Source organism: Hordeum vulgare, chromosome 5H (assembly GCF_904849725.1).
Source record: "Hordeum vulgare subsp. vulgare chromosome 5H, MorexV3_pseudomolecules_assembly, whole genome shotgun sequence".
Lineage (NCBI taxonomy): Eukaryota > Viridiplantae > Streptophyta > Magnoliopsida > Poales > Poaceae > Hordeum > Hordeum vulgare.
In genome coordinates, this window is record NC_058522.1 from 540,438,584 (window position 1) to 540,509,369 (window position 70,786).

The following is a 70,786-nucleotide window of genomic DNA, read 5'->3' on the forward strand; positions in this document are numbered from 1 at the left end:
CCGCCTCATCCATCTGATCTCAACGAGGTCAGCTCTCGGTCCTCCCGGTTACAGGTCATCCTGCGCACTTCCCTTCCGCCGCCTCATCCATCTGATCTCAACAAGGTCAGCTCTCGGTCCTCCCGGTTACAGGTCATCCTGCGCACTTCCCTTCCACCGCCTCATCCATCTGATCTCAACGAGGTCAGCTCTCGGTCCTCCCGGTTACAGGTCATCCTGTGCACTTCCCTTCCGCCGCCTCATCCATCTGATCTCAACGAGGTCAGCTCTCGATCCTCCCGGTTACAGGTCATCCTACGCACTTCCCTTCTGCCGCCTCATCCATCTGATCTCAACGAGGTCAGCTCTCGGTCCTCCCGGTTACAGGTCATCCTGCGCACTTCCCTTCCGCCGCCTCCCGGTTACAGGTCATCCTGCGCACTTCCCTTCCGCCGACTCATCCATCTGATCTCAACGAGGTCAGCTCTCAGTCCTCCCGGTTACAGGTCGTCCTGCGCACTTCCCTTCCGCCGCCTCATCCATCTGATCTCAACGAGGTCAGCTCTCGGCCCTCCCAGTTACAGATCATCCTGCGCACTTCCCTTCCGCGTCCTCATCCATCTGATCTCAACGAGGTCAGCTCTCGGTCCTCCCAGTTACAGGTCATCCTGCGCACTTCCCTTCCGCCGCCTCATCCATCTGATCTCAACGAGGTCAGCTCTCGGTCCTCCCAGTTACAGGTCATCCTGCGCACTTCCCTTCTGCCGCCTCATCCATCTGATCTCAACGAGGTCAGCTCTCGGTCCTCCCAGTTACAGGTCATCCTGCGCACTTCCCTTCCGCCGCCTCATCCATCTGATCTCAACGAGGTCAGCTCTCGGTCCTCCCGGTTACAGGTCATCCTGCGCACTTCCCTTCCGCCGCCTCATCCATCTGATCTCAACGAGGTCAGCTCTCGGTCCTCCCGGTTACAGGTCATCCTGCGCACTTCCCTTCCGTCGCCTCATCCATCTGATCTCAACGAGGTCAGCTCTCGGTCCTCCCGGTTACAGGTCATCCTGCGCACTTCCCTTCCGCCGCCTCATCCATCTGATCTCAACGAGGTCAGCTCTCGGTCCTCCCAGTTACAGGTCATCCTGCGCACTTCCCTTCCGCCGCCTCATCCATCTGATCTCAACGAGGTCAGCTCTCGGTCCTCCCAGTTACAGGTCATCCTGCGCACTTCCCTTCTGCCGCCTCATCCATCTGATCTCAACGAGGTCAGCTCTCGGTCCTCCCAGTTACAGGTCATCCTGCGCACTTCCCTTCCGCCGCCTCATCCATCTGATCTCAACGAGGTCAGCTCTCGGTCCTCCCGATTACAGGTCATCCTGCGCACTTCCCTTCTGCCGCCTCATCCATGAGATCTCAACGAGGTCAGCTCTCGGTCCTCCCGGTTACAGGTCATCCTGCGCACTTCCCTTCCGCCGCCTCATCCATCTGATCTCAACGAGGTCAGCTCTCGGTCCTCCCGGTTACAGGTCATCCTGCGCACTTCCCTTCCGCCGCCTCATCCATCTGATCTCAACGAGGTCAGCTCTCGGTCCTCCCTTTTACAGGTCATCCTGCGCACTTCCCTTCCGCCGCCTCATCCATCTGATCTCAACGAGGTCAGCTCTCGGTCCTCCTGGTTACAGGTCGTCCTGCGCACTTCCCTTCCGCCGCCTCATCCATCTGATCTCAACGACGTCAGCTCTCGGTCCTCCCGGTTACAGGTCATCCTGCGCACTTCCCTTCCGCCGCCTCATCCATCTGATCTCAACGAGGTCAGCTCTCGGTCCTCCCGGTTACAGGTCATCCTGCGCACTTCCCTTCCGCCGCCTCATCCATCTGATCTCAACGACGTCAGCTCTCGGTCCTCCCGGTTACAGGTCATCCTGCGCACTTCCCTTCCGCCGCCTCATCCATCAGATCTCAACGAGGTCAGCTCTCGGTCCTCCCGGTTACAGGTCATCCTGCGCACTTCCCTTCCGCCGCCTCATCCATCTGATCTCAACGAGGTCAGCTCTCGGTCCTCCCGGTTACAGGTCATCCTGCGCACTTCCCTTCCGCTGCCTCATCCATCTGATTTCAACGAGGTCAGCTCTTGGTCCTCCCGGTTACAGGTCATCCTGCGCACTTCCTTTCCGCCGCCTCATCCATCTGATCTCAACGAGGTCAGCTCTCGGTCCTCCCGGTTACAGGTGATCCTGCGAACTTCCCTTCCGCCGCCTCATCCATCTGATCTCACCGAGGTCAGCTCTCGGTCCTCCCGGTTACAGGTCATCCTGCGCACTTCCCTTCCGCCGCCTCATCCATCTGATCTCAACGAGGTCAGCTCTCGGTCCTCCCGGTTACAGGTCGTCCTGCGCACTTCCCTTCCGCCGCCTCATCCATCTGATCTCAACGACGTCAGCTCTCGGTCCTCCCGGTTACAGGTCATCCTGCGCACTTCCCTTCCGCCGCCTCATCCATCAGATCTCAACGAGGTCAGCTCTCGGTCCTCCCGGTTACAGGTCATCCTGAGCACTTCCCTTCCGCCGCCTCATCCATCTGATCTCAACGAGGTCAGCTCTCGGTCCTCCCGGTTACAGGTCATCCTGCGCACTTCCCTTCCGCCGCCTCATCCATCTGATCTCAACGAGGTCAGCTCTCGGTCCTCCCGGTTACAGGTCATCCTGCGCACTTCCTTTCCGCCGCCTCATCCATCTGATCTCAACGAGGTCAGCTCTCGGTCCTCCCGGTTACAGGTCATCCTGCGCACTTCCCTAACGCCGCCTCATCCATCTGATCTCAACGAGGTCAGCTCTCGGTCCTCCCGGTTACAGGTCATCCTGCGCACTTCCCTTCCGCCGCCTCATGGTTACAGGTCATCCTGCGCACTTCCCTTCCGCCGCCTCATCCATCTGATCTCAACGAGGTCAGCTCTCGGTCCTCCCGGTTACAGGTCATCCTGCGCACTTCCCTTCCGCCGCCTCATCCATCTGATCTCAACGAGGTCAGCTCTCGGTCCTCCCGGTTACAGGTCATCCTGCGCACTTCCCTTCCACCGCCTCATCCATCTGATCTCAACGAGGTCAGCTCTCGGTCCTCCCGGTTACAGGTCATCCTGTGCACTTCCCTTCCGCCGCCTCATCCATCTGATCTCAACGAGGTCAGCTCTCGATCCTCCCGGTTACAGGTCATCCTACGCACTTCCCTTCCGCCGCCTCATCCATCTGATCTCAACGAGGTCAGCTCTCGGTCCTCCCGATTACAGGTCATCCTGCGCACTTCCCTTCCGCCGCCTCCCGGTTACAGGTCATCCTGCGCACTTCCCTTCCGCCGACTCATCCATCTGATCTCAACGAGGTCAGCTCTCAGTCCTCCCGGTTACAGGTCGTCCTGCGCACTTCCCTTCCGCCGCCTCATCCATCTGATCTCAACGAGGTCAGCTCTCGGCCCTCCCAGTTACAGATCATCCTGCGCACTTCCCTTCCGCGTCCTCATCCATCTGATCTCAACGAGGTCAGCTCTCGGTCCTCCCAGTTACAGGTCATCCTGCGCACTTCCCTTCCGCCGCCTCATCCATCTGATCTCAACGAGGTCAGCTCTCGGTTCTCCCAGTTACAGGTCATCCTGCGCACTTCCCTTCTGCCGCCTCATCCATCTGATCTCAACGAGGTCAGCTCTCGGTCCTCCCAGTTACAGGTCATCCTGCGCACTTCCCTTCCGCCGCCTCATCCATCTGATCTCAACGAGGTCAGCTCTCGGTCCTCCCGGTTACAGGTCATCCTGCGCACTTCCCTTCCGCCGCCTCATCCATCTGATCTCAACGAGGTCAGCTCTCGGTCCTCCCGGTTACAGGTCATCCTGCGCACTTCCCTTCCGTCGCCTCATCCATCTGATCTCAACGAGGTCAGCTCTCGGTCCTCCCGGTTACAGGTCATCCTGCGCACTTCCCTTCCGCCGCCTCATCCATCTGATCTCAACGAGGTCAGCTCTCGGTCCTCCCAGTTACAGGTCATCCTGCGCACTTCCCTTCCGCCGCCTCATCCATCTGATCTCAACGAGGTCAGCTCTCGGTCCTCCCAGTTACAGGTCATCCTGCGCACTTCCCTTCTGCCGCCTCATCCATCTGATCTCAACGAGGTCAGCTCTCGGTCCTCCCAGTTACAGGTCATCCTGCGCACTTCCCTTCCGCCGCCTCATCCATCTGATCTCAACGAGGTCAGCTCTCGGTCCTCCCGATTACAGGTCATCCTGCGCACTTCCCTTCTGCCGCCTCATCCATGAGATCTCAACGAGGTCAGCTCTCGGTCCTCCCGGTTACAGGTCATCCTGCGCACTTCCCTTCCGCCGCCTCATCCATCTGATCTCAACGAGGTCAGCTCTCGGTCCTCCCGGTTACAGGTCATCCTGCGCACTTCCCTTCCGTCGCCTCATCCATCTGATCTCAACGAGGTCAGCTCTCGGTCCTCCCGGTTACAGGTCATCCTGCGCACTTCCCTTCCGCCGCCTCATCCATCTGATCTCAACGAGGTCAGCTCTCGGTCCTCCCAGTTACAGGTCATCCTGCGCACTTCCCTTCCGCCGCCTCATCCATCTGATCTCAACGAGGTCAGCTCTCGGTCCTCCCAGTTACAGGTCATCCTGCGCACTTCCCTTCTGCCGCCTCATCCATCTGATCTCAACGAGGTCAGCTCTCGGTCCTCCCAGTTACAGGTCATCCTGCGCACTTCCCTTCCGCCGCCTCATCCATCTGATCTCAACGAGGTCAGCTCTCGGTCCTCCCGATTACAGGTCATCCTGCGCACTTCCCTTCCGCCGCCTCCCGGTTACAGGTCATCCTGCGCACTTCCCTTCCGCCGACTCATCCATCTGATCTCAACGAGGTCAGCTCTCAGTCCTCCCGGTTACAGGTCGTCCTGCGCACTTCCCTTCCGCCGCCTCATCCATCTGATCTCAACGAGGTCAGCTCTCGGCCCTCCCAGTTACAGATCATCCTGCGCACTTCCCTTCCGCGTCCTCATCCATCTGATCTCAACGAGGTCAGCTCTCGGTCCTCCCAGTTACAGGTCATCCTGCGCACTTCCCTTCCGCCGCCTCATCCATCTGATCTCAACGAGGTCAGCTCTCGGTCCTCCCGGTTACAGGTCATCCTGCGCACTTCCCTTCCGCCGCCTCATCCATCTGATCTCAACGAGGTCAGCTCTCGGTCCTCCCAGTTACAGGTCATCCTGCGCACTTCCCTTCCGCCGCCTCATCCATCTGATCTCAACGAGGTCAGCTCTCGGTCCTCCCAGTTACAGGTCATCCTGCGCACTTCCCTTCTGCCGCCTCATCCATCTGATCTCAACGAGGTCAGCTCTCGGTCCTCCCAGTTACAGGTCATCCTGCGCACTTCCCTTCCGCCGCCTCATCCATCTGATCTCAACGAGGTCAGCTCTCGGTCCTCCCGATTACAGGTCATCCTGCGCACTTCCCTTCTGCCGCCTCATCCATGAGATCTCAACGAGGTCAGCTCTCGGTCCTCCCGGTTACAGGTCATCCTGCGCACTTCCCTTCCGCCGCCTCATCCATCTGATCTCAACGAGGTCAGCTCTCGGTCCTCCCGGTTACAGGTCATCCTGCGCACTTCCCTTCCGTCGCCTCATCCATCTGATCTCAACGAGGTCAGCTCTCGGTCCTCCCGGTTACAGGTCATCCTGCGCACTTCCCTTCCGCCGCCTCATCCATCTGATCTCAACGAGGTCAGCTCTCGGTCCTCCCAGTTACAGGTCATCCTGCGCACTTCCCTTCCGCCGCCTCATCCATCTGATCTCAACGAGGTCAGCTCTCGGTCCTCCCAGTTACAGGTCATCCTGCGCACTTCCCTTCTGCCGCCTCATCCATCTGATCTCAACGAGGTCAGCTCTCGGTCCTCCCAGTTACAGGTCATCCTGCGCACTTCCCTTCCGCCGCCTCATCCATCTGATCTCAACGAGGTCAGCTCTCGGTCCTCCCGATTACAGGTCATCCTGCGCACTTCCCTTCCGCCGCCTCCCGGTTACAGGTCATCCTGCGCACTTCCCTTCCGCCGACTCATCCATCTGATCTCAACGAGGTCAGCTCTCAGTCCTCCCGGTTACAGGTCGTCCTGCGCACTTCCCTTCCGCCGCCTCATCCATCTGATCTCAACGAGGTCAGCTCTCGGCCCTCCCAGTTACAGATCATCCTGCGCACTTCCCTTCCGCGTCCTCATCCATCTGATCTCAACGAGGTCAGCTCTCGGTCCTCCCAGTTACAGGTCATCCTGCGCACTTCCCTTCCGCCGCCTCATCCATCTGATCTCAACGAGGTCAGCTCTCGGTCCTCCCAGTTACAGGTCATCCTGCGCACTTCCCTTCTGCCGCCTCATCCATCTGATCTCAACGAGGTCAGCTCTCGGTCCTCCCAGTTACAGGTCATCCTGCGCACTTCCCTTCCGCCGCCTCATCCATCTGATCTCAACGAGGTCAGCTCTCGGTCCTCCCGGTTACAGGTCATCCTGCGCACTTCCCTTCCGCCGCCTCATCCATCTGATCTCAACGAGGTCAGCTCTCGGTCCTCCCGGTTACAGGTCATCCTGCGCACTTCCCTTCCGTCGCCTCATCCATCTGATCTCAACGAGGTCAGCTCTCGGTCCTCCCGGTTACAGGTCATCCTGCGCACTTCCCTTCCGCCGCCTCATCCATCTGATCTCAACGAGGTCAGCTCTCGGTCCTCCCAGTTACAGGTCATCCTGCGCACTTCCCTTCCGCCGCCTCATCCATCTGATCTCAACGAGGTCAGCTCTCGGTCCTCCCAGTTACAGGTCATCCTGCGCACTTCCCTTCTGCCGCCTCATCCATCTGATCTCAACGAGGTCAGCTCTCGGTCCTCCCAGTTACAGGTCATCCTGCGCACTTCCCTTCCGCCGCCTCATCCATCTGATCTCAACGAGGTCAGCTCTCGGTCCTCCCGATTACAGGTCATCCTGCGCACTTCCCTTCTGCCGCCTCATCCATGAGATCTCAACGAGGTCAGCTCTCGGTCCTCCCGGTTACAGGTCATCCTGCGCACTTCCCTTCCGCCGCCTCATCCATCTGATCTCAACGAGGTCAGCTCTCGGTCCTCCCGGTTACAGGTCATCCTGCGCACTTCCCTTCCGCCGCCTCATCCATCTGATCTCAACGAGGTCAGCTCTCGGTCCTCCCTTTTACAGGTCATCCTGCGCACTTCCCTTCCGCCGCCTCATCCATCTGATCTCAACGAGGTCAGCTCTCGGTCCTCCCGGTTACAGGTCGTCCTGCGCACTTCCCTTCCGCCGCCTCATCCATCTGATCTCAACGACGTCAGCTCTCGGTCCTCCCGGTTACAGGTCATCCTGCGCACTTCCCTTCCGCCGCCTCATCCATCAGATCTCAACGAGGTCAGCTCTCGGTCCTCCCGGTTACAGGTCATCCTGCGCACTTCCCTTCCGCCGCCTCATCCATCTGATCTCAACGAGGTCAGCTCTCGGTCCTCCCGGTTACAGGTCATCCTGCGCACTTCCCTTCCGCCGCCTCATCCATCTGATCTCAACGAGGTCAGCTCTCGGTCCTCCCGGTTACAGGTCATCCTGCGCACTTCCTTTCCGCCGCCTCATCCATCTGATCTCAACGAGGTCAGCTCTCGGTCCTCCCGGTTACAGGTCATCCTGCGCATTTCCCTTCCGCCGCCTCATCCATCTGATCTCAACGAGGTCAGCTCTCGGTCCTCCCGGTTACAGGTCATCCTGCGCACTTCCCTTCCGCCGCCTCATGGTTACAGGTCATCCTGCGCACTTCCCTTCCGCCGCCTCATCCATCTGATCTCACCGAGGTCAGCTCTCGGTCCTCCCGGTTACAGGTCATCCTGCGCACTTCCCTTCCGCCGCCTCATCCATCTGATCTCAACGAGGTCAGCTCTCGGTCCTCCCGGTTACAGGTCATCCTGCACATTTCCCTTCCACCGCCTCATCCATCTGATCTCAACGAGGTCAGCTCTCGGTCCTCCCGGTTACAGGTCATCCTGTGCACTTCCCTTCCGCCGCCTCATCCATCTGATCTCAACGAGGTCAGCTCTCGGTCCTCCCGGTTACAGGTCATCCTACGCACTTCCCTTCCGCCGCCTCATCCATCTGATCTCAACGAGGTCAGCTCTCGGTCCTCCCGGTTACAGGTCATCCTGCGCACTTCCCTTCCGCCGCCTCCCGGTTACAGGTCATCCTGCGCACTTCCCTTCCGCCGACTCATCCATCTGATCTCAACGAGGTCAGCTCTCAGTCCTCCCAGTTACAGGTCGTCCTGCGCACTTCCCTTCCGCCGCCTCATCCATCTGATCTCAACGAGGTCAGCTCTCGGCCCTCCCAGTTACAGATCATCCTGCGCACTTCCCTTCCGCCTCCTCATCCATCTGATCTCAACGAGGTCAGCTCTCGGTCCTCCCAGTTACAGGTCATCCTGCGCACTTCCCTTCCGCCGCCTCATCCATCTGATCTCAACGAGGTCAGCTCTCGGTCCTCCCAGTTACAGGTCATCCTGCGCACTTCCCTTCTGCCGCCTCATCCATCTGATCTCAACGAGGTCAGCTCTCGGTCCTCCCAGTTACAGGTCATCCTGCGCACTTCCCTTCCGCCGGCTCATCCATCTGATCTCAACGAGGTCAGCTCTCGGTCCTCCCGGTTACAGGTCATCCTGCGCACGTCCCTTCCGCCGCCTCATCCACGAGATCTCAACGAGGTCAGCTCTCGGTCCTCCCGGTTACAGGTCATCCTGCGCACTTCCCTTCCGCCGCCTCATCCATCTGATCTCAACGAGGTCAGCTCTCGGTCCTCCCGGTTACAGGTCATCCTGCGCACTTCCCTTCCGCCGCCTCATCCATCTGATCTCAACGAGGTCAGCTCTCGGTCCTCCCGGTTACAGGTCATCCTGCGCACTTCCCTTCCGCCGCCTCATCCATCTGATCTCAACGAGGTCAGCTCTCGGTCCTCCCGGTTACAGGTCATCCTGCGCACTTCCCTTCCGCCACCTCATCCATCTGATCTCAACGACGTCAGCTCTCGGTCCTCCCGGTTACAGGTCATCCTGCGCAATTCCCTTCCGCCGCCTCATCCAATAGATCTCAACGAGGTCAGCTCTCGGTCCTCCCGGTTACAGGTCATCCTGCGCACTTCCCTTCCGCCGCCTCATCCATCTGATCTCAACGAGGTCAGCTCTCGGTCCTCCCGGTTACAGGTCATCCTGCGCACTTCCCTTCCGCTGCCTCATCCATCTGATTTCAACGAGGTCAGCTCTTGGTCCTCCCGGTTACAGGTCATCCTGCGCACTTCCTTTCCGCCGCCTCATCCATCTGATCTCAACGAGGTCAGCTCTCGGTCCTCCCGGTTACAGGTCATCCTGCGAACTTCCCTTCCGCCGCCTCATCCATCTGATCTCAACGAGGTCAGCTCTCGGTCCTCCCGGTTACAGGTCATCCTGCGCACTTCCCTTCCGCCGCCTCATGGTTACAGGTCATCCTGCGCACTTCCCTTCCGCCGCCTCATCCATCTGATCTCAACGAGGTCAGCTCTCGGTCCTCCCGGTTACAGGTCATCCTGCGAACTTCCCTTCCGCCGCCTCATCCATCTGATCTCAACGAGGTCAGCTCTCGGTCCTCCCGGTTACAGGTCATCCTGCGCACTTCCCTTCCGCCGCCTCATGGTTACAGGTCATCCTGCGCACTTCCCTTCCGCCGCCTCATCCATCTGATCTCAACGAGGTCAGCTCTCGGTCCTCCCGGTTACAGGTCATCCTGCGCACTTCCCTTCCGCCGCCTCATCCATCTGATCTCAACGAGGTCAGCTCTCGGTCCTCCCGGTTACAGGTCATCCTGCGCACTTCCCTTCCGCCGCCTTATCCATCTGATCTCAACGAGATCAGCTCTCGGTCCTCCCGGTTACAGGTCATCCTGTGCACTTCCCTTCCGCCGCCTCATCCATCTGATCTCAATGAGGCAGCTCTCGGTCCTCCCGGTTACAGGTCATCCTACGCACTTCCCTTCCGCCGCCTCATCCATCTGATCTCAACGAGGTCAGCTCTCGGTCCTCCCGGTTACAGGTCATCCTGCGCACTTCCCTTCCACCGCCTCCCGGTTACAGGTCATCCTGCGCACTTCCCTTCCGCCGACTCATCCATCTGATCTCAACGAGGTCAGCTCTCAGTCCTCCCGGTTACAGGTCGTCCTGCGCACTTCCCTTCCGCCGCCTCATCCATCTGATCTCAACGAGGTCAGCTCTCGGTCCTCCCGGTTACAGGTCATCCTGCGCACTTCCCTACCGCCGCCTCATCCATCTGATCTCAACGAGGTCAGCTCTCGGTCCTCCCGGTTACAGGTCATCCTGCGCACTTCCCTTCCGCCGCCTCATCCATCTGATCTCAACGAGGTCAGCTCTCGGTCCTCCCGGTTACAGGTCATCCTGCGCACTTCCCTTCCGCCGCCTCATCCATCTGATCTCAACGAGGTCAGCTCTCGTTCTCCCGGTTACAGGTCATCCTGCGCACTTCCCTTCCGCCGCCTCATGGTTACAGGTCATCCTGCGCACTTCCCTTCCGCCGCCTCATCCATCTGATCTCAACGAGGTCAGCTCTCGGTCCTCCCGGTTACAGGTCATCCTGCGCACTTCCCTTCCGCCGCCTCATCCATCTGATCTCAACGAGGTCAGCTCTCGGTCCTCCCGGTTACAGGTCATCCTGCGCACTTCCCTTCCGCCGCCTCATCCATCTGATCTCAACGAGGTCAGCTCTCGGTCCTCCCGGTTACAGGTCATCCTGGCCACTTCCCTTCCGCCACCTCATCCATCTGATCTCAACGAGGTCAGCTCTCGGTCCTCCTGGTTACAGGTCATCCTACGTACTTCCCTTCCGCCGCCTCATCCATCTGATCTCAACGAGGTCAGCTCTCGGTCCTCCCGGTTACAGGTCATCCTGCGCACTTCCCTTCCGCCGCCTCATCCATCTGATCTCAACGAGGTCAGCTCTCGGTCCTCCCGGTTACAGGTCATCCTGCGCACTTCCCTTCCGCCGCCTCATCCATCTGATCTCAACGACGTCAGCTCTCGGTCCTCCCGGTTACAGGTCATCCTGCGCACTTCCCTTCCGCCGCCTCATCCATCAGATCTCAACGAGGTCAGCTCTCGGTCCTCCCGGTTACAGGTCATCCTGCGCACTTCCCTTCCGCCGCCTCATCCATCTGATCTCAACGAGGTCAGCTCTCGGTCCTCCCGGTTACAGGTCATCCTGCGCACTTCCCTTCCGCCGCCTCATCCATCTGATCTCAACGAGGTCAGCTCTCGGTCCTCCCGGTTACAGGTCATCCTGCGCACTTCCCTTCCGCCGCCTCATCCATCTGATCTCAACGAGGTCAGCTCTCGGTCCTCCCGGTTACAGGTCATCCTGCGCACTTCCCTTCCGCCGCCTCATCCATCTGATCTCAACGAGGTCAGCTCTCGGTCCTCCCGGTTACAGGTCATCCTGCGCACTTCCCTTCCGCCGCCTCATGGTTACAGGTCATCCTGCGCACTTCCCTTCCGCCGCCTCATCCATCTGATCTCAACGAGGTCAGCTCTCGGTCCTCCCGGTTACAGGTCATCCTGCGCACTTCCCTTCCGCCGCCTCATCCATCTGATCTCAACGAGGTCAGCTCTCGGTCCTCCCGGTTACAGGTCATCCTGCGCACTTCCCTTCCGCCGCCTCATCCATCTGATCTCAACGAGGTCAGCTCTCGGTCCTCCCGGTTACAGGTCATCCTGTGCACTTCCCTTCCGCCGCCTCATCCATCTGATCTCAACGAGGCAGCTCTCGGTCCTCCCGGTTACAGGTCATCCTACGCACTTCCCTTCCGCCGCCTCATCCATCTGATCTCAATGAGGTCAGCTCTCGGTCCTCCCGGTTACAGGTCATCCTGCGCACTTCCCTTCCGCCGCCTCCCGGTTACAGGTCATCCTGCGCACTTCCCTTCCGCCGACTCATCCATCTGATCTCAACGAGGTCAGCTCTCAGTCCTTCCGGTTACAGGTCGTCCTGCGCACTTCCCTTCCGCCGCCTCATCCATCTGATCTCAACGAGGTCAGCTCTCGGTCCTCCCGGTTACAGGTCATCCTGCGCACTTCCCTACCGCCGCCTCATCCATCTGATCTCAACGAGGTCAGCTCTCGGTCCTCCCGGTTACAGGTCATCCTGCGCACTTCCCTTCCGCCGCCTCATCCATCTGATCTCAACGAGGTCAGCTCTCGGTCCTCCCGGTTACAGGTCATCCTGCGCACTTCCCTTCCGCCGCCTCATCCATCTAATCTCAACGAGGTCAGCTCTCGGTCCTCCCGGTTACAGGTCATCCTGCGCACTTCCCTTCCGCCGCCTCATGGTTACAGGTCATCCTGCGCACTTCCCTTCCGCCGCCTCATCCATCTGATCTCAACGAGGTCAGCTCTCGGTCCTCCCGGTTACAGGTCATCCTGCGCACTTCCCTTCCGCCGCCTCATCCATCTGATCTCAACGAGGTCAGCTCTCGGTCCTCCCGGTTACAGGTCATCCTGCGCACTTCCCTTCCGCCGCCTCATCCATCTGATCTCAACGAGGTCAGCTCTCGGTCCTCCCGGTTACAGGTCATCCTGTGCACTTCCCTTCCGCCACCTCATCCATCTGATCTCAACGAGGTCAGCTCTCGGTCCTCCCGGTTACAGGTCATCCTACGCACTTCCCTTCCGCCGCCTCATCCATCTGATCTCAACGAGGTCAGCTCTCGGTCCTCCCGGTTACAGGTCATCCTGCGCACTTCCCTTCCGCCGCCTCCCGGTTACAGGTCATCCTGCGCACTTCCCTTCCGCCGACTCATCCATCTGATCTCAGCGAGGTCAGCTCTCAGTCCTCCCGGTTACAGGTCGTCCTGCGCACTTCCCTTCCGCCGCCTCATCCATCTGATCTCAACGAGGTCAGCTCTCGGTCCTCCCGGTTACAGGTCATCCTGCGCACTTCCCTTCCGCCGCCTCATCCATCTGATCTCAACGAGGCCAGCTCTCGGTCCTCCCGGTTACAGGTCATCCCGTGCACTTCCCTTCCGCCACCTCATCCATCTGATCTCAACGAGGCCAGCTCTCGTTCCTCCCGGTTACAGGTCATCCTGCGCACTTCCCTTCCGCCGCCTCATCCATCTGATCTCAACGAGGCTAGCTCTCGGTCCTCCCGGTTACAGGTCATCCTGCGCACTTCCCTTCCGCCGCCTCATCCATCTGATCTCAACGAGGTCAGCTCTCGGTCCTCCCGGTTACAGGTCATCCTGCACACATCCCTTCCACCGCCTCACCATCTGATTTCAACGAGGGCAGCTCTCGGTCCTCCCGGTTACAGGTCATCCTGCGCACTTCCCTACCGCCGCCTCATCCATCTGATCTCAACGAGGTCAGCTCTCGGTCCTCCCGGTTACAGGTCATCCTGCGCACTTCCCTTCCGCCGCCTCATCCATCTGATCTCAACGAGGTCAGCTCTCGGTCCTCCCGGTTACAGGTCATCCTGCGCACTTCCCTTCCGCCGCCTCATCCATCTAATCTCAACGAGGTCAGCTCTCGGTCCTCCCGGTTACAGGTCATCCTGCGCACTTCCCTTCCGCCGCCTCATGGTTACAGGTCATCCTGCGCACTTCCCTTCCGCCGCCTCATCCATCTGATCTCAACGAGGTCAGCTCTCGGTCCTCCCGGTTACAGGTCATCCTGCGCACTTCCCTTCCGCCGCCTCATCCATCTGATCTCAACGAGGTCAGCTCTCGGTCCTCCCGGTTACAGGTCATCCTGCGCACTTCCCTTCCGCCGCCTCATCCATCTGATCTCAACGAGGTCAGCTCTCGGTCCTCCCGGTTACAGGTCATCCTGTGCACTTCCCTTCCGCCACCTCATCCATCTGATCTCAACGAGGTCAGCTCTCGGTCCTCCCGGTTACAGGTCATCCTACGCACTTCCCTTCCGCCGCCTCATCCATCTGATCTCAACGAGGTCAGCTCTCGGTCCTCCCGGTTACAGGTCATCCTGCGCACTTCCCTTCCGCCGCCTCCCGGTTACAGGTCATCCTGCGCACTTCCCTTCCGCCGACTCATCCATCTGATCTCAGCGAGGTCAGCTCTCAGTCCTCCCGGTTACAGGTCGTCCTGCGCACTTCCCTTCCGCCGCCTCATCCATCTGATCTCAACGAGGTCAGCTCTCGGTCCTCCCGGTTACAGGTCATCCTGCGCACTTCCCTTCCGCCGCCTCATCCATCTGATCTCAACGAGGCCAGCTCTCGGTCCTCCCGGTTACAGGTCATCCCGTGCACTTCCCTTCCGCCACCTCATCCATCTGATCTCAACGAGGCCAGCTCTCGTTCCTCCCGGTTACAGGTCATCCTGCGCACTTCCCTTCCGCCGCCTCATCCATCTGATCTCAACGAGGCTAGCTCTCGGTCCTCCCGGTTACAGGTCATCCTGCGCACTTCCCTTCCGCCGCCTCATCCATCTGATCTCAACGAGGTCAGCTCTCGGTCCTCCCGGTTACAGGTCATCCTGCACACATCCCTTCCACCGCCTCACCATCTGATCTCAACGAGGGCAGCTCTCGGTCCTCCCGGTTACACGTCATCCTGCGCACTTCCCTTCCGCCTCCTCATCCATCTGATCTCAACGAGGCCAGCTCTCGGTCCTCCCGGTTACAGGTCATCCTGCGCACTTCCCTTCCGCCGCCTCATCCATCTGATCTCAACGAGGCCAGCTCTCGGTCCTCCTGGTTACAGGTCATCCTGCGCACTTCCCTTCCGCCGCCTCATCCATCTGATCTCAACGAGGTCAGCTCTCGGTCCTCCCGGTTACAGGTCATCCTGCGCACTTCCCTTCCGCCGCCTCATCCATCTGATCTCAACGAGGCCAGCTCTCGGTCCTCCCGGTTACAGGTCATCCTGCGCACTTCCCTTCCGCCGCCTCATCCATCTGATCTCAACGAGGTCAGCTCTCGGTCCTCCCGGTTACAGGTCATCCTGCGCACTTCCCTTCCGCCGCCTCATCCATTTGATCTCAACGAGGTCAGCTCTCGGTCCTCCCGGTTACAGGTCATCCTGCGCACTTCCCTTCCGCCGCCTCATCCATCTGATCTCAACGAGGTCAGCTCTCAGTCCTCCCGTTTACAGGTCATCCTGCGCACTTCCCTTCCGCCGCCTCATGGTTACAGGTCATCCTGCGCACTTCCCTTCCGCCGCCTCATCCATCTGATCTCAATGAGGTCAGCTCTCGGTCCTCCCGGTTACAGGTCATCCTGCGCACTTCCCTTCCGCCGCCTCATCCATCTGGTCTCAACGAGGTCAGCTCTCGGTCCTCCCGGTTACAGGTCATCCTGCGCACTTCCCTTCCGCCGCCTCATCCATCTGATCTCAACGAGGTCAGCTCTCGGTCCTCCCGGATACAGGTCATCCTGTGCACTTCCCTTCCGCCGCATCATCCATCTGATCTCAACGAGGTCAGCTCTCGGTCCTCCCGGTTACAGGTCATCCTACGCACTTCCCTTCCGCCGCCTCATCCATCTGATCTCAACGAGGTCAGCTCTCGGTCCTCACGGTTACAGGTCATCCTGCGCACTTCCCTTCCGTCGCCTCCCGGTTACAGGTCATCCTGCGCACTTCCCTTCCGCCGACTCATCCATCTGATCTCAACGAGGTCAGCTCTCAGTCCTCCCGGTTACAGGTCGTCCTGCGCACTTCACTTCCGCCGCCTCATCCATCTGATATCAACGAGGTCAACTCTCGGTCCTCCCGGTTACAGGTCATCCTGCGCACTTCCCTTCCGCCGCCTCATCCATCTGAGATCAACGAGGTCAACTCTCGGTCCTCCCGGTTACAGGTCATCCTGCGCACTTCCCTTCCGCCGCCTCATCCGTCTGAGATCAACGAGGTCAGCTCTCGGTCCTCCCGGTTACAGGTCATCCTGCGCACTTCCCTTCCGCCGTCTCATCCGTCTGATCTCAACGAGGTCAGTTCTCGGCCCTCCCGGTTACAGGTCATCCTGCGCACTTCCCTTCCGCCGCCTCATCCGTCTGATCTCAACGAGGTCAGCTCTCGGCCCTCCCGGTTACAGGTCATCCTGCGCACTTCCCTTCCGCCGCCTCATCCGTCTGATCTCAATGAGGTCAGCTCTCGGCCCCCGCGGTTACAAGTCATCCTGCGCACTTCCCTTCTGCCGCCTCATCCGTCTGATCTCAACGTGGTCAGCTCTCGGTCCTCCCAGTTACAGGTCATCCTGCGCACTTCCCTTCCGCCGCCTCATCCATCTGATCTCAACGAGGTCAGCTCTCGGTCCTCCCGGTTACAGGTCATCCTGCGCACTTCCCTTCCGCCGCCTCATCCATCTGATCTCAACGAGGTCAGCTCTCGGTCCTCCCGGTTACAGGTCATCCTGCGCACTTCCCTTCCGCCGCCTCATCCATCTGAACTCAACGAGGTCAGCTCTCGGTCCTCCCGGTTACAGGTCATCCTGCGCACTTCCCTTCCGCCGCCTCATGGTTACAGGTCATCCTGCGCACTTCCCTTCCGCCGCCTCATCCATCTGATCTCAACGAGGTCAGCTCTCGGTCCTCCCGGTTACAGGTCATCCTGCGCACTTCCCTTCCGCCGCCTCATCCATCTGATCTCAACGAGGTCAGCTCTCGGTCCTCCCGGTTACAGGTCATCCTGCGCACTTCCCTTCCGCCGCCTCATCCATCTGATCTCAACGAGGTCAGCTCTCGGTCCTCCCGGTTACAGGTCATCCTGTGCACTTCCCTTCCGCCGCCTCATCCATCTGATCTCAACGAGGCAGCTCTCGGTCCTCCCGGTTACAGGTCATCCTACGCACTTCCCTTCCGCCGCCTCATCCATCTGATCTCAATGAGGTCAGCTCTCGGTCCTCCCGGTTACAGGTCATCCTGCGCACTTCCCTTCCGCCGCCTCCCGGTTACAGGTCATCCTGCGCACTTCCCTTCCGCCGACTCATCCATCTGATCTCAACGAGGTCAGCTCTCAGTCCTTCCGGTTACAGATCGTCCTGCGCACTTCCCTTCCGCCGCCTCATCCATCTGATCTCAACGAGGTCAGCTCTCGGTCCTCCCGGTTACAGGTCATCCTGCGCACTTCCCTACCGCCGCCTCATCCATCTGATCTCAACGAGGTCAGCTCTCGGTCCTCCCGGTTACAGGTCATCCTGCGCACTTCCCTTCCGCCGCCTCATCCATCTGATCTCAACGAGGTCAGCTCTCGGTCCTCCCGGTTACAGGTCATCCTGCGCACTTCCCTTCCGCCGCCTCATCCATCTAATCTCAACGAGGTCAGCTCTCGGTCCTCCCGGTTACAGGTCATCCTGCGCACTTCCCTTCCGCCGCCTCATGGTTACAGGTCATCCTGCGCACTTCCCTTCCGCCGCCTCATCCATCTGATCTCAACGAGGTCAGCTCTCGGTCCTCCCGGTTACAGGTCATCCTGCGCACTTCCCTTCCGCCGCCTCATCCATCTGATCTCAACGAGGTCAGCTCTCGGTCCTCCCGGTTACAGGTCATCCTGCGCACTTCCCTTCCGCCGCCTCATCCATCTGATCTCAACGAGGTCAGCTCTCGGTCCTCCCGGTTACAGGTCATCCTGTGCACTTCCCTTCCGCCACCTCATCCATCTGATCTCAACGAGGTCAGCTCTCGGTCCTCCCGGTTACAGGTCATCCTACGCACTTCCCTTCCGCCGCCTCATCCATCTGATCTCAACGAGGTCAGCTCTCGGTCCTCCTGGTTACAGGTCATCCTGCGCACTTCCCTTCCGCCGCCTCCCGGTTACAGGTCATCCTGCGCACTTCCCTTCCGCCGACTCATCCATCTGATCTCAACGAGGTCAGCTCTCAGTCCTCCCGGTTACAGGTCGTCCTGCGCACTTCCCTTCCGCCGCCTCATCCATCTGATCTCAACGAGGTCAGCTCTCGGTCCTCCCGGTTACAGGTCATCCTGCGCACTTCCCTTCCGCCGCCTCATCCATCTGATCTCAACGAGGCCAGCTCTCGGTCCTCCCGGTTACAGGTCATCCCGTGCACTTCCCTTCCGCCACCTCATCCATCTGATCTCAACGAGGCCAGCTCTCGTTCCTCCCGGTTACAGGTCATCCTGCGCACTTCCCTTCCGCCGCCTCATCCATCTGATCTCAACGAGGCTAGCTCTCGGTCCTCCCGGTTACAGGTCATCCTGCGCACTTCCCTTCCGCCGCCTCATCCATCTGATCTCAACGAGGTCAGCTCTCGGTCCTCCCGGTTACAGGTCATCCTGCACACATCCCTTCCACCGCCTCACCATCTGATCTCAACGAGGGCAGCTCTCGGTCCTCCCGGTTACACGTCATCCTGCGCACTTCCCTTCCGCCTCCTCATCCATCTGATCTCAACGAGGCCAGCTCTCGGTCCTCCCGGTTACAGGTCATCCTGCGCACTTCCCTTCCGCCGCCTCATCCATCTGATCTCAACGAGGCCAGCTCTCGGTCCTCCTGGTTACAGGTCATCCTGCGCACTTCCCTTCCGCCGCCTCATCCATCTGATCTCAACGAGGTCAGCTCTCGGTCCTCCCGGTTACAGGTCATCCTGCGCACTTCCCTTCCGCCGCCTCATCCATCTGATCTCAACGAGGCCAGCTCTCGGTCCTCCCGGTTACAGGTCATCCTGCGCACTTCCCTTCCGCCGCCTCATCCATCTGATCTCAACGAGGTCAGCTCTCGGTCCTCCCGGTTACAGGTCATCCTGCGCACTTCCCTTCCGCCGCCTCATCCATCTGATCTCAACGAGGTCAGCTCTCGGTCCTCCCGGTTACAGGTCATCCTGCGCACTTCCCTTCCGCCGCCTCATCCATCTGATCTCAACGAGGTCAGCTCTCAGTCCTCCCGTTTACAGGTCATCCTGCGCACTTCCCTTCCGCCGCCTCATGGTTACAGGTCATCCTGCGCACTTCCCTTCCGCCGCCTCATCCATCTGATCTCAATGAGGTCAGCTCTCGGTCCTCCCGGTTACAGGTCATCCTGCGCACTTCCCTTCCGCCGCCTCATCCATCTGATCTCAACGAGGTCAGCTCTCGGTCCTCCCGGTTACAGGTCATCCTGCGCACTTCCCTTCCGCCGCCTCATCCATCTGATCTCAACGAGGTCAGCTCTCGGTCCTCCCGGATACAGGTCATCCTGTGCACTTCCCTTCCGCCGCATCATCCATCTGATCTCAACGAGGTCAGCTCTCGGTCCTCCCGGTTACAGGTCATCCTACGCACTTCCCTTCCGCCGCCTCATCCATCTGATCTCAACGAGGTCAGCTCTCGGTCCTCACGGTTACAGGTCATCCTGCGCACTTCCCTTCCGTCGCCTCCCGGTTACAGGTCATCCTGCGCACTTCCCTTCCGCCGACTCATCCATCTGATCTCAACGAGGTCAGCTCTCAGTCCTCCCGGTTACAGGTCGTCCTGCGCACTTCACTTCCGCCGCCTCATCCATCTGATATCAACGAGGTCAACTCTCGGTCCTCCCGGTTACAGGTCATCCTGCGCACTTCCCTTCCGCCGCCTCATCCATCTGAGATCAACGAGGTCAACTCTCGGTCCTCCCGGTTACAGGTCATCCTGCGCACGTCCCTTCCGCCGCCTCATCCGTCTGATCTCAACGAGGTCAGCTCTCGGTCCTCCCGGTTACAGGTCATCCTGCGCACTTCCCTTCCGCCGTCTCATCCGTCTGATCTCAACGAGGTCAGTTCTCGGCCCTCCCGGTTATAGGTCATCCTGCGCACTTCCCTTCCGCCGCCTCATCCGTCTGATCTCAACGAGGTCAGCTCTCGGCCCTCCCGGTTACAGGTCATCCTGCGCACTTCCCTTCCGCCGCCTCATCCGTCTGATCTCAATGAGGTCAGCTCTCGGCCCCCGCGGTTACAAGTCATCCTGCGCACTTCCCTTCTGCCGCCTCATCCGTCTGATCTCAACGTGGTCAGCTCTCGGTCCTCCCAGTTACAGGTCATCCTGCGCACTTCCCTTCCGCCGCCTCATCCATCTGATCTCAACGAGGTCAGCTCTCGGTCCTCCCGGTTACAGGTCATCCTGCGCACTTCCCTTCCGCCGCCTCATCCATCTGATCTCAACGAGGTCAGCTCTCGGTCCTCCCGGTTACAGGTCATCCTGCGCACTTCCCTTCCGCCGCCTCATCCATCTGAACTCAACGAGGTCAGCTCTCGGTCCTCCCGGTTACAGGTCATCCTGCGCACTTCCCTTCCGCCGCCTCATCCATCTGATCTCAACGAGGTCAGCTCTCGGTCCTCCCGGTTACAGGTCATCATGCACACTTCCCTTCCGCCGCCTCATCCATCTGATCTCAACGAGGTCAGCTCTCGGTCCTCCCGGTTACAGGTCATCCTGCGCACTTCCCTTCCGCCGCCTCATCCATCTGATCTCAACAAGGTCAGCTCTCGGTCCTCCCGGTTACAGGTCATCCTGCGCACTTCCCTTCCGCCGCCTCATCCATCTGATCTCAACGAGGCCAGCTCTCGGTCCTCCCCGTTACAGGTCATCCTGCGCACTTCCCTTCCGCCGCCTCATCCATCTGATCTCAACGAGGTCAGCTCTCGGTCCTCCCGGTTACAGGTCATCCTGCGCACTTCCCTTCCGCCGCCTCATCCATCTGATCTCAACGAGGTCAGCTCTCGGTCCTCCCGGTTACAGGTCATCCTGCGCACTTCCCTTCCGCCGCCTCATCCATCTGATCTCAACGAGGTCAGCTCTCGGTCCTCCCGGTTACAGGTCATCCTGCGCACTTCCCTTCCGCCGCCTGATCCATCTGATCTCAACGAGGCCAGCTCTCGGTCCTCCCGGTTACAGGTCATCCTGCGCACTTCCCTTCCGCCGCCTCATCCATCTGATCTCAACGAGGCCAGCTCTCGGTCCTCCCGGTTACAGGTCATCCTGCGCACTTCCCTTCCGCCGCCTTATCCATCTGATCTCAACGAGGCCAGCTCTCGGTCCTCCCGGTTACAAGTCATCCTGCGCACTTCCCTTCCGCCGCCTCATCCATCTGAGCTCAATGAGGTCAGCTCTCGGTCCTCCCGGTTACAGGTCATCCTGCGCACTTCCCTTCCGCCGCCTCATCAATCTGATCTCAACGAGGGCAGCTCTCGGTCCTCCCGGTTACAGGTCATCCTGCGCACTTCCCTTCCGCCGCCTCATCAATCTGATCTCAACGAGGGCAGCTCTCGGTCCTCCCGGTTACAGGTCATCCTGCACACTTCCCTTCCGCCGCCTCATCCATCTGATCTCAACGAGGCCAGCTCTCGGTCCTCCCGGTTACAGGTCACCTGCGCACTTCCCTTCCGCCGCCTCATCCATCTGATCTCAACGAGGCCAGCTCTCGGTCCTCCCGGTTACAGGTCATCCTGCGCACTTCCCTTCCGCCGCCTCATCCATCTGATCTCAACGAGGCCAGCTCTCGGTCCTCCCGGTTACAGGTCATCCTACGCACTTCCCTTCCGCCGCCTCATCCATCTGATCTCAACGAGGCGAGCTCTCGGTCCTCCCGGTTACAGGTCATCCTGCGCACTTCCCTTCCGCCGCCTCATCCATCTGATCTCAACGAGGTCAGCTCTCGGTCCTCCCGGTTACAGGTCATCCTGCGCACTTCCCTTCCGCCGTCTCATCCGTCTGATCTCAACGAGGTCAGCTCTCGGCCCTCCCGGTTACAGGTCATCCTGCGCATTTCCCTTCCGCCGCCTCATCCGTCTGATCTCAACGAGGTCAGCTCTCGGCCCTCCCGGTTACAGGTCATCCTGCGCACTTCCCTTCCGCCGCCTCATCCGTCTGATCTCAACGAGGTCAGCTCTCGGTCCTCCCGGTTACAGGTCATCCTACGCACTTCCCTTCCGCCGCCTCATCCATCTGATCTCAACGAGGTCAGCTCTCGGTCCTCCCGGTTACAGGTCATCCTGCGCACTTCCCTTCCGCCGCCTCATCCATCTGATCTCAACGAGGTCAGCTCTCGGTCCTCCCGGTTACAGGTCATCCTGCGCACTTCCCTTCCGCCGCCTCCCGGTTACAGGTCATCCTGCGCACTTCCCTTCCGCCGCCTCATCCATCTGATCTCAACGAGGTCAGCTCTCGGTCCTCCCGGTTACAGGTCATCCTGCGCACTTCCCTTCCGCCGCCTCATCCATCTGATCTCAACGAGGTCAGCTCTCGGTCCTCCCGGTTACAGGTCATCCTGCGCACTTCCCTTCCGCCGCCTCATCCATCTGATCTCAACGAGGTCAGCTCTCGGTCCTCCCGGTTACAGGTCATCCTGCGCACTTCCCTTCCGCCGCCTCATCCATCTGATCTCAACGAGGTCAGCTCTCGGTCCTCCCGGTTACAGGTCATCCTGCGCACTTCCCTTCCACCGCCTCATCCATCTGATCTCAACGAGGCCAGCTCTCGGTCCTCCCGGTTACAGGTCATCCTGCGCACTTCCCTTCCGCCGCCTCATCCATCTGATCTCAACGAGGTCAGCTCTCGGTCCTCCCGGTTACAGGTCATCCTGCGCACTTCCCTTCCGCCGCCTCATCCATCTGATCTCAACGAGGTCAGCTCTCGGTCCTCCCGGTTATAGGTCATCCTGCGCACTTCCCTTCCGCCGCCTCATCCATCTGATCTCAACGAGGCCAGCTCTCGGTCCTCCCGGTTACAGGTCATCCTGCGCACTTCCCTTCCGCCGCCTCATCCATCTGATCTCAACGAGGCCAGCTCTCGGTCCTCCCGGTTACAGGTCATCCTGCGCACTTCCCTTCCGCCGCCTCATCCATCTGATCTCAACGAGGCCAGCTCTCGGTCCTCCCGGTTACAGGTCATCCTGCGCACTTCCCTTCCGCCGCCTCATCCATCTGATCTCAACGAGGCCAGCTCTCGGTCCTCCCGGTTACAGGTCATCCTGCGCACTTCCCTTCCGCCGCCTCATCCAATTAAGCTCAATGAGGTCAGCTCTCGGTCCTCCCGGTTACAGGTCATCCTGTGCACTTCCCTTCCGCCGCCTCATCAATCTGATCTCAACGAGGGCAGCTCTCGGTCCTCCCGGTTACAGGTCATCCTGCGCACTTCCCTTCCGCCGCCTCATCCATCTGATCTCAACGAGGCCAACTCTCGGTCCTCCCGGTTACAGGTCATCCTGCGCACTTCCCTTCCGCCGCCTCATCCATCTGATCTCAACGAGGCCAGCTCTCGGTCCTCCCGGTTACAGTCCATCCTGCGCACTTCCCTTCCGCCGCCTCATCCATCTGATCTCAACGAGGCCAGCTCTCGGTCCTCCTGGTTACAGGTCATCCTGCGCACTTCCCTTCCGCCGCCTCATCCATCTGATCTCAACGAGGCCAGCTCTCGGTCCTCCCGGTTACAGGTCATCCTGCGCACTTCCCTTCCGCCGCCTCATCCATCTGATCTCAACGAGGTCAGCTCTCAGTCCTCCCGGTTACAGGTCGTCCTGCGCACTTCCCTTCCGCCGCCTCATCCATCTGATATCAACGAGGTCAACTCTCGGTCCTCCCGGTTACAGGTCATCCTGCGCACTTCCCTTCCGCCGCCTCATCCATCTGATCTCAACGAGGTCAGCTCTCGGTCCTCCCGGTTACAGGTCATCCTGCGCACTTCCCTTCCGCCGCCTCATCCATCTGATCTCAACGAGGCCAGCTCTCGGTCCTCCCGGTTACAGGTCATCCTGCGCACTTCCCATCCGCCGCCTCATCCATCTGATCTCAACGAGGCCAGCTCTCGGTCCTCCCGGTTACAGGTCATCCTGCGCACTTCCCTTCCGCCGACTCATCCATCTGATCTCAACGAGGTCAGCTCTCAGTCCTCCCGGTTACAGGTCGTCCTGCGCACTTCCCTTCCGCCGCCTCATCCATCTGATCTCAACGAGGTCAGCTCTCGGTCCTCCCGGTTACAGGTCCTCCTGCGCACTTCCCTTCCGCCGACTCATCCATCTGATCTCAACGAGGTCAACTCTCGGTCCTCCCGGTTACAGGTCATCCTGCGCACTTCCCTTCCGCCGCCTCATCCATCTGATCTCAACGAGGTCAGCTCTCGGTCCTCCCGGTTACAGGTCATCCTGCGCACTTCCCTTCCGCCGCCTCATCCATCTGATCTAAATGAGGTCAGCTCTCGGTCCTCCCGGTTACAGGTCATCCTGCGCACTTCCCTTCCGCCGCCTCATCCATCTGATCTCAACGAGGTCAGCTCTCGGTCCTCCCGGTTACAGGTCATCCTGCGCACTTCCCTTCCGCCGCCTCATCCATCTGATCTCAACGAGGTCAGCTCTCGGTCCTCCCGGTTACAGGTCATCCTGCGCACTTCCCTTCCACCGCCTCATCCATCTGATCTCAACGAGGCCAGCTCTCGGTCCTCCCGGTTACAGGTCATCCTGCGCACTTCCCTTCCGCCGCCTCATCCATCTGATCTCAACGAGGTCAGCTCTCGGTCCTCCCGGTTACAGGTCATCCTGCGCACTTCCCTTCCGCCGCCTCATCCATCTGATCTCAACGAGGTCAGCTCTCGGTCCTCCCGGTTACAGGTCATCCTGCGCACTTCCCTTCCGCCGCCTCATCCATCTGATCTCAACGAGGCCAGCTCTCGGTCCTCCCGGTTACAGGCCATCCTGCGCACTTCCCTTCCGCCGCCTCATCCATCTGATCTCAACGAGGCCAGCTCTCGGTCCTCCTGGTTACAGGTCATCCTGCGCACTTCCCTTCCGCCGCCTCATCCATCTGATCTCAACGAGGCCAGCTCTCGGTCCTCCCGGTTACAGGTCATCCTGCGCACTTCCCTTCCGCCGTCTCATCCAATTAAGCTCAATGAGGTCAGCTCTCGGTCCTCCCGGTTACAGGTCATCCTGCGCACTTCCCTTCCGCCGCCTCATCAATCTGATCTCAACGAGGGCAGCTCTCGGTCCTCCCGGTTACAGGTCATCCTGCGCACTTCCCTTCCTCCGCCTCATCCATCTGATCTCAACGAGGCCAGCTCTCGGTCCTCCCGGTTACAGGTCATCCTGCGCACTTCCCTTCCGCCGCCTCATCCATCTGATCTCAACGAGGCCAGCTCTTGGTCCTCCCGGTTACAGGTCATCCTGCGCACTTCCCTTCCGCCGCCTCATCCATCTGATCTCAACGAGGCCAGCTCTCGGTCCTCCTGGTTACAGGTCATCCTGCGCACTTCCCTTCCGCCGCCTCATCCATCTGATCTCAACGAGGCGAGCTCTCGGTCCTCCCGGTTACAGGTCATCCTGCGCACTTCCCTTCCGCCGCCTCATCCATCTGATCTCAACGAGGTCAGCTCTCGGTTCTCCCGGTTACAGGTCATCCTGCGCACTTCCCTTCCGCCGCCTCATCCATCTGATCTCAACGATGTCAGCTCTCGGTCCTCCCGGTTACAGGTCATCCTGCGCACTTCCCTTCCGCCGCCTCATCCATTTGATCTCAACGAGGCCAGCTCTCGGTCCTCCCGGTTACAGGTCATCCTGCGCACTTCCCTTCCGCCGCCTCATCCATCTGATCTCAACGAGGTCAGCTCTAGGTCCTCCCGGTTACAGGTCATCCTGCGCACTTCCCTTCCGCCGCCTCATCCATCTGATCTCAACGAGGCCAGCTCTCGGTCCTCCCGATTACAGGTCATCTTGCGCACTTCCCTTCCGCCGCGTAATCCATTTGATCTCAACGAGGTCAGCTCTCGGTCCTCCCGGTTACAGGTCATCCTGCGCACTTCCCTTCCGCCGCCTCATCCATCTGATCTCAACGAGGTCAGCTCTGGGTCCTCCCGGTTACAGGTCATCCTGCGCACTTCCCTTCCGCCGACTCATCCATCTGATCTCAACGAGGTCAGCTCTCGGTCCTCCCGGTTACAGGTCATCCTGCGCACTTCCCTTCCGCCGCCACATCCATCTGATCTCAACGAGGTCAGCTCTCGGTCCTCCCGGTTACAGGTCATCCTGCGCACTTCCCTTCCGCCGCCTCATCCATCTGATCTAAACGAGGTCAGGTCTCGGTCCTCCCGGTTACAGGTCATCCTGCGCACTTCCCTTCCGCCGCCTCATCCATCTGATCTCAACGAGGTCAGCTCTCGGTCCTCCCGGTTACAGGTCATCCTGCGCACTTCCCTTCCGCCGCCTCATCCATCTGATCTCAACGAGGTCAGCTCTCGGTCCTCCCGGTTACAGGTCATCCTGCGCACTTCCCTTCCGCCGCCTCATCCATCTGATCTCAACGAGGTCAGCTCTCGGTCCTCCCGGTTACAGGTCATCCTGCGCACTTCCCTTCCGCCGCCTCATCCATCTGATCTCAACGAGGTCAGCTCTCGGTCCTCCCGGTTACAGGTCATCCTGCGCACTTCCCTTCCGCCGCCTCATCCATCTGATCTCAACGAGGTCAGCTCTCGGTCCTCCCGGTTACAGGTCATCCTGCGCACTTCCCTTCCGCCGCCTCATCCATTTGATCTCAACGAGGCCAGCTCTCGGTCCTCCCGGTTACAGGTCATCCTGCGCACTTCCCTTCCGCCGCCTCATCCATCTGATCTCAACGAGGTCAGCTCTCGGTCCTCCCGGTTACAGGTCATCCTGCGCACTTCCCTTCCGCCGCCTCATCCATCTGATCTCAACGAGGCCAGCTCTCGGTCCTCCCGATTACAGGTCATCTTGCGCACTTCCCTTCCGCCGCCTAATCCATTTGATCTCAACGAGGTCAGCTCTCGGTCCTCCCGGTTACAGGTCATCCTGCGCACTTCCCTTCCGCCGCCTCATCCATCTGATCTCAACGAGGTCAGCTCTCGGTCCTCCCGGTTACAGGTCATCCTGCGCACTTCCCTTCCGCCGACACATCCATCTGATCTCAACGAGGTCAGCTCTCGGTCCTCCCGGTTACAGGTCATCCTGCGCACTTCCCTTCCGCCGCCTCATCCATCTGATCTCAACGAGGTCAGCTCTCGGTCCTCCCGGTTACAGGTCATCCTGCGCACTTCCCTTCCGCCGCCTCATCCATCTGATCTCAACGAGGTCAGCTCTCGGTCCTCCCGGTTACAGGTCATCCTGCGCACTTCCCTTCCGCCGCCTCATCCATCTGATCTCAACGAGGTCAGCTCTCGGTCCTCCCGGTTACAGGTCATCCTGCGCACTTCCCTTCCGCCGCCTCATCCATCTGATCTGCGCACTTCCCTTCCGCCGCCTCATCCATCTGATCTCAACGAGGTCAGCTCTCGGTCCTCCCGGTTACAGGTCATCCTGCGCACTTCCCTTCCGCCATCTCATCCATCTGATCTCAACGAGGTCAGCTCTCGGTCCTCCCGGTTACAGGTCATCCTGCGCACTTCCCTTCCGCCGCCTCATCCATCTGATCTCAACGAGGCCAGTTCTCGGTCCTCCCGGTTACAGGTCATCCTGCGCACTTCCCTTCCGCCGCCTCATCCATCTGATCTCAATGAGGCCAGCTCTCGGTCCTCCCGGTTACAGGTCATCCTGCGCACTTCCCTTCCGCCGCCTCATCCATCTGATCTCAACGAGGGCAGCTCTCGGTCCTCCCGGTTACTGGTCATCCTGCGCACTTCCCTTCCGCCGCCTCATCCATTTGATCTCAACGAGGTCAGCTCTCGGTCCTCCCGGTTACAGGTCATCCTGCGCACTTCCCTTCCGCCGCCTCATCCATCTGATCTCAACGAGGTCAGCTCTCGGTCCTCCCGGTTACAGGTCATCCTGCGCACTTCCCTTCCGCCGCCTCATCCATCTGATCTCAACGAGATCAGCTCTCGGTCCTCCCGGTTACAGGTCATCCTGCGCACTTCCCTTCCGCCGCCTCATCCATCTGATCTCAACGAGGCAGCTCTCGGTCCTCCCGGTTACAGGTCATCCTGCACACTTCCCTTCCGCCGCCTCATCCATCTGATCTCAACGAAGCCAGCTCTCGGTCCTCCCGGTTACAGGTCATCCTACGCACTTCCCTTCGCCGCCTCATCCATCTGATATCAACTAGGCCAGCTCTCGGTCCTCCCGGTTACAGGTCATCCTGCGCACTTCCCTTCCGCCGACTCATCCATCTGATTTCAACGAGGCCAGCTCTCGGTCCTCCCGGTTACAGGTCATCCTCCGCACTTCCCTTCCGCCGCCTCATCCATCTGATTTCAACGAGGCCAGCTCTCGGTCCTCCCGGTTACAGGTCATCCTCCGCACTTCCCTTCCGCCGCCTCATCCATCTGATCTCAACGAGGTCAGCTCTCGGTCCTCCCGGTTACAGGTCATCCTGCGCACTTCCCTTCCGCCGCCTCATCCATCTGATCTCAACGAGGTCAGCTCTCGGTCCTCCCGGTTACAGGTCATCCTGCGCACTTCCCTTCCGCCGCCTCATCCATCTGATCTCAACGAGGTCAGCTCTCGGTCCTCCCGGTTACAGGTCATCCCGCGCACTTCCCTTCCGCCGCCTCATCCATCTGATCTCAACGAGGCCAGCTCTCGGTCCTCCCGGTTACAGGTCATCCTGCGCACTTCCCTTCCGCCGCCTAATCCATTTGATCTCAACGAGGTCAGCTCTCGGTCCTCCCGGTTACAGGTCATCCTGCGCACTTCCCTTCCGCCGCCTCATCCATCTGATCTCAACGAGGTCAGCTCTCGGTCCTCCCGGTTACAGGTCATCCTGCGCACTTCCCTTCCGCCGACACATCCATCTGATCTCAACGAGGTCAGCTCTCGGTCCTCCCGGTTACAGGTCATCCTGCGCACTTCCCTTCCGCCGCCTCATCCATCTGATCTCAACGAGGTCAGCTCTCGGTCCTCCCGGTTACAGGTCATCCTGCGCACTTCCCTTCCGCCGCCTCATCCATCTGATCTCAACGAGGTCAGCTCTCGGTCCTCCCGGTTACAGGTCATCCTGCGCACTTCCCTTCCGCCGCCTCATCCATCTGATCTCAACGAGGTCAGCTCTCGGTCCTCCCGGTTACAGGTCATCCTGCGCACTTCCCTTCCGCCGCCTCATCCATCTGATCTGCGCACTTCCCTTCCGCCGCCTCATCCATCTGATCTCAACGAGGTCAGCTCTCGGTCCTCCCGGTTACAGGTCATCCTGCGCACTTCCCTTCCGCCATCTCATCCATCTGATCTCAACGAGGTCAGCTCTCGGTCCTCCCGGTTACAGGTCATCCTGCGCACTTCCCTTCCGCCGCCTCATCCATCTGATCTCAACGAGGCCAGCTCTCGGTCCTCCCGGTTACAGGTCATCCTACGCACTTCCCTTCCGCCGCCTCATCCATCTGATCTCAATGAGGCCAGCTCTCGGTCCTCCCGGTTACAGGTCATCCTGCGCACTTCCCTTCCGCCGCCTCATCCATCTGATCTCAACGAGGGCAGCTCTCGGTCCTCCCGGTTACTGGTCATCCTGCGCACTTCCCTTCCGCCGCCTCATCCATTTGATCTCAACGAGGTCAGCTCTCGGTCCTCCCGGTTACAGGTCATCCTGCGCACTTCCCTTCCGCCGCCTCATCCATCTGATCTCAACGAGGTCAGCTCTCGGTCCTCCCGGTTACAGGTCATCCTGCGCACTTCCCTTCCGCCGCCTCATCCATCTGATCTCAACGAGATCAGCTCTCGGTCCTCCCGGTTACAGGTCATCCTGCGCACTTCCCTTCCGCCGCCTCATCCATCTGATCTCAACGAGGCAGCTCTCGGTCCTCCCGGTTACAGGTCATCCTGCACACTTCCCTTCCGCCGCCTCATCCATCTGATCTCAACGAAGCCAGCTCTCGGTCCTCCCGGTTACAGGTCATCCTACGCACTTCCCTTCGCCGCCTCATCCATCTGATATCAACTAGGCCAGCTCTCGGTCCTCCCGGTTACAGGTCATCCTGCGCACTTCCCTTCCGCCGACTCATCCATCTGATTTCAACGAGGCCAGCTCTCGGTCCTCCCGGTTACAGGTCATCCTCCGCACTTCCCTTCCGCCGCCTCATCCATCTGATTTCAACGAGGCCAGCTCTCGGTCCTCCCGGTTACAGGTCATCCTCCGCACTTCCCTTCCGCCGCCTCATCCATCTGATCTCAACGAGGTCAGCTCTCGGTCCTCCCGGTTACAGGTCATCCTGCGCACTTCCCTTCCGCCGCCTCATCCATCTGATCTCAACGAGGTCAGCTCTCGGTCCTCCCGGTTACAGGTCATCCTGCGCACTTCCCTTCCGCCGCCTCATCCATCTGATCTCAACGAGGCCAGGTCTCGGTCCTCCCGGTTACAGGTCATCCTGCGCACTTCCCTTCCGCCGCCTCATCCATCTGATCTCAACGAGGCCAGCTCTCGGTCCTCCCGGTTACAGGTCATCCTGCGCACTTCCCTTCCGCCGCCTCATCCATCTGATCTCAATGAGGCCAGCTCTCGGTCCTCCCGGTTACAGGTCATCCTGCGCACTTCCCTTCCGCCGCCTCATCCATCTGATCTCAAGGAGGGCAGCTCTCGGTCCTCCCGGTTACAGGTCATCCTGCGCACTTCCCTTCCGCCGCCTCATCCATCTGATCTCAACGAGGTCAGCTCTCGGTCCTCCCGGTTACAGGTCATCCTGCGCACTTCCCTTCCGCCGCCTCATCCATCTGATCTCAACGAGGTCAGCTCTCGGTCCTCCCGGTTACAGGTCATCCTGCGCACTTCCCTTCCGCCGCCTCATCCATCTGATCTCAACAAGGTCAGCTCTCGGTCCTCCCGGTTACAGGTCATCCTGCGCACTTCCCTTCCGCCGCCTCATCCATCTGATCTCAACGAGGCAGCTCTCGGTCCTCCCGGTTACAGGTCATCCTGCGCACTTCCCTTCCGTCGCCTCATCCATCTGATCTCAACGAGGCCAGCTCTCGGTCCTCCCGGTTACAGGTCATCCTACGCACTTCCCTTCGCCGCCTCATCCATCTGATATCAACTAGGCCAGCTCTCGGCCCTCCCGGTTACAGGTCATCCTGCGCACTTCCCTTCCGCCGCCTCATCCATCTGATTTCAACGAGGCCAGCTCTCGGTCCTCCCGGTTACAGGTCGTCCTCTGCACTTCCCTTCCGCCGCCTCATCCATCTGATTTCAACGAGGCCAGCTCTCGGTCCTCCCGGTTACAGGTCATCCTCCGCACTTCCCTTCCGCCGCCTCATCCATCTGATCTCAACGAGGTCAGCTCTCGGTCCTCCCGGTTACAGGTCATCCTGCGCACTTCCCTTCCGCCGCCTCATCCATCTGATCTCAACGAGGTCAGCTCTCGGTCCTCTCGGTTACAGGTCATCCTGCGCACTTCCCTTCCGCCGCCTCATCTATCTGATCTTAACGAGGTCAGCTCTCGGTCCTCCCGGTTACAGGTCATCCTGCGCACTTCCCTTCCACCGCCTCATCCGTCTGATCTCAACGAGGTCAGCTCTCGGTCCTCCCGGTTATAGGTCATCCTGCGCACTTCCCTTCCGCCGCCTCATCCATCTGATCTCAACGAGGTCAGCTCTCGGTCCTCCCGGTTACAGGTCATCCTGCGCACTTCCCTTCCGCCGCCTCATCCATCTGATCTCAACGAGGCAGCTCTCGGTCCTCCCGGTTACAGGTCATCCTGCGCACTTCCCTTCCGCTGCCTCATCCGTCTGATCTCAACGAGGCCAGCTCTCGGTCCTCCCGGTTACAGGTCATCCTGCGCACTTCCCTTCCGCCGCCTCATCCGTCTGATCTCAACGAGGTCAGCTCTCGGTCCTCCCGGTTACAGGTCATCCTGCGCACTTCCCTTTCGCCGCCTGATCCGTGTGATCTCAACGAGGTCAGCTCTCGGTCCTCCCGGTTACAGGTCATCCTGCGCACTTCCCTTCCGCCGCCTCATCCGTCTGATCTCAACGAGGTCAGCTCTCGGCCCCCGCGGTTACAGGTCATCCTGCGCACTTCCCTTCCGCCGCCTCATCCGTCTGATCTCAACGAGGTCAGCTCTCGGTCCTCCCGGTTACAGGTCATCCTACGCACTTCCCTTCCGCCGCCTCATCCGTCTGATCTCAACGAGGTCAGCTCTCGGTCCTCCCGGTTACAGGTCATCCTGCGCACTTCCCTTCCGCCGCCTCATCCGTCTGATCTCAACGAGGTCAGCTCTCGGTCCTCCCGGTTACAGGTCATCCTGCGCACTTCCCTTCCGCCGCCTCATCCGTCTGATCTCAACGAGGTCAGCTCTCGGTCCTCCCTGTTACAGGTCATCCTGCGCACTTCCCTTCCGCCGCCTCATCCGTCTGATCTCAACGAGGTCAGCTCTCGGCCCTCCCGGTTACAGGTCATCCTGCGCACTTCCCTTCCGCCGCCTCATCCGTCTGATCTCAACGAGGTCAGCTCTCGGCCCTCCCGGTTACAGGTCATCATGCGCACTTCCCTTCCGCCGCCTGATCCGTCTGATCTCAACGAGATCAGCTCTCGGCCCTCCCGGTTACAGGTCATCCTGCGCACTTCCCTTCCGCCGCCTCATCCGTCTGATCTCAACGAGGTCAGCTCTCGGTCCTCCCGGTTACAGGTCATCCTGCGCACTTTCCTTCCGCCGCCTCATCCATCTGATCTCAACGAGGTCAGCTCTCGGTCCTCCCGGTTACAGGTCATCCTGCGCACTTCCCTTCCGCCGCCTCATCCATCTTATCTCAACGAGGTCAGCTCTCGGTCCTCCCGGTTACAGGTCATCCTGCGCACTTCCCTTCCGCCGCCTCATCCATCTGATCTCAACGAGGTCAGCTCTCGGTCCTCTCGGTTACAGGTCATCCTGCGCACTTCCCTTCCGCCGCCTCATCTATCTGATCTTAACGAGGTCAGCTCTCGGTCCTCCCGGTTACAGGTCATCCTGCGCACTTCCCTTCCACCGCCTCATCCGTCTGATCTCAACGAGGTCAGCTCTCGGTCCTCCCGGTTATAGGTCATCCTGCGCACTTCCCTTCCGCCGCCTCATCCATCTGATCTCAACGAGGTCAGCTCTCGGTCCTCCCGGTTACAGGTCATCCTGCGCACTTCCCTTCCGCCGCCTCATCCATCTGATCTCAACGAGGCAGCTCTCGGTCCTCCCGGTTACAGGTCATCCTGCGCACTTCCCTTCCGCTGCCTCATCCGTCTGATCTCAACGAGGCCAGCTCTCGGTCCTCCCGGTTACAGGTCATCCTGCGCACTTCCCTTCCGCCGCCTCATCCATCTGATCTCAACGAGGGCAGCTCTCGGTCCTCCCGGTTACTGGTCATCCTGCGCACTTCCTTTCCGCCGCCTCATCCATCTGATCTCAACGAGGTCAGCTCTCGGTCCTCCCGGTTACAGGTCATCCTGCGCACTTCCCTTCCGCCGCCTCATCCATCTGATCTCAACGAGGTCAGCTCTCGGTCCTCCCGGTTACAGGTCATCCTGCGCACTTCCCTTCCGCCGCCTCATCCATCTGATCTCAACGAGATCAGCTCTCGGTCCTCCCGGTTACAGGTCATCCTGCGCACTTCCCTTCCGCCGCCTCATCCATCTGATCTCAACGAGGCAGCTCTCGGTCCTCCCGGTTACAGGTCATCCTGCACACTTCCCTTCCGCCGCCTCATCCATCTGATCTCAACGAAGCCAGCTCTCGGTCCTCCCGGTTACAGGTCATCCTACGCACTTCCCTTCGCCCCCTCATCCATCTGATATCAACTAGGCCAGCTCTCGGTCCTCCCGGTTACAGGTCATCCTGCGCACTTCCCTTCCGCCGACTCATCCATCTGATTTCAACGAGGCCAGCTCTCGGTCCTCCCGGTTACAGGTCATCCTCCGCACTTCCCTTCCGCCGCCTCATCCATCTGATTTCAACGAGGCCAGCTCTCGGTCCTCCCGGTTACAGGTCATCCTCCGCACTTCCCTTCCGCCGCCTCATCCATCTGATCTCAACGAGGTCAGCTCTCGGTCCTCCCGGTTACAGGTCATCCTGCGCACTTCCCTTCCGCCGCCTCATCCATCTGATCTCAACGAGGTCAGCTCTCGGTCCTCCCGGTTACAGGTCATCCTGCGCACTTCCCTTCCGCCATCTCATCCATCTGATCTCAACGAGGTCAGCTCTCGGTCCTCCCGGTTACAGGTCATCCTGCGCACTTCCCTTCCGCCGCCTCATCCATCTGATCTCAACGAGGCCAGGTCTCGGTCCTCCCGGTTACAGGTCATCCTGCGCACTTCCCTTCCGCCGCCTCATCCATCTGATCTCAACGAGGCCAGCTCTCGGTCCTCCCGGTTACAGGTCATCCTGCGCACTTCCCTTCCGCCGCCTCATCCATCTGATCTCAATGAGGCCAGCTCTCGGTCCTCCCGGTTACAGGTCATCCTGCGCACTTCCCTTCCGCCGCCTCATCCATCTGATCTCAAGGAGGGCAGCTCTCGGTCGTCCCGGTTACAGGTCATCCTGCGCACTTCCCTTCCGCCGCCTCATCCATCTGATCTCAACGAGGTCAGCTCTCGGTCCTCCCGGTTACAGGTCATCCTGCGCACTTCCCTTCCGCCGCCTCATCCATCTGATCTCAACGAGGTCAGCTCTCGGTCCTCCCGGTTACAGGTCATCCTGCGCACTTCCCTTCCGCCGCCTCATCCATCTGATCTCAACAAGGTCAGCTCTCGGTCCTCCCGGTTACATGTCATCCTGCGCACTTCCCTTCCGCCGCCTCATCCATCTGATCTCAACGAGGCAGCTCTCGGTCCTCCCGGTTACAGGTCATCCTGCGCACTTCCCTTCCGTCGCCTCATCCATCTGATCTCAACGAGGCCAGCTCTCGGTCCTCCCGGTTACAGGTCATCCTACGCACTTCCCTTCGCCGCCTCATCCATCTGATATCAACTAGGCCAGCTCTCGGCCCTCCCGGTTACAGGTCATCCTGCGCACTTCCCTTCCGCCGCCTCATCCATCTGATTTCAACGAGGCCAGCTCTCGGTCCTCCCGGTTACAGGTCGTCCTCCGCACTTCCCTTCCGCCGCCTCATCCATCTGATTTCAACGAGGCCAGCTCTCGGTCCTCCCGGTTACAGGTCATCCTCCGCACTTCCCTTCCGCCGCCTCATCCATCTGATCTCAACGAGGTCAGCTCTCGGTCCTCCCGGTTACAGGTCATCCTGCGCACTTCCCTTCCGCCGCCTCATCCATCTGATCTCAACGAGGTCAGCTCTCGGTCCTCTCGGTTACAGGTCATCCTGCGCACTTCCCTTCCGCCGCCTCATCTATCTGATCTTAACGAGGTCAGCTCTCGGTCCTCCCGGTTACAGGTCATCCTGCGCACTTCCCTTCCACCGCCTCATCCGTCTGATCTCAACGAGGTCAGCTCTCGGTCCTCCCGGTTATAGGTCATCCTGCGCACTTCCCTTCCGCCGCCTCATCCATCTGATCTCAACGAGGTCAGCTCTCGGTCCTCCCGGTTACAGGTCATCCTGCGCACTTCCCTTCCGCCGCCTCATCCATCTGATCTCAACGAGGCAGCTCTCGGTCCTCCCGGTTACAGGTCATCCTGCGCACTTCCCTTCCGCTGCCTCATCCGTCTGATCTCAACGAGGCCAGCTCTCGGTCCTCCCGGTTACAGGTCATCCTGCGCACTTCCCTTCCGCCGCCTCATCCGTCTGATCTCAACGAGGTCAGCTCTCGGTCCTCCCGGTTACAGGTCATCCTGCGCACTTCCCTTTCGCCGCATGATCCGTGTGATCTCAACGAGGTCAGCTCTCAGTCCTCCCGGTTACAGGTCATCCTGCGCACTTCCCTTCCGCCGCCTCATCCGTCTGATCTCAACGAGGTCAGCTCTCGGCCCCCGCGGTTACAGGTCATCCTGCGCACTTCCCTTCCGCCGCCTCATCCGTCTGATCTCAACGAGGTCAGCTCTCGGTCCTCCCGGTTACAGGTCATCCTACGCACTTCCCTTCCGCCGCCTCATCCGTCTGATCTCAACGAGGTCAGCTCTCGGTCCTCCCGGTTACAGGTCATCCTGCGCACTTCCCTTCCGCCGCCTCATCCGTCTGATCTCAACGAGGTCAGCTCTCGGTCCTCCCGGTTACAGGTCATCCTGCGCACTTCCCTTCCGCCGCCTCATCCGTCTGATCTCAACGAGGTCAGCTCTCGGTCCTCCCGGTTACAGGTCATCCTGCGCACTTCCCTTCCGCCGCCTCATCCGTCTGATCTCAACGAGGTCAGCTCTCGGCCCTCCCGGTTACAGGTCATCCTGCGCACTTCCCTTCCGCCGCCTCATCCGTCTGATCTCAACGAGGTCAGCTCTCGGCCCTCCCGGTTACAGGTCATCCTGCGCACTTCCCTTCCGCCGCCTGATCCGTCTGATCTCAACGAGATCAGCTCTCGGCCCTCCCGGTTACAGGTCATCCTGCGCACTTCCCTTCCGCCGCCTCATCCGTCTGATCTCAACGAGGTCAGCTCTCGGTCCTCCCGGTTACAGGTCATCCTGCGCACTTTCCTTCCGCCGCCTCATCCATCTGATCTCAACGAGGTCAGCTCTCGGTCCTCCCGGTTACAGGTCATCCTGCGCACTTCCCTTCCGCCGCCTCATCCATCTTATCTCAACGAGGTCAGCTCTCGGTCCTCCCGGTTACAGGTCATCCTGCGCACTTCCCTTCCGCCGCCTCATCCATCTGATCTCAACGAGGTCAGCTCTCGGTCCTCTCGGTTACAGGTCATCCTGCGCACTTCCCTTCCGCCGCCTCATCTATCTGATCTTAACGAGGTCAGCTCTCGGTCCTCCCGGTTACAGGTCATCCTGCGCACTTCCCTTCCACCGCCTCATCCGTCTGATCTCAACGAGGTCAGCTCTCGGTCCTCCCGGTTATAGGTCATCCTGCGCACTTCCCTTCCGCCGCCTCATCCATCTGATCTCAACGAGGTCAGCTCTCGGTCCTCCCGGTTACAGGTCATCCTGCGCACTTCCCTTCCGCCGCCTCATCCATCTGATCTCAACGAGGCAGCTCTCGGTCCTCCCGGTTACAGGTCATCCTGCGCACTTCCCTTCCGCTGCCTCATCCGTCTGATCTCAACGAGGCCAGCTCTCGGTCCTCCCGGTTACAGGTCATCCTGCGCACTTCCCTTCCGCCGTCTCATCCGTCTGATCTCAACGAGGTCAGCTCTCGGTCCTCCCGGTTACAGGTCATCCTACGCACTTCCCTTCCGCCGCCTGATCCGTGTGATCTCAACAAGGTCAGCTCTCGGTCCTCCCGGTTACAGGTCATCCTGCGCACTTCCCTTCCGCCGCCTCATCCGTCTGATCTCAACGAGGTCAGCTCTCGGCCCCCGCGGTTACAGGTCATCCTGCGCACTTCCCTTCCGCCGCCTCATCCGTCTGATCTCAACGAGGACAGCTCTCGGTCCTCCCGGTTACAGGTCATCCTACGCACTTCCCTTCGGCCGCCTCATCCGTCTGATCTCAACGAGGTCAGCTCTCGGTCCTCCCGGTTACAGGTCATCCTGCGCACTTCCCTTCCGCCGCCTCATCCGTCTGATCTCAACGAGGTCAGCTCTCGATCCTCCCGGTTATAGGTCATCCTGCGCACTTCCCTTCCGCCGCCTCATCCGTCTGATCTCAACGAGGTCAGCTCTCGGTCCTCCCGGTTACAGGTCATCCTGCGCACTTCCCTTCCGCCGCCTCATCCGTCTGATCTCAACGAGGTCAGCTCTCGGCCCTCCCGGTTACAGGTCATCCTGCGCACTTCCCTTTCGCCGCCTCATCCGTCTGATCTCAACGAGGTCAGCTCTCGGCCCTCCCGGTTACAGGTCATCCTGCGCACTTCCCTTCCGCCGCCTGATCCGTCTGATCTCAACGAGGTCAGCTCTCGGCCCTCCCGGTTACAGGTCATCCTGCGCACTTCCCTTCCGCCGCCTCATCCATCTGATCTCAACGAGGTCAGCTCTCGGTCCTCCCGGTTACAGGTCATCCTGCGCACTTCCCTTCCGCCGCCTCATCCATCTGATCTCAACAAGGTCAGCTCTCGGTCCTCCCGGTTACATGTCATCCTGCGCACTTCCCTTCCGCCGCCTCATCCATCTGATCTCAACGAGGCAGCTCTCGGTCCTCCCGGTTACAGGTCATCCTGCGCACTTCCCTTCCGTCGCCTCATCCATCTGATCTCAACGAGGCCAGCTCTCGGTCCTCCCGGTTACAGGTCATCCTACGCACTTCCCTTCGCCGCCTCATCCATCTGATATCAACTAGGCCAGCTCTCGGCCCTCCCGGTTACAGGTCATCCTGCGCACTTCCCTTCCGCCGCCTCATCCATCTGATTTCAACGAGGCCAGCTCTCGGTCCTCCCGGTTACAGGTCGTCCTCCGCACTTCCCTTCCGCCGCCTCATCCATCTGATTTCAACGAGGCCAGCTCTCGGTCCTCCCGGTTACAGGTCATCCTCCGCACTTCCCTTCCGCCGCCTCATCCATCTGATCTCAACGAGGTCAGCTCTCGGTCCTCCCGGTTACAGGTCATCCTGCGCACTTCCCTTCCGCCGCCTCATCCATCTGATCTCAACGAGGTCAGCTCTCGGTCCTCTCGGTTACAGGTCATCCTGCGCACTTCCCTTCCGCCGCCTCATCTATCTGATCTTAACGAGGTCAGCTCTCGGTCCTCCCGGTTACAGGTCATCCTGCGCACTTCCCTTCCACCGCCTCATCCGTCTGATCTCAACGAGGTCAGCTCTCGGTCCTCCCGGTTATAGGTCATCCTGCGCACTTCCCTTCCGCCGCCTCATCCATCTGATCTCAACGAGGTCAGCTCTCGGTCCTCCCGGTTACAGGTCATCCTGCGCACTTCCCTTCCGCCGCCTCATCCATCTGATCTCAACGAGGCAGCTCTCGGTCCTCCCGGTTACAGGTCATCCTGCGCACTTCCCTTCCGCTGCCTCATCCGTCTGATCTCAACGAGGCCAGCTCTCGGTCCTCCCGGTTACAGGTCATCCTGCGCACTTCCCTTCCGCCGCCTCATCCGTCTGATCTCAACGAGGTCAGCTCTCGGTCCTCCCGGTTACAGGTCATCCTGCGCACTTCCCTTTCGCCGCATGATCCGTGTGATCTCAACGAGGTCAGCTCTCAGTCCTCCCGGTTACAGGTCATCCTGCGCACTTCCCTTCCGCCGCCTCATCCGTCTGATCTCAACGAGGTCAGCTCTCGGCCCCCGCGGTTACAGGTCATCCTGCGCACTTCCCTTCCGCCGCCTCATCCGTCTGATCTCAACGAGGTCAGCTCTCGGTCCTCCCGGTTACAGGTCATCCTACGCACTTCCCTTCCGCCGCCTCATCCGTCTGATCTCAACGAGGTCAGCTCTCGGTCCTCCCGGTTACAGGTCATCCTGCGCACTTCCCTTCCGCCGCCTCATCCGTCTGATCTCAACGAGGTCAGCTCTCGGTCCTCCCGGTTACAGGTCATCCTGCGCACTTCCCTTCCGCCGCCTCATCCGTCTGATCTCAACGAGGTCAGCTCTCGGTCCTCCCGGTTACAGGTCATCCTGCGCACTTCCCTTCCGCCGCCTCATCCGTCTGATCTCAACGAGGTCAGCTCTCGGCCCTCCCGGTTACAGGTCATCCTGCGCACTTCCCTTCCGCCGCCTCATCCGTCTGATCTCAACGAGGTCAGCTCTCGGCCCTCCCGGTTACAGGTCATCCTGCGCACTTCCCTTCCGCCGCCTGATCCGTCTGATCTCAACGAGATCAGCTCTCGGCCCTCCCGGTTACAGGTCATCCTGCGCACTTCCCTTCCGCCGCCTCATCCGTCTGATCTCAACGAGGTCAGCTCTCGGTCCTCCCGGTTACAGGTCATCCTGCGCACTTTCCTTCCGCCGCCTCATCCATCTGATCTCAACGAGGTCAGCTCTCGGTCCTCCCGGTTACAGGTCATCCTGCGCACTTCCCTTCCGCCGCCTCATCCATCTTATCTCAACGAGGTCAGCTCTCGGTCCTCCCGGTTACAGGTCATCCTGCGCACTTCCCTTCCGCCGCCTCATCCATCTGATCTCAACGAGGTCAGCTCTCGGTCCTCCCGGTTACAGGTCATCCTGCGCACTTCCCTTCCGCCGCCTCATCCATCTGATCTCAACAAGGTCAGCTCTCGGTCCTCCCGGTTACATGTCATCCTGCGCACTTCCCTTCCGCCGCCTCATCCATCTGATCTCAACGAGGCAGCTCTCGGTCCTCCCGGTTACAGGTCATCCTGCGCACTTCCCTTCCGTCGCCTCATCCATCTGATCTCAACGAGGCCAGCTCTCGGTCCTCCCGGTTACAGGTCATCCTACGCACTTCCCTTCGCCGCCTCATCCATCTGATATCAACTAGGCCAGCTCTCGGCCCTCCCGGTTACAGGTCATCCTGCGCACTTCCCTTCCGCCGCCTCATCCATCTGATTTCAACGAGGCCAGCTCTCGGTCCTCCCGGTTACAGGTCGTCCTCCGCACTTCCCTTCCGCCGCCTCATCCATCTGATTTCAACGAGGCCAGCTCTCGGTCCTCCCGGTTACAGGTCATCCTCCGCACTTCCCTTCCGCCGCCTCATCCATCTGATCTCAACGAGGTCAGCTCTCGGTCCTCCCGGTTACAGGTCATCCTGCGCACTTCCCTTCCGCCGCCTCATCCATCTGATCTCAACGAGGTCAGCTCTCGGTCCTCTCGGTTACAGGTCATCCTGCGCACTTCCCTTCCGCCGCCTCATCTATCTGATCTTAACGAGGTCAGCTCTCGGTCCTCCCGGTTACAGGTCATCCTGCGCACTTCCCTTCCACCGCCTCATCCGTCTGATCTCAACGAGGTCAGCTCTCGGTCCTCCCGGTTATAGGTCATCCTGCGCACTTCCCTTCCGCCGCCTCATCCATCTGATCTCAACGAGGTCAGCTCTCGGTCCTCCCGGTTACAGGTCATCCTGCGCACTTCCCTTCCGCCGCCTCATCCATCTGATCTCAACGAGGCAGCTCTCGGTCCTCCCGGTTACAGGTCATCCTGCGCACTTCCCTTCCGCTGCCTCATCCGTCTGATCTCAACGAGGCCAGCTCTCGGTCCTCCCGGTTACAGGTCATCCTGCGCACTTCCCTTCCGCCGCCTCATCCGTCTGATCTCAACGAGGTCAGCTCTCGGTCCTCCCGGTTACAGGTCATCCTGCGCACTTCCCTTTCGCCGCATGATCCGTGTGATCTCAACGAGGTCAGCTCTCAGTCCTCCCGGTTACAGGTCATCCTGCGCACTTCCCTTCCGCCGCCTCATCCGTCTGATCTCAACGAGGTCAGCTCTCGGCCCCCGCGGTTACAGGTCATCCTGCGCACTTCCCTTCCGCCGCCTCATCCGTCTGATCTCAACGAGGTCAGCTCTCGGTCCTCCCGGTTACAGGTCATCCTACGCACTTCCCTTCCGCCGCCTCATCCGTCTGATCTCAACGAGGTCAGCTCTCGGTCCTCCCGGTTACAGGTCATCCTGCGCACTTCCCTTCCGCCGCCTCATCCGTCTGATCTCAACGAGGTCAGCTCTCGGTCCTCCCGGTTACAGGTCATCCTGCGCACTTCCCTTCCGCCGCCTCATCCGTCTGATCTCAACGAGGTCAGCTCTCGGTCCTCCCGGTTACAGGTCATCCTGCGCACTTCCCTTCCGCCGCCTCATCCGTCTGATCTCAACGAGGTCAGCTCTCGGCCCTCCCGGTTACAGGTCATCCTGCGCACTTCCCTTCCGCCGCCTCATCCGTCTGATCTCAACGAGGTCAGCTCTCGGCCCTCCCGGTTACAGGTCATCCTGCGCACTTCCCTTCCGCCGCCTGATCCGTCTGATCTCAACGAGATCAGCTCTCGGCCCTCCCGGTTACAGGTCATCCTGCGCACTTCCCTTCCGCCGCCTCATCCGTCTGATCTCAACGAGGTCAGCTCTCGGTCCTCCCGGTTACAGGTCATCCTGCGCACTTTCCTTCGGCCGCCTCATCCATCTGATCTCAACGAGGTCAGCTCTCGGTCCTCCCGGTTACAGGTCATCCTGCGCACTTCCCTTCCGCCGCCTCATCCATCTTATCTCAACGAGGTCAGCTCTCGGTCCTCCCGGTTACAGGTCATCCTGCGCACTTCCCTTCCGCCGCCTCATCCATCTGATCTCAACGAGGTCAGCTCTCGGTCCTCTCGGTTACAGGTCATCCTGCGCACTTCCCTTCCGCCGCCTCATCTATCTGATCTTAACGAGGTCAGCTCTCGGTCCTCCCGGTTACAGGTCATCCTGCGCACTTCCCTTCCACCGCCTCATCCGTCTGATCTCAACGAGGTCAGCTCTCGGTCCTCCCGGTTATAGGTCATCCTGCGCACTTCCCTTCCGCCGCCTCATCCATCTGATCTCAACGAGGTCAGCTCTCGGTCCTCCCGGTTACAGGTCATCCTGCGCACTTCCCTTCCGCCGCCTCATCCATCTGATCTCAACGAGGCAGCTCTCGGTCCTCCCGGTTACAGGTCATCCTGCGCACTTCCCTTCCGCTGCCTCATCCGTCTGATCTCAACGAGGCCAGCTCTCGGTCCCCCCGGTTACAGGTCATCCTGCGCACTTCCCTTCCGCCGTCTCATCCGTCTGATCTCAACGAGGTCAGCTCTCGGTCCTCCCGGTTACAGGTCATCCTACGCACTTCCCTTCCGCCGCCTGATCCGTGTGATCTCAACGAGGTCAGCTCTCGGTCCTCCCGGTTACAGGTCATCCTGCGCACTTCCCTTCCGCCGCCTCATCCGTCTGATCTCAACGAGGTCAGCTCTCGGCCCCCGCGGTTACAGGTCATCCTGCGCACTTCCCTTCCGCCGCCTCATCCGTCTGATCTCAACGAGGACAGCTCTCGGTCCTCCCGGTTACAGGTCATCCTACGCACTTCCCTTCGGCCGCCTCATCCGTCTGATCTCAACGAGGTCAGCTCTCGGTCCTCCCGGTTACAGGTCATCCTGCGCACTTCCCTTCCGCCGCCTCATCCGTCTGATCTCAACGAGGTCAGCTCTCGATCCTCCCGGTTATAGGTCATCCTGCGCACTTCCCTTCCGCCGCCTCATCCGTCTGATCTCAACGAGGTCAGCTCTCGGTCCTCCCGGTTACAGGTCATCCTGCGCACTTCCCTTCCGCCGCCTCATCCGTCTGATCTCAACGAGGTCAGCTCTCGGCCCTCCCGGTTACAGGTCATCCTGCGCACTTCCCTTTCGCCGCCTCATCCGTCTGATCTCAACGAGGTCAGCTCTCGGCCCTCCCGGTTACAGGTCATCCTGCGCACTTCCCTTCCGCCGCCTGATCCGTCTGATCTCAACGAGGTCAGCTCTCGGCCCTCCCGGTTACAGGTCATCCTGCGCACTTCCCTTCCGCCGCCTCATCCGTCTGATCTCAACGAGGTCAGCTCTCGGTCCTCCCGGTTACAGGTCATCCTGCGCACTTCCCTTCCGCCGCCTCATCCATCTGATCTCAACAAGGTCAGCTCTCGGTCCTCCCGGTTACATGTCATCCTGCGCACTTCCCTTCCGCCGCCTCATCCATCTGATCTCAACGAGGCAGCTCTCGGTCCTCCCGGTTACAGGTCATCCTGCGCACTTCCCTTCCGTCGCCTCATCCATCTGATCTCAACGAGGCCAGCTCTCGGTCCTCCCGGTTACAGGTCATCCTACGCACTTCCCTTCGCCGCCTCGTCCATCTGATATCAACTAGGCCAGCTCTCGGCCCTCCCGGTTACAGGTCATCCTGCGCACTTCCCTTCCGCCGCCTCATCCATCTGATTTCAACGAGGCCAGCTCTCGGTCCTCCCGGTTACAGGTCGTCCTCCGCACTTCCCTTCCGCCGCCTCATCCATCTGATTTCAACGAGGCCAGCTCTCGGTCCTCCCGGTTACAGGTCATCCTCCGCACTTCCCTTCCGCCGCCTCATCCATCTGATCTCAACGAGGTCAGCTCTCGGTCCTCCCGGTTACAGGTCATCCTGCGCACTTCCCTTCCGCCGCCTCATCCATCTGATCTCAACGAGGTCAGCTCTCGGTCCTCTCGGTTACAGGTCATCCTGCGCACTTCCCTTCCGCCGCCTCATCTATCTGATCTTAACGAGGTCAGCTCTCGGTCCTCCCGGTTACAGGTCATCCTGCGCACTTCCCTTCCACCGCCTCATCCGTCTGATCTCAACGAGGTCAGCTCTCGGTCCTCCCGGTTATAGGTCATCCTGCGCACTTCCCTTCCGCCGCCTCATCCATCTGATCTCAACGAGGTCAGCTCTCGGTCCTCCCGGTTACAGGTCATCCTGCGCACTTCCCTTCCGCCGCCTCATCCATCTGATCTCAACGAGGCAGCTCTCGGTCCTCCCGGTTACAGGTCATCCTGCGCACTTCCCTTCCGCTGCCTCATCCGTCTGATCTCAACGAGGCCAGCTCTCGGTCCTCCCGGTTACAGGTCATCCTGCGCACTTCCCTTCCGCCGCCTCATCCGTCTGATCTCAACGAGGTCAGCTCTCGGTCCTCCCGGTTACAGGTCATCCTGCGCACTTCCCTTTCGCCGCATGATCCGTGTGATCTCAACGAGGTCAGCTCTCAGTCCTCCCGGTTACAGGTCATCCTGCGCACTTCCCTTCCGCCGCCTCATCCGTCTGATCTCAACGAGGTCAGCTCTCGGCCCCCGCGGTTACAGGTCATCCTGCGCACTTCCCTTCCGCCGCCTCATCCGTCTGATCTCAACGAGGTCAGCTCTCGGTCCTCCCGGTTACAGGTCATCCTACGCACTTCCCTTCCGCCGCCTCATCCGTCTGATCTCAACGAGGTCAGCTCTCGGTCCTCCCGGTTACAGGTCATCCTGCGCACTTCCCTTCCGCCGCCTCATCCGTCTGATCTCAACGAGGTCAGCTCTCGGTCCTCCCGGTTACAGGTCATCCTGCGCACTTCCCTTCCGCCGCCTCATCCGTCTGATCTCAACGAGGTCAGCTCTCGGTCCTCCCGGTTACAGGTCATCCTGCGCACTTCCCTTCCGCCGCCTCATCCGTCTGATCTCAACGAGGTCAGCTCTCGGCCCTCCCGGTTACAGGTCATCCTGCGCACTTCCCTTCCGCCGCCTCATCCGTCTGATCTCAACGAGGTCAGCTCTCGGCCCTCCCGGTTACAGGTCATCCTGCGCACTTCCCTTCCGCCGCCTGATCCGTCTGATCTCAACGAGATCAGCTCTCGGCCCTCCCGGTTACAGGTCATCCTGCGCACTTCCCTTCCGCCGCCTCATCCGTCTGATCTCAACGAGGTCAGCTCTCGGTCCTCCCGGTTACAGGTCATCCTGCGCACTTTCCTTCCGCCGCCTCATCCATCTGATCTCAACGAGGTCAGCTCTCGGTCCTCCCGGTTACAGGTCATCCTGCGCACTTCCCTTCCGCCGCCTCATCCATCTTATCTCAACGAGGTCAGCTCTCGGTCCTCCCGGTTACAGGTCATCCTGCGCACTTCCCTTCCGCCGCCTCATCCATCTGATCTCAACGAGGTCAGGTCTCGGTCCTCCCGGTTACAGGTCATCCTACGCACTTCCCTTCCGCCGCCTCATCCATCTGATCTCAATGAGGCCAGCTCTCGGTCCTCCCGGTTACAGGTCATCCTGCGCACTTCCCTTCCGCCGCCTCATCCATCTGATCTCAACGAGGCCAGCTCTCGGTCCTCCCGGTTACAGGTCATCCTGCGCACTTCCCTTCCGCCGCCTCATCCATCTGATCTCAACGAGGTCAGCTCTCGTCCTCCCGGTTACAGATCATCCTGCGCACTTCCCTTTCGCCGCCTCGTCCTTCTGATCTCAACGAGGTCAGCTCTCGGTCCTCCCGGTTACAGGTCATCCTGCGCACTTCCCTTCCGCCGCCTCATCCGTGTGATCTCAACGAGGTCAGCTCTCGGTCCTCCCGGTTACAGGTCATCCTGCGCACTTCCCTTCCGCCGCCTCATCCGTCTGATCTCAACGAGGTCAGCTCTCGGTCCTCCCGGTTACAGGTCATCCTGCCAACTTCCCTTCCGCCGCCTCATCCGTCTGATCTCAACGAGGTCAGCTGTCGGCCCTCCCGGTTACAGGTCATCCTGCGCACTTCCCTTCCGCCGCCTCATCCGTCTGATCTCAACGAGGTCAGCTCTCGGCCCTCCCGGTTACAGGTCATCCTGCGCACTTCCCTTCCGCGGCCTCGTCCATCTGATCTCAACGAGGTCAGCTCTCGGTCCTCCCGGTTACAGGTCATCCTGCGCACTTCCCTTCCGCCGCCTCATCCATCTGATCTCAACGAGGTCAGCTCTCGGTCCTCCCGGTTACAGGTCATCCTGCGCACTTCCCTTCCGCCGCCTCATCCATCTGATCTCAACGAGGCAGCTCTCGGTCCTCCCGGTTACAGGTCACCCTGCGCACTTCCCTTCCGCCGCCTCATCCATCTGATCTCAACGAGGTCAGCTCTCGGTCCTCCCGGTTACAGGTCACCCTGCGCACTTCCCTTCCGCCGCCTCATCCATCTGATCTCAACGAGGCCAGCTCTCGGTCCTCCCGGTTACAGGTCATCCTGTGCACTTCCCTTCCGCCGCCTCATCCATCTGATCTCAACTAGGCCAGCTCTCGGTCCTCCCGGTTACAGGTCATCCTGCGCACTTCCCTTCCGCCGCCTCATCCATCTGATCTCAACGAGGTCAGCTCTCGGTCCTCCCGGTTACAGGTCACCCTGCGCACTTCCCTTCCGCCGCCTCATCCATCTGATCTCAACGAGGTCAGCTCTCGGTCCTCCCGGTTACAGGTCATCCTGCGCACTTCCCTTCCGCCGCCTCATCCATCTGATCTCAACGAGGTCAGCTCTCGGTCCTCCCGGTTACAGGTCATCCTGCGCACTTCCCTTCCGCCGCCTCATCCATCTGATCTCAACGAGGCAGCTCTCGGTCCTCCCGGTTACAGGTCATCCTGCGCACTTCCCTTCCGCCGCCTCATCCATCTGATCTCAACGAGGCCAGCTCTCGGTCCTCCCGGTTACAGGTCATCCTGTGCACTTCCCTTCCGCCGCCTCATCCATCTGATCTCAACTAGGCCAGCTCTCGGTCCTCCCGGTTACAGGTCATCCTGCGCACTTCCCTTCCGCCGCCTCATCCATCTGATCTCAACGAGGTCAGCTCTCGGTCCTCCCGGTTACAGGTCACCCTGCGCACTTCCCTTCCGCCGCCTCATCCATCTGATCTCAACAAGGTCAGCTCTCGGTCCTCCCGGTTACAGGTCATCCTGCGCACTTCCCTTCCGCCGCCTCATCCATCTGATCTCAACGAGGTCAGCTCTCGGTCCTCCCGGTTACAGGTCATCCTGCGCACTTCCCTTCCGCCGCCTCATCTATCTGATCTTAACGAGGTCAGCTCTCGGTCCTCCCGGTTACAGGTCATCCTGCGCACTTCCCTTTCGCCGCCTCATCCATCTGATCTCAACGAGGTCAGCTCTCGGTCCTCCCGGTTACAGGTCATCCTGCGCACTTCCCTTCCGCCGCCTCATCCATCTGATCTCAACGAGGCAGCTCTCGGTCCTCCCGGTTACAGGTCATCCTGCGCACTTCCCTTCCGCTGCCTCATCCATCTGATCTCAACGAGGCCAGCTCTCGGTCCTCCCGGTTACAGGTCATCCTGCGCACTTCCCTTCCGCCGCCTCATCCATCTGATCTCAACGAGGTCAGCTCTCGGTCCTCCCGGTTACAGGTCATCGTGCGCACTTCCCTTCCGCCGCCTCATCCATCTGATCTCAACGAGGTCAGGTCTCGGTCCTCCCGGTTACTGGTCATCCTACGCACTTCCCTTCCGCCGCCTCATCCATCTGATCTCAATGAGGCCAGCTCTCGGTCCTCCCGGTTACAGGTCATCCTGCGCACTTCCCTTCCGCCGCCTCATCCATCTGATCTCAACGAGGCCAGCTCTCGGTCCTCCCGGTTACAGGTCATCCTGCGCACTTCCCTTCCGCCGCCTCGTCCATCTGATCTCAACGAGGTCAGCTCTCGTCCTCCCGGTTATAGATCATCCTGCGCACTTCCCTTTCGCCGCCTCGTCCATCTGATCTCAACGAGGTCAGCTCTCGGTCCTCCCGGTTACAGGTCATCCTGCGCACTTCCCTTCCGCGGCCTCGTCCATCTGATCTCAACGAGGTCAGCTCTCGGTCCTCCCGGTTACAGGTCATCCTGCGCACTTCCCTTCCGCCGCCTCATCCATCTGATCTCAACGAGGTCAGCTCTCGGTCCTCCCAGTTACAGGTCATCCTGCGCACTTCCCTTCCGCCGCCTCATCCATCTGATCTCAACGAGGCAGCTCTCGGTCCTCCCGGTTACAGGTCATCCTGCGCACTTCCCTTCCGCCGCCTCATCCATCTGATCTCAACGAGGCCAGCTCTCGGTCCTCCCGGTTACAGGTCATCCTGTGCACTTCCCTTCCGCCGCCTCATCCATCTGATCTCAACTAGGCCAGCTCTCGGTCCTCCCGGTTACAGGTCATCCTGCGCACTTCCCTTCCGCCGCCTCATCCATCTGATCTCAACGAGGTCAGCTCTCGGTCCTCCCGGTTACAGGTCACCCTGCGCACTTCCCTTCCGCCGCCTCATCCATCTGATCTCAACGAGGTCAGCTCTCGGTCCTCCCGGTTACAGGTCATCCTGCGCACTTCCCTTCCGCCGCCTCATCCATCTGATCTCAACGAGGTCAGCTCTCGGTCCTCCCGGTTACAGGTCATCCTGCGCACTTCCCTTCCGCCGCCTCATCCATCTGATCTCAACGAGGCAGCTCTCGGTCCTCCCGGTTACAGGTCATCCTGCGCACTTCCCTTCCGCCGCCTCATCCATCTGATCTCAACGAGGCCAGCTCTCGGTCCTCCCGGTTACAGGTCATCCTGTGCACTTCCCTTCCGCCGCCTCATCCATCTGATCTCAACTACGCCAGCTCTCGGTCCTCCCGGTTACAGGTCATCCTGCGCACTTCCCTTCCGCCGCCTCATCCATCTGATCTCAACGAGGTCAGCTCTCGGTCCTCCCGGTTACAGGTCACCCTGCGCACTTCCCTTCCGCCGCCTCATCCATCTAATCTCAACGAGGTCAGCTCTCGGTCCTCCCGGTTACAGGTCATCCTGCGCACTTCCCTTCCGCCGCCTCATCCATCTGATCTCAACGAGGTCAGCTCTCGGTCCTCCCGGTTACAGGTCATCCTGCGCACTTCCCTTCCGCCGCCTCATCTATCTGATCTTAACGAGGTCAGCTCTCGGTCCTCCCGGTTACAGGTCATCCTGCGCACTTCCCTTTCGCCGCCTCATCCATCTGATCTCAACGAGGTCAGCTCTCGGTCCTCCCGGTTACAGGTCATCCTGCGCACTTCCCTTCCGCCGCCTCATCCATCTGATCTCAACGAGGCAGCTCTCGGTCCTCCCGGTTACAGGTCATCCTGCGCACTTCCCTTCCGCTGCCTCATCCATCTGATCTCAACGAGGCCAGCTCTCGGTCCTCCCGGTTACAGGTCATCCTGCGCACTTCCCTTCCGCCGCCTCATCCATCTGATCTCAACGAGGTCAGCTCTCGGTCCTCCCGGTTACAGGTCATCCTGCGCACTTCCCTTCCGCCGCCTCATCTATCTGATCTTAACGAGGTCAGCTCTCGGTCCTCCCGGTTACAGGTCATCCTGCGCACTTCCCTTTCGCCGCCTCATCCATCTGATCTCAACGAGGTCAGCTCTCGGTCCTCCCGGTTACAGGTCATCCTGCGCACTTCCCTTCCGCCGCCTCATCCATCTGATCTCAACGAGGCAGCTCTCGGTCCTCCCGGTTACAGGTCATCCTGCGCACTTCCCTTCCGCCGCCTCATCCATCTGATCTCAACGAGGCCAGCTCTCGGTCCTCCCGGTTACAGGTCATCCTGTGCACTTCCCTTCCGCCGCCTCATCCATCTGATCTCAACTAGGCCAGCTCTCGGTCCTCCCGGTTACAGGTCATCCTGCGCACTTCCCTTCCGCCGCCTCATCCATCTGATCTCAACGAGGTCAGCTCTCGGTCCTCCCGGTTACAGGTCACCCTGCGCACTTCCCTTCCGCCGCCTCATCCATCTGATCTCAACGAGGTCAGCTCTCGGTCCTCCCGGTTACAGGTCATCCTGCGCACTTCCCTTCCGCCGCCTCATCCATCTGATCTCAACGAGGTCAGCTCTCGGTCCTCCCGGTTACAGGTCATCCTGCGCACTTCCCTTCCGCCGCCTCATCTATCTGATCTTAACGAGGTCAGCTCTCGGTCCTCCCGGTTACAGGTCATCCTGCGCACTTCCCTTTCGCCGCCTCATCCATCTGATCTCAACGAGGTCAGCTCTCGGTCCTCCCGGTTACAGGTCATCCTGCGCACTTCCCTTCCGCCGCCTCATCCATCTGATCTCAACGAGGCAGCTCTCGGTCCTCCCGGTTACAGGTCATCCTGCGCACTTCCCTTCCGCTGCCTCATCCATCTGATCTCAACGAGGCCAGCTCTCGGTCCTCCCGGTTACAGGTCATCCTGCGCACTTCCCTTCCGCCGCCTCATCCATCTGATCTCAACGAGGTCAGCTCTCGGTCCTCCCGGTTACAGGTCATCCTGCGCACTTCCCTTCCGCCGCCTCATCTATCTGATCTTAACGAGGTCAGCTCTCGGTCCTCCCGGTTACAGGTCATCCTGCGCACTTCCCTTTCGCCGCCTCATCCATCTGATCTCAACGAGGTCAGCTCTCGGTCCTCCCGGTTACAGGTCATCCTGCGCACTTCCCTTCCGCCGCCTCATCCATCTGATCTCAACGAGGCAGCTCTCGGTCCTCCCGGTTACAGGTCATCCTGCGCACTTCCCTTCCGCTGCCTCATCCATCTGATCTCAACGAGGCCAGCTCTCGGTCCTCCCGGTTACAGGTCATCCTGCGCACTTCCCTTCCGCCGCCTCATCCATCTGATCTCAACGAGGTCAGCTCTCGGTCCTCCCGGTTACAGGTCATCCTGCGCACTTCCCTTCCGCCGCCTCATCTATCTGATCTTAACGAGGTCAGCTCTCGGTCCTCCCGGTTACAGGTCATCCTGCGCACTTCCCTTTCGCCGCCTCATCCATCTGATCTCAACGAGGTCAGCTCTCGGTCCTCCCGGTTACAGGTCATCCTGCGCACTTCCCTTCCGCCGCCTCATCCATCTGATCTCAACGAGGTCAGCTCTCGGTCCTCCCGGTTACAGGTCATCCTGCGCACTTCCCTTCCGCCGCCTCATCCATCTGATCTCAACGAGGTCAGCTCTCGGTCCTCCCGGTTACAGGTCACCCTGCGCACTTCCCTTCCGCCGCCTCATCCATCTGATCTCAACGAGGTCAGCTCTCGGTCCTCCCGGTTACAGGTCATCCTGCGCACTTCCCTTCCGCCGCCTCATCCATCTGATCTCAACGAGGTCAGCTCTCGGTCCTCCCGGTTACAGGTCATCCTGCGCACTTCCCTTCCGCCGCCTCATCCATATGATCTCAACGAGGCAGCTCTCGGTCCTCCCGGTTACAGGTCATCCTGCGCACTTCCCTTCCGCCGCCTCATCCATCTGATCTCAACGAGGCCAGCTCTCGGTCCTCCCGGTTACAGGTCATCCTGTGCACTTCCCTTCCGCCGCCTCATCCATCTGATCTCAACTAGGCCAGCTCTCGGTCCTCCCGGTTACAGGTCATCCTGCGCACTTCCCTTCCGCCGCCTCATCCATCTGATCTCAACGAGGTCAGCTCTCGGTCCTCCCGGTTACAGGTCACCCTGCGCACTTCCCTTCCGCCGCCTCATCCATCTAATCTCAACGAGGTCAGCTCTCGGTCCTCCCGGTTACAGGTCATCCTGCGCACTTCCCTTCCGCCGCCTCATCCATCTGATCTCAACGAGGTCAGCTCTCGGTCCTCCCGGTTACAGGTCATCCTGCGCACTTCCCTTCCGCCGCCTCATCTATCTGATCTTAACGAGGTCAGCTCTCGGTCCTCCCGGTTACAGGTCATCCTGCGCACTTCCCTTTCGCCGCCTCATCCATCTGATCTCAACGAGGTCAGCTCTCGGTCCTCCCGGTTACAGGTCATCCTGCGCACTTCCCTTCCGCCGCCTCATCCATCTGATCTCAACGAGGCAGCTCTCGGTCCTCCCGGTTACAGGTCATCCTGCGCACTTCCCTTCCGCTGCCTCATCCATCTGATATCAACGGGGCCATCTCTCGGTCCTCCCGGTTACAGGTCATCCTGCGCACTTCCCTTCCGCCGCCTCATCCATCTGATCTCAACGAGGTCAGCTCTCGGTCCTCCCGGTTACAGGTCATCCGGCGCACTTCCCTTCCGCCGCCTCATCTATCTGATCTTAACGAGGTCAGCTCTCGGTCCTCCCGGTTACAGGTCATCCTGCGCACTTCCCTTTCGCCGCCTCATCCATCTGATCTCAACGAGGTCAGCTCTCGGTCCTCCCGGTTACAGGTCATCCTGCGCACTTCCCTTCCGCCGCCTCATCCATCTGATCTCAACGAGGCAGCTCTCGGTCCTCCCGGTTACAGGTCATCCTGCGCACTTCCCTTCCGCCGCCTCATCCATCTGATCTCAACGAGGCCAGCTCTCGGTCCTCCCGGTTACAGGTCATCCTGTGCACTTCCCTTCCGCCGCCTCATCCATCTGATCTCAACTAGGCCAGCTCTCGGTCCTCCCGGTTACAGGTCATCCTGCGCACTTCCCTTCCGCCGCCTCATCCATCTGATCTCAACGAGGTCAGCTCTCGGTCCTCCCGGTTACAGGTCACCCTGCGCACTTCCCTTCCGCCGCCTCATCCATCTGATCTCAACGAGGTCAGCTCTCGGTCCTCCCGGTTACAGGTCATCCTGCGCACTTCCCTTCCGCCGCCTCATCCATCTGATCTCAACGAGGTCAGCTCTCGGTCCTCCCGGTTACAGGTCATCCTGCGCACTTCCCTTCCGCCGCCTCATCCATCTGATCTCAACGAGGCAGCTCTCGGTCCTCCCGGTTACAGGTCATCCTGCGCACTTCCCTTCCGCTGCCTCATCCATCTGATCTCAACGAGGCCAGCTCTCGGTCCTCCCGGTTACAGGTCATCCTGCGCACTTCCCTTCCGCCGCCTCATCCATCTGATCTCAACGAGGTCAGCTCTCGGTCCTCCCGGTTACAGGTCATCCTGCGCACTTCCCTTCCGCCGCCTCATCCATCTGATCTCAACGAGGTCAGGTCTCGGTCCTCTCGGTTACAGGTCATCTTACGCACTTCCCTTCCGCCGCCTCATCCATCTGATCTCAATGAGGCCAGCTCTCGGTCCTCCCGGTTACAGGTCATCCTGCGCACTTCCCTTCCGCCGCCTCATCCATCTGATCTCAACGAGGCCAGCTCTCGGTCCTCCCGGTTACAGGTCATCCTGCGCACTTCCCTTCCGCCGCCTCATCCATCTGATCTCAACGAGGTCAGCTCTCGTCCTCCCGGTTACAGATCATCCTGCGCACTTCCCTTTCGCCGCCTCGTCCATCTGATCTCAACGAGGTCAGCTCTCGGTCCTCCCGGTTACAGGTCATCCTGCGCACTTCCCTTCCGCGGCCTCGTCCATCTGATCTCAACGAGGTCAGCTCTCGGTCCTGCCGGTTACAGGTCATCCTGCGCACTTCCCTTCCGCCGCCTCATCCATCTGATCTCAACGAGGTCAGCTCTCGGTCCTCCCGGTTACAGGTCATCCTGCGCACTTCCCTTTCGCCGCCTCATCCATCTGATCTCAACGAGGTCAGCTGTCGGTCCTCCCGGTTACAGGTCATCCTGCGCACTTCCCTTCCGCCGCCTCATCCATCTGATCTCAACGAGGCAGCTCTCGGTCCTCCCGGTTACAGGTCATCCTGCGCACTTCCCTTCCGCCGCCTCATCCATCTGATCTCAACGAGGCCAGCTCTCGGTCCTCCCGGTTACAGGTCATCCTGTGCACTTCCCTTCCGCCGCCTCATCCATCTGATCTCAACTAGGCCAGCTCTCGGTCCTCCCGGTTACAGGTCATCCTGCGCACTTCCCTTCCGCCGCCTCATCCATCTGATCTCAACGAGGTCAGCTCTCGGTCCTCCCGGTTACAGGTCACCCTGCGCACTTCCCTTCCGCCGCCTCATCCATCTGATCTCAACGAGGTCAGCTCTCGGTCCTCCCGGTTACAGGTCATCCTGCGCACTTCCCTTCCGCCGCCTCATCAATCTGATCTCAACGAGGTCAGCTCTCGGTCCTCCCGGTTACAGGTCATCCTGCGCACTTCCCTTCCGCCGCCTCATCCATCTGATCTCAACGAGGCAGCTCTCGGTCCTCCCGGTTACAGGTCATCCTGCGCACTTCCCTTCCGCTGCCTCATCCATCTGATCTCAACGAGGCCAGCTCTCGGTCCTCCCGGTTACAGGTCATCCTGCGCACTTCCCTTCCGCCGCCTCATCCATCTGATCTCAACGAGGTCAGCTCTCGGTCCTCCCGGTTACAGGTCATCCTGCGCACTTCCCTTCCGCCGCCTCATCCATCTGATCTCAACGAGGTCAGGTCTCGGTCCTCTCGGTTACAGGTCATCTTACGCACTTCCCTTCCGCCGCCTCATCCATCTGATCTCAATGAGGCCAGCTCTCGGTCCTCCCGGTTACAGGTCATCCTGCGCACTTCCCTTCCGCCGCCTCATCCATCTGATCTCAACGAGGCCAGCTCTCGGTCCTCCCGGTTACAGGTCATCCTGCGCACTTCCCTTCCGCCGCCTCATCCATCTCATCTCAACGAGGTCAGCTCTCGTCCTCCCGGTTACAGATCATCCTGCGCACTTCCCTTTCGCCGCCTCGTCCATCTGATCTCAACGAGGTCAGCTCTCGGTCCTCCCGGTTACAGGTCATCCTGCGCACTTCCCTTCCGCGGCCTCGTCCATCTGATCTCAACGAGGTCAGCTCTCGGTCCTCCCGGTTACAGGTCATCCTGCGCACTTCCCTTCCGCCGCCTCATCCATCTGATCTCAACGAGGTCAGCTCTCGGTCCTCCCGGTTACAGGTCATCCTGCGCACTTCCCTTCCGCCGCCTCATCCATCTGATCTCAACGAGGCAGCTCTCGGTCCTCCCGGTTACAGGTCATCCTGCGCACTTCCCTTCCGCCGCCTCATCCATCTGATCTCAACGAGGCCAGCTCTCGGTCCTCCCGGTTACAGGTCATCCTGTGCACTTCCCTTCCGCCGCCTCATCCATCTGATCTCAACTAGGCCAGCTCTCGGTCCTCCCGGTTACAGGTCATCCTGCGCACTTCCCTTCCGCCGCCTCATCCATCTGATCTCAACGAGGTCAGCTCTCGGTCCTCCCGGTTACAGGTCACCCTGCGCACTTCCCTTCCGCCGCCTCATCCATCTGATCTCAACGAGGTCAGCTCTCGGTCCTCCCGGTTACAGGTCATCCTGCGCACTTCCCTTCCGCCGCCTCATCCATCTGATCTCAACGAGGTCAGATCTCGGTCCTCCCGGTTACAGGTCATCCTGCGCACTTCCCTTCCGCCGCCTCATCCATCTGATCTCAACGAGGCAGCTCTCGGTCCTCCCGGTTACAGGTCATCCTGCGCACTTCCCTTCCGCCGCCTCATCCATCTGATCTCAACGAGGCCAGCTCTCGGTCCTCCCGGTTACAGGTCATCCTGTGCACTTCCCTTCCGCCATCTCATCCATCTGATCTCAACTAGGCCAGCTCTCGGTCCTCCCGGTTACAGGTCATCCTGCGCACTTCCCTTCCGCCGCCTCATCCATCTGATCTCAACGAGGTCAGCTCTCGGTCCTCCCGGTTACAGGTCACCCTGCGCACTTCCCTTCCGCCGCCTCATCCATCTAATCTCAACGAGGTCAGCTCTCGGTCCTCCCGGTTACAGGTCATCCTGCGCACTTCCCTTCCGCCGCCTCATCCATCTGATCTCAACGAGGTCAGCTCTCGGTCCTCCCGGTTACAGGTCATCCTGCGCACTTCCCTTCCGCCGCCTCATCTATCTGATCTTAACGAGGTCAGCTCTCGGTCCTCCCGGTTACAGGTCATCCTGCGCACTTCCCTTTCGCCGCCTCATCCATCTGATCTCAACGAGGTCAGCTCTCGGTCCTCCCGGTTACAGGTCATCCTGCGCACTTCCCTTCCGCCGCCTCATCCATCTGATCTCAACGAGGCAGCTCTCGGTCCTCCCGGTTACAGGTCATCCTGCGCACTTCCCTTCCGCTGCCTCATCCATCTGATCTCAACGAGGCCAGCTCTCGGTCCTCCCGGTTACAGGTCATCCTGCGCACTTCCCTTCCGCCGCCTCATCCATCTGATCTCAACGAGGTCAGCTCTCGGTCCTCCCGGTTACAGGTCATCCTGCGCACTTCCCTTCCGCCGCCTCATCTATCTGATCTTAACGAGGTCAGCTCTCGGTCCTCCCGGTTACAGGTCATCCTGCGCACTTCCCTTTCGCCGCCTCATCCATCTGATCTCAACGAGGTCAGCTCTCGGTCCTCCCGGTTACAGGTCATCCTGCGCACTTCCCTTCCGCCGCCTCATCCATCTGATCTCAACGAGGCAGCTCTCGGTCCTCCCGGTTACAGGTCATCCTGCGCACTTCCCTTCCGCCGCCTCATCCATCTGATCTCAACGAGGCCAGCTCTCGGTCCTCCCGGTTACAGGTCATCCTGTGCACTTCCCTTCCGCCGCCTCATCCATCTGATCTCAACTAGGCCAGCTCTCGGTCCTCCCGGTTACAGGTCATCCTGCGCACTTCCCTTCCGCCGCCTCATCCATCTGATCTCAACGAGGTCAGCTCTCGGTCCTCCCGGTTACAGGTCACCCTGCGCACTTCCCTTCCGCCGCCTCATCCATCTGATCTCAACGAGGTCAGCTCTCGGTCCTCCCGGTTACAGGTCATCCTGCGCACTTCCCTTCCGCCGCCTCATCCATCTGATCTCAACGAGGTCAGCTCTCGGTCCTCCCGGTTACAGGTCATCCTGCGCACTTCCCTTCCGCCGCCTCATCCATCTGATCTCAACGAGGCAGCTCTCGGTCCTCCCGGTTACAGGTCATCCTGCGCACTTCCCTTCCGCCGCCTCATCCATCTGATCTCAACGAGGCCAGCTCTCGGTCCTCCCGGTTACAGGTCATCCTGTGCACTTCCCTTCCGCCGCCTCATCCATCTGATCTCAACTAGGCCAGCTCTCGGTCCTCCCGGTTACAGGTCATCCTGCGCACTTCCCTTCCGCCGCCTCATCCATCTGATCTCAACGAGGTCAGCTCTCGGTCCTCCCGGTTACAGGTCACCCTGCGCACTTCCCTTCCGCCGCCTCATCCATCTGATCTCAACGAGGTCAGCTCTCGGTCCTCCCGGTTACAGGTCATCCTGCGCACTTCCCTTCCGCCGCCTCATCCATCTGATCTCAACGACGTCAGCTCTCGGTCCTCCCGGTTACAGGTCATCCTGCGCACTTCCCTTCCGCCGCCTCATCTATCTGATCTTAACGAGGTCAGCTCTCGGTCCTCCCGGTTACAGGTCATCCTGCGCACTTCCCTTTCGCCGCCTCATCCATCTGATCTCAACGAGGTCAGCTCTCGGTCCTCCCGGTTACAGGTCATCCTGCGCACTTCCCTTCCGCCGCCTCATCCATCTGATCTCAACGAGGCAGCTCTCGGTCCTCCCGGTTACAGGTCATCCTGCGCACTTCCCTTTCGCTGCCTCATCCATCTGATCTCAACGAGGCCAGCTCTCGGTCCTCCCGGTTACAGGTCATCCTGCGCACTTCCCTTCCGCCGCCTCATCCGTCTGATCTCAACGAGGTCAGCTCTCGGTCCTCCCGGTTACAGGTCATCCTGCGCACTTCCCTTCCGCCGCCTCATCCGTGTGATCTCAACGAGGTCAGCTCTCGGTCCTCCCGGTTACAGGTCATCCTGCGCACTTCCCTTCCGCCGCCTCATCCGTCTGATCTCAACGAGGTCAGCTCTCGGTCCTCCCGGTTATAGGTCATCCTGCGCACTTCCCTTCCGCCGCCTCATCCATCTGATCTCAACGAGGTCAGCTCTCGGTCCTCCCGGTTACAGGTCATCCTGCGCACTTCCCTTCCGCCGCCTCATCCATCTGATCTCAACGAGGCAGCTCTCGGTCCTCCCGGTTACAGGTCATCCTGCGCACTTCCCTTCCGCCGCCTCATCCGTCTGATCTCAACGAGGCCAGCTCTCGGTCCTCCCGGTTACAGGTCATCCTGCGCACTTCCCTTCCGCCGCCTCATCCGTCTGATCTAAACGAGGTCAGCTCTCGGTCCTCCCGGTTACAGGTCATCCTGCGCACTTCCCTTCCGCCGCCTGATCCGTGTGATCTCAACGAGGTCAGCTCTCGGTCCTCCCGGTTACAGGTCATCCTGCGCACTTCCCTTCCGCCGCCTCATCCGTCTGATCTCAACGAGGTCAGCTCTCGGCCCCCGCGGTTACAGGTCATCCTGCGCACTTCCCTTCCGCCGCCTCATCCGTCTGATCTCAACGAGGTCAGCTCTCGGTCCTCCCGGTTACAGGTCATCCTACGCACTTCCCTTCCGCCGCCTCATCCGTCTGATCTCAACGAGGCCAGCTCTCGGTCCTCCCGGTTACAGGTCATCCTGCGCACTTCCCTTCCGCCGCCTCATCCGTCTGATCTCAACAAGGTCAGCTCTCGGTCCTCCCGGTTACGGGTCATCCTGCGCACTTCCCTTCCACCGCCTCATCCGTCTGATCTCAACGAGGTCAGCTCTCGGTCCTCCCGGTTATAGGTCATCCTGCGCACTTCCCTTCCGCCGCCTCATCCGTCTGATCTCAACGAGGTCAGCTCTCGGTCCTCCCGGTTACAGGTCATCCTGCGCACTTCCCTTCCGCCGCCTCATCCGTCTGATCTCAACGAGGTCAGCTCTCGGCCCTCCCGGTTACAGGTCATCCTGCGCACTTCCCTTCCGCCGCCTGATCCGTCTGATCTCAACGAGGTCAGCTCTCGGCCCTCCCGGTTACAGGTCATCCTGCGCACTTCCCTTCCGCCGCCTCATCCGTCTGATCTCAACGAGGTCAGCTCTCGGTCCTCCCGGTTACAAGTCATCCTGCGCACTTTCCTTCCGCCGCCTTATCCATCTGATCTCAACGAGGTCAACTCTCGGTCCTCCCGGTTACAGGTCATCCTGCGCACTTCCCTTCCGCCGCCTCATCCATCTTATCTCAACGAGGTCAGCTCTCGGTCCTCCCGGTTACAGGTCATCCTGCGCACTTCCCTTCCGCCGCCTCATCCATCTGATCTCAACGAGGTCAGCTCTCGGTCCTCCCGGTTACAGGTCATCCTGCGCACTTCCCTTCCGCCGCCTCATCCATCTGATCTCAACGAGGTCAGCTCTCGGTCCTCCCGGTTACAGGTCATCCTGCGCACTTCCCTTCCGCCGCCTCATCCATCTGATCTCAACGAGGTCAGGTCTCGGTCCTCCCGGTTACAGGTCATCCTACGCACTTCCCTTCCGCCGCCTCATCCATCTGATCTCAATGAGGCCAGCTCTCGGTCCTCCCGGTTACAGGTCATCCTGCGCACTTCCCTTCCGCTGCCTCATCCATCTGATCTCAACGAGGCCAGCTCTCGGTCCTCCCGGTTACAGGTCATCCTGCGCACTTCCCTTCGGCCGCCTCATCCATCTGATCTCAACGAGGTCAGCTCTCGTCCTCCCGGTTACAGATCATCCTGCGCACTTCCCTTTCGCCGCCTCGTCCATCTGATCTCAACGAGGTCAGCTCTCGGTCCTCCCGGTTACAGGTCATCCTGCGCACTTCCCTTCCGCGGCCTCGTCCATCTGATCTCAACGAGGTCAGCTCTCGGTCCTCCCGGTTACAGGTCATCCTGCGCACTTCCCTTCCGCCGCCTCATCCATCTGATCTCAACGAGGTCAGCTCTCGGTCCTCCCGGTTACAGGTCATCCTGCGCACTTCCCTTCCGCCGCCTCATCCATCTGATCTCAACGAGGCAGCTCTCGGTCCTCCCGGTTACAGGTCATCCTGCGCAATTCCCTTCCGCCGCCTCATCCATCTGATCTCAACGAGGCCAGCTCTCGGTCCTCCCGGTTACAGGTCATCCTGTGCACTTCCCTTCCGCCGCCTCATCCATCTGATCTCAACTAGGCCAGCTCTCGGTCCTCCCGGTTACAGGTCATCCTGCGCACTTCCCTTCCGCCGCCTCATCCATCTGATCTCAACGAGGTCAGCTCTCGGTCCTCCCGGTTACAGGTCACCCTGCGCACTTCCCTTCCGCCGCCTCATCCATCTGATCTCAACGAGGTCAGCTCTCGGTCCTCCCGGTTACAGGTCATCCTGCGCACTTCCCTTCCGCCGCCTCATCCATCTGATCTCAACGAGGTCAGCTCTCGGTCCTCCCGGTTACAGGTCATCCTGCGCACTTCCCTTCCGCCGCCTCATCTATCTGATCTTAACGAGGTCAGCTCTCGGTCCTCCCGGTTACAGGTCATCCTGCGCACTTCCCTTTCGCCGCCTCATCCATCTGATCTCAACGAGGTCAGCTCTCGGTCCTCCCGGTTACAGGTCATCCTGCGCACTTCCCTTCCGCCGCCTCATCCATCTGATCTCAACGAGGCAGCTCTCGGTCCTCCCGGTTACAGGTCATCCTGCGCACTTCCCTTCCGCTGCCTCATCCATCTGATCTCAACGAGGCCAGCTCTCGGTCCTCCCGGTTACAGGTCATCCTGCGCACTTGCCTTCCGCCGCCTCATCCGTCTGATCTCAACGAGGTCAGCTCTCGGTCCTCCCGGTTACAGGTCATCCTGCGCACTTCCCTTCTGCCGCCTGATCCGTGTGATCTCAACGAGGTCAGCTCTCGGCCCTCCCGGTTACAGGTCATCCTTCGCACTTCCCTTCCGCCGCCTCATCCGTCTGATCTCAGCGAGGTCAGCTCTCGGTCCTCCCGGTTACAGGTCATCCTGCGCACTTCCCTTCCGCCGCCTCATCCGTCTGATATCAACGAGGTCAGCTCTCGGCCCCCGCGGTTACAGGTCATCCTGCGCACTTCCCTTCCGCCGCCTCATCCGTCTGATCTCAACGAGGTCAGCTCTCGGTCCTCCCGGTTACAGGTCATCCTGCGCACTTCCCTTCCGCCGCCTCATCCGTCTGATCTCAACAAGGTCAGCTCTCGGTCCTCCCGGTTACAGGTCATCCTGCGCACTTCCCTTCCGCCGCCTCATCCGTCTGATCTCAACGAGGTCAGCTCTCGGTCCTCCCGGTTACAGGTCATCCTGCGCACTTCCCTTCCACCACCTCATCCGTCTGATCTCAACGAGGTCAGCTCTCGGTCCTCCCGGTTACACGTCATCCTGCGCACTTCCCTTCCGCCGCCTCATCCGTCTGATCTCAACGAGGTCAGCTCTCGGTCCTCCTGGTTACAGGTCATCCTGCGCACTTCCCTTCCGCCGCCTCATCCGTCTGATCTCAACGAGGTCAGCTCTCGGTCCTCCCAGTTACAGGTCATCCTGCGCACTTCCCTTCTGCCGCCTCATCCATCTGATCTCAACGAGGTCAGCTCTCGGTCCTCCCAGTTACAGGTCATCCTGCGCACTTCCCTTCCGCCGCCTCATCCATCTGATCTCAACGAGGTCAGCTCTCGGTCCTCCCGGTTACAGGTCATCCTGCGCACTTCCCTTCCGCCGCCTCATCCGTCTGATCTCATCGAGGTCAGCTCTCGGTCCTCCCGGTTACAGGTCATCCTGCGCACTTCCCTTCCGCCGCCTCATCCGTCTGATCTCAACGAGGTCAGCTCTCGGTCCTCCCGGTTACAGGTCATCCTGCGCACTTCCCTTCCGCCGCCTCATCCGTGTGATCTCAACGAGGTCAGCTCTCGGTCCTCCCGGTTACAGGTCATCCTGCGCACTTCCCTTCCGCCGCCTCATCCGTCTGATCTCAACGAGGTCAGCTCTCGGTCCTCCCGGTTACAGGTCATCCTGCCAACTTCCCTTCCGCCGCCTCATCCGTCTGATCTCAACGAGGTCAGCTGTCGGCCCTCCCGGTTACAGGTCATCCTGCGCACTTCCCTTCCGCCGCCTCATCCGTCTGATCTCAACGAGGTCAGCTCTCGGCCCCCGCGGTTACAGGTCATCCTGCGCACTTCCCTTCCGCCGCCTCATCCGTCTGATCTCAACGAGGTCAGCTCTCGGCCCCCTCGGTTACAGGTCATCCTGCGCACTTCCCTTCCGCCGCCTCATCCGTCTGATCTCAACGAGGTCAGCTCTCGGCCCTCCCGGTTACACGTCATCCTGCGCACTTCCCTTCCGCCGCCTCATCCGTCTGATCTCAACGAGGTCAGCTCTCGGCCCTCCCGGTTACAGGTCATCCTGCGCACTTCCCTTCCGCCGCCTCATCCGTCTGATCTCATCGAGGTCAGCTCTCGGTCCTCCCGGTTACAGGTCATCCTGCGCACTTCCCTTCCGCCGCCTCATCCGTCTGATCTCAACGAGGTCAGCTCTCGGTCCTCCCGGTTACAGGTCATCCTGCGCACTTCCCTTCCGCCGCCTCATCCGTCTGATCTCATCGAGGTCAGCTCTCGGTCCTCCCGGTTACAGGTCATCCTGCGCACTTCCCTTCCGCCGCCTCATCCGTCTGATCTCAACGAGGTCAGCTCTCGGTCCTCCCGGTTACAGGTCATCCTGCGCACTTCCCTTCCGCCGCCTCATCCGTCTGATCTCAACGAGGTCAGCTCTCGGTCCTCCCGGTTACAGGTCATCCTGCGCACTTCCCTTCCGCCGCCTCATCCGTCTGATCTCAACGAGGTCAGCTCTCGGTCCTCCCGGTTACAGGTCATCCTGCGCACTTCCCTTCCGCCGCCTCATCCATCTGATCTCAACGAGGTCAGCTCTCGGTCCTCCCGGTTACAGGTCATCCTGCGCACTTCCCTTCCGCCGCCTCATCCATCTGATCTCAACGAGGTCAGCTCTCGGTCCTCCCGGTTACAGGTCATCCTGCGCACTTCCCTTCCGCCGCCTCATCCATCTGATCTCAACGAGGTCAGGTCTCGGTCCTCCCGGTTACAGGTCATCCTACGCACTTCCCTTCCGCCGCCTCATCCGTCTGATCTCAACGAGGTCAGTTCTCGGCCCTCCCGGTTACAGGTCATCCTGCGCACTTCCCTTCCGCCGCCTCATCCGTCTGATCTCAACGAGGTCAGCTCTCGGCCCTCCCGGTTACAGGTCATCCTGCGCACTTCCCTTCCGCCGCCTCATCCGTCTGATCTCAACGAGGTCAGCTCTCGGCCCTCCCGGTTACAGGTCATCCTGCGCACTTCCCTTCCGCCGCCTCATCCGTCTGATCTCAACGAGGTCAGCTCTCGGTCCTCCCGGTTACAGGTCATCCTGCGCACTTCCCTTCCGCCGCCTCATCCGTCTGATCTCAACGAGGTCAGCTCTCGGCCCTCCCGGTTACAGGTCATCCTGCGCACTTCCCTTCCGCCGCCTCATCCGTCTGATCTCAACGAGGTCAGCTCTCGGCCCCCGCGGTTACAGGTCCTCATGCGCACTTCCCTTCCGCCGCCTCATCCGTCTGATCTCAACGAGGTCAGCTCTCGGTCCTCCCGGTTACAGGTCATCCTGCGCACTTCCCTTCCGCCGCCTCATCCGTCTGATCTCAACGAGGTCAGCTCTCGGCCCTCCCGGTTACAGGTCATCCTGCGCACTTCCCTTCCGCCGCCTCATCCGTCTGATCTCAACGAGGTCAGCTCTCGGCCCTCCCGGTTACAGGTCATCCTGCGCACTTCCCTTCCGCCGCCTCATCCGTCTGATCTCAACGAGGTCAGCTCTCGGCCCCCGCGGTTACAGGTCATCCTGCGCACTTCCCTTCCGCCGCCTCATCCGTCTGATCTCAACGAGGTCAGCTCTCGGCCCCCGCGGTTACAGGTCATCCTGCGCACTTCCCCTCCGCCGCCTCATCCGTCTGATCTCAACGAGGTCAGCTCTCGGCCCTCCCGGTTACAGGTCATCCTGCGCACTTCCCTTCCGCCGCCTCATCCGTCTGATCTCAACGAGGTCAGCTCTCGGCCCTCCCGGTTACAGGTCATCCTGCGCACTTCCCTTCCGCCGCCTCATCCGTCTGATCTCAACGAGGTCAGCTCTCGGTCCTCCCGGTTACAGGTCATCCTGCGCACTTCCCTTCCGCCGCCTCATCCGTCTGATCTCAACGAGGTCAGCTCTCGGTCCTCCCGGTTACAGGTCATCCTGCGCACTTCCCTTCCGCCGCCTCATCCGTCTGATCTCAACGAGGTCAGCTCTCGGTCCTCCCGGTTACAGGTCATCCTGCGCACTTCCCTTCCGCCGCCTCATCCATCTGATCTCAACGAGGTCAGCTCTCGGTCCTCCCGGTTACAGGTCATCCTGCGCACTTCCCTTCCGCCGCCTCATCCATCTGATCTCAACGAGGTCAGCTCTCGGTCCTCCCGGTTACAGGTCATCCTGCGCACTTCCCTTCCGCCGCCTCATCCATCTGATCTCAACGAGGTCAGGTCTCGGTCCTCCCGGTTACAGGTCATCCTACGCACTTCCCTTCCGCCGCCTCATCCGTCTGATCTCAACGAGGTCAGTTCTCGGCCCTCCCGGTTACAGGTCATCCTGCGCACTTCCCTTCCGCCGCCTCATCCGTCTGATCTCAACGAGGTCAGCTCTCGGCCCTCCCGGTTACAGGTCATCCTGCGCACTTCCCTTCCGCCGCCTCATCCGTCTGATCTCAACGAGGTCAGCTCTCGGCCCTCCCGGTTACAGGTCATCCTGCGCACTTCCCTTCCGCCGCCTCATCCGTCTGATCTCAACGAGGTCAGCTCTCGGTCCTCCCGGTTACAGGTCATCCTGCGCACTTCCCTTCCGCCGCCTCATCCGTCTGATCTCAACGAGGTCAGCTCTCGGCCCTCCCGGTTACAGGTCATCCTGCGCACTTCCCTTCCGCCGCCTCATCCGTCTGATCTCAACGAGGTCAGCTCTCGGCCCCCGCGGTTACAGGTCCTCATGCGCACTTCCCTTCCGCCGCCTCATCCGTCTGATCTCAACGAGGTCAGCTCTCGGTCCTCCCGGTTACAGGTCATCCTGCGCACTTCCCTTCCGCCGCCTCATCCGTCTGATCTCAACGAGGTCAGCTCTCGGCCCTCCCGGTTACAGGTCATCCTGCGCACTTCCCTTCCGCCGCCTCATCCGTCTGATCTCAACGAGGTCAGCTCTCGGCCCTCCCGGTTACAGGTCATCCTGCGCACTTCCCTTCCGCCGCCTCATCCGTCTGATCTCAACGAGGTCAGCTCTCGGCCCCCGCGGTTACAGGTCATCCTGCGCACTTCCCTTCCGCCGCCTCATCCGTCTGATCTCAACGAGGTCAGCTCTCGGCCCCCGCGGTTACAGGTCATCCTGCGCACTTCCCCTCCGCCGCCTCATCCGTCTGATCTCAACGAGGTCAGCTCTCGGCCCTCCCGGTTACAGGTCATCCTGCGCACTTCCCTTCCGCCGCCTCATCCGTCTGATCTCAACGAGGTCAGCTCTCGGCCCTCCCGGTTACAGGTCATCCTGCGCACTTCCCTTCCGCCGCCTCATCCGTCTGATCTCAACGAGGTCAGCTCTCGGCCCTCCCGGTTACAGGTCATCCTGCGCACTTCCCTTCCGCCGCCTCATCCGTCTGATCTCAACGAGGTCAGCTCTCGGTCCTCCCGGTTACAGGTCATCCTGCGCACTTCCCTTCCGCCGCCTCATCCGTCTAATCTCAACGAGGTCAGCTCTCGGCCCTCCCGGTTACAGGTCATCCTGCGCACTTCCCTTCCGCCGCCTCATCCGTCTGATCTCAACGAGGTCAGCTCTCGGCCCCCGCGGTTACAGGTCATCCTGCGCACTTCCCTTCCGCCGCCTCATCCGTCTGATCTCAACGAGGTCAGCTCTCGGCCCCCGCGGTTACAGGTCATCCTGCGCACTTCCCTTCCGCCGCCTCATCCGTCTGATCTCAACGAGGTCAGCTCTCGGTCCTCCCGGTTACAGGTCATCATGCGCACTTCCCTTCCGCCGCCTCATCCGTCTGATCTCAACGAGGTCAGCTCTCGGCCCTCCCGGTTACAGGTCATCCTGCGCACTTCCCTTCCGCCGCCTCATCCGTCTGATCTCAACGAGGCCAGCTCTCTGTCCTCCCGGTTACAGGTCATCCTGCGCACTTCCCTTCCGCCGCCTCATCCGTCTGATCTCAACGAGGTCAGCTCTCGGTCCTCCCGGTTACAGGTCATCCTGCGCACTTCCCTTCCGCCGCCTCATCCGTCTGATCTCATCGAGGTCAGCTCTCGGTCCTCCCGGTTACAGGTCATCCTGCGCACTTCCCTTCCGCCGCCTCATCCGTCTGATCTCAACGAGGTCAGCTCTCGGTCCTCCCGGTTACAGGTCATCCTGCGCACTTCCCTTCCGCCGCCTCATCCGTGTGATCTCAACGAGGTCAGCTCTCGGTCCTCCCGGTTACAGGTCATCCTGCGCACTTCCCTTCCGCCGCCTCATCCGTCTGATCTCAACGAGGTCAGCTCTCGGTCCTCCCGGTTACAGGTCATCCTGCCAACTTCCCTTCCGCCGCCTCATCCGTCTGATCTCAACGAGGTCAGCTGTCGGCCCTCCCGGTTACAGGTCATCCTGCGCACTTCCCTTCCGCCGCCTCATCCGTCTGATCTCAACGAGGTCAGCTCTCGGCCCTCCCGGTTACAGGTCATCCTGCGCACTTCCCTTCCGCCGCCTCATCCGTCTGATCTCAACGAGGTCAGCTCTCGGCCCCCGCGGTTACAGGTCATCCTGCGCACTTCCCTTCCGCCGCCTCATCCGTCTGATCTCAACGAGGTCAGCTCTCGGCCCCCGCGGTTACAGGTCATCCTGCGCACTTCCCTTCCGCCGCCTCATCCGTCTGATCTCAACGAGGTCAGTTCTCGGCCCTCCCGGTTACAGGTCATCCTGCGCACTTCCCTTCCGCCGCCTCATCCGTCTGATCTCAACGAGGTCAGCTCTCGGCCCTCCCGGTTACAGGTCATCCTGCGCACTTCCCTTCCGCCGCCTCATCCGTCTGATCTCAACGAGGTCAGCTCTCGGCCCTCCCGGTTACAGGTCATCCTGCGCACTTCCCTTCCGCCGCCTCATCCGTCTGATCTCAACGAGGTCAGCTCTCGGTCCTCCCGGTTACAGGTCATCCTGCGCACTTCCCTTCCGCCGCCTCATCCGTCTGATCTCAACGAGGTCAGCTCTCGGCCCTCCCGGTTACAGGTCATCCTGCGCACTTCCCTTCCGCCGCCTCATCCGTCTGATCTCAACGAGGTCAGCTCTCGGCCCCCGCGGTTACAGGTCCTCATGCGCACTTCCCTTCCGCCGCCTCATCCGTCTGATCTCAACGAGGTCAGCTCTCGGTCCTCCCGGTTACAGGTCATCCTGCGCACTTCCCTTCCGCCGCCTCATCCGTCTGATCTCAACGAGGTCAGCTCTCGGCCCTCCCGGTTACAGGTCATCCTGCGCACTTCCCTTCCGCCGCCTCATCCGTCTGATCTCAACGAGGTCAGCTCTCGGCCCTCCCGGTTACAGGTCATCCTGCGCACTTCCCTTCCGCCGCCTCATCCGTCTGATCTCAACGAGGTCAGCTCTCGGCCCCCGCGGTTACAGGTCATCCTGCGCACTTCCCTTCCGCCGCCTCATCCGTCTGATCTCAACGAGGTCAGCTCTCGGCCCCCGCGGTTACAGGTCATCCTGCGCACTTCCCCTCCGCCGCCTCATCCGTCTGATCTCAACGAGGTCAGCTCTCGGCCCTCCCGGTTACAGGTCATCCTGCGCACTTCCCTTCCGCCGCCTCATCCGTCTGATCTCAACGAGGTCAGCTCTCGGCCCTCCCGGTTACAGGTCATCCTGCGCACTTCCCTTCCGCCGCCTCATCCGTCTGATCTCAACGAGGTCAGCTCTCGGCCCTCCCGGTTACAGGTCATCCTGCGCACTTCCCTTCCGCCGCCTCATCCGTCTGATCTCAACGAGGTCAGCTCTCGGTCCTCCCGGTTACAGGTCATCCTGCGCACTTCCCTTCCGCCGCCTCATCCGTCTAATCTCAACGAGGTCAGCTCTCGGCCCTCCCGGTTACAGGTCATCCTGCGCACTTCCCTTCCGCCGCCTCATCCGTCTGATCTCAACGAGGTCAGCTCTCGGCCCCCGCGGTTACAGGTCATCCTGCGCACTTCCCTTCCGCCGCCTCATCCGTCTGATCTCAACGAGGTCAGCTCTCGGCCCCCGCGGTTACAGGTCATCCTGCGCACTTCCCTTCCGCCGCCTCATCCGTCTGATCTCAACGAGGTCAGCTCTCGGTCCTCCCGGTTACAGGTCATCATGCGCACTTCCCTTCCGCCGCCTCATCCGTCTGATCTCAACGAGGTCAGCTCTCGGTCCTCCCGGTTACAGGTCATCCTGCGCACTTCCCTTCCGCCGCCTCATCCGTCTGATCTCAACGAGGTCAGCTCTCGGCCCTCCCGGTTACAGGTCCTCATGCGCACTTCCCTTCCGCCGCCTCATCCGTCTGATCTCAACGAGGTCAGCTCTCGGTCCTCCCGGTTACAGGTCATCCTGCGCACTTCCCTTCCGCCGCCTCATCCGTCTGATCTCAACGAGGTCAGCTCTCGGCCCTCCCGGTTACAGGTCATCCTGCGCACTTCCCTTCCGCCGCCTCATCCGTCTGATCTCAACGAGGTCAGCTCTCGGCCCTCCCGGTTACAGGTCATCCTGCGCACTTCCCTTCTGCCGCCTCATCCGTCTGATCTCAACGAGGTCAGCTCTCGGCCCCCGCGGTTACAGGTCATCCTGCGCACTTCCCTTCCGCCGCCTCATCCGTCTGATCTCAACGACGTCAGCTCTCGGCCCCCGCGGTTACAGGTCATCCTGCGCACTTCCCTTCCGCCGCCTCATCCGTCTGATCTCAACGAGGTCAGCTCTCGGCCCTCCCGGTTACAGGTCATCCTGCGCACTTCCCTTCCGCCGCCCCATCCGTCTGATCTCAACGAGGTCAGCTCTCGGCCCTCCCGGTTACAGGTCATCCTGCGCACTTCCCTTCCGCCGCCTCATCCGTCTGATCTCAACGAGGTCAGCTCTCGGCCCTCCCGGTTACAGGTCATCCTACGCACTTCCCTTCCGCCGCCTCATCCGTCTGATCTCAACGAGGTCAGCTCTCGGTCCTCCCAGTTACAGGTCATCCTGCGCACTTCCCTTCCGCCGCCTCATCCGTCTAATCTCAACGAGGTCAGCTCTCGGCCCTCCCGGTTACAGGTCATCCTGCGCACTTCCCTTCCGCCGCCTCATCCGTCTGATCTCAACGAGGTCAGCTCTCGGCCCCCGCGGTTACAGGTCATCCTGCGCACTTCCCTTCCGCCGCCTCATCCGTCTGATCTCAACGAGGTCAGCTCTCGGTCCTCCCGGTTACAGGTCATCATGCGCACTTCCCTTCCGCCGCCTCATCCGTCTGATCTCAACGAGGTCAGCTCTCGGTCCTCCCGGTTACAGGTCATCCTGCGCACTTCCCTTCCGCCGCCTCATCCGTCTGATCTCAACGAGGTCAGCTCTCGGCCCTCCCGGTTACAGGTCATCCTGCGCACTTCCCTTCCGCCGCCTCATCCATCTGATCTCAACGAGGTCAGTTGTCGGCCCTCCCGGTTACAGGTCATCCTGCGCACTTCCCTTCCGCCGCCTCATCCGTTTGATCTCAACGAGGTCAGCTCTCGGCCCTCCCGGTTACAGGTCATCCTGCGCACTTCCTTTCCGCCGCCTCATCCGTCTGATCTCAACGAGGTCAGCTCTCGGTCCTCCCGGTTACAGGTCATCCTGCGCACTTCCATTCCGCCGCCGTATCCATCTGATCTCAACGAGGTCAGCTTTCGGTCCTCCCGGTTACAGGTCGTCCTGCGCACTTCCCTTCCGCCGCCTCATCCGTCTGATCTCAACGAGGTCAGCTTTCGGTCCTCCCGGCTACAGGTCATCCTGCGCACTTCCCTTCCGCTGCCTCATCCGTCTGATCTCAACGAGGTCAGCTCTCGGTCCTCCCGGTTCCAGGTCATCCTGCGCACTTCCCTTCCGCCGCCTCATCCGTTTGATCTCAACGAGGTCAGCTCTCGGTCCTCCCGGCTACAGGTCATCCTGCGCACTTCCCTTCCGCCGCCTCATCCGTCTGATCTCAACGAGGTCAGCTCTCGGTCTTCCCGGTTCCAGGTCATCCTGCGCACTTCCCTTCCGCCGCCTCATCCGTCTGATCTCAACGAGGTCAGCTCTCGGTCCTCCCGGTTACAGGTCATCCTGCGCACTTCCCTTCCGCCGCCTCATCCGTCTGATCTCAACGAGGTCAGCTCTCGGTCCTCCCGGTTACAGGTCATCCTGCGCACTTCCCTTCCGCCGCCTCATCCATCTGATCTCAACGAGGTCAGCTCTCGGTCCTCCCGGTTACAGGTCATCCTGTGCACTTCCCTTCCGCCGCCTCATCCATCTGATCTCAACGAGGTCAGCTCTCGGTCCTCCCGGTTACAGGTCATCCTGCGCACTTCCCTTCCGCCGCCTCATCCATCTGATCTCAACGAGGTCAGCTCTCGGTCCTCCCGGTTCCAGGTCATCCTGCGCACTTCCCTTCCGCCGCCTCATCCATCTGATCTCAACGAGGTCAGCTCTCGGTCCTCCCGGGTACAGGTCATCCTGCGCACTTCCCTTCCGCCGCCTCATCCATCTGATCTCAACGAGGTGAGCTCTCGGTCCTCCCGGTTCCAGGTCATCCTGCGCACTTCCCTTCCGCCGCCTCATCCATCTGATCTCAACGAGGTGAGCTCTCGGTCCTCCCGGTTCCAGG